This window comes from Canis lupus, chromosome 36, assembly GCF_011100685.1.
Source record: "Canis lupus familiaris isolate Mischka breed German Shepherd chromosome 36, alternate assembly UU_Cfam_GSD_1.0, whole genome shotgun sequence".
NCBI classification, from domain to species: domain Eukaryota; kingdom Metazoa; phylum Chordata; class Mammalia; order Carnivora; family Canidae; genus Canis; species Canis lupus.
Window position 1 is genome coordinate 9,813,065 of NC_049257.1, and position 72,089 is coordinate 9,885,153.

Below are 72,089 nucleotides of genomic sequence, written 5' to 3' on the forward strand. Positions count from 1 at the left end.
TATATCTTTCCATTAATTCTATACCCAGCATTTTAATCGTTCTTCTCCTCGACTTGTGGATAAGTAAGGCACTCCAATTATTTGGTTTACACAGAAGCAGGTAATGAATTTACCTACACAAATTTATGAAGGAAACGGAAGGATTTGTTTGGAGTATATGCCCAGGAATTGAATTCCTGTATTAAATATTAAATATTATATAAATATTTCATTTCCCCGAATACTGCAGACCATGCTGCAAAATATCTTCACTCATTCGTATTACTAGGAGCAGTGTATTCCCCTGCATAATCACCAGCATAGATATTACTCAACTTTCTAATATTTGACAAGTGGAAATATTATGCAATTTTCTTAGAGTTTTTTACTTTTTCAAATTATTAATGGCAGGTATAACCAGCTTTTCATATATGTGATAAGTATTTGTGTTTGACATTTTGTGAACTGGTTTTTCATATCTTTTGCTCATTTTTGTTTTGGTTTCTTATATTTTTCTGAAAATATTTGCTGACTTACAAGCAATCATTGTATACTCTAATATTAATCCATATCAGTTACAGACTTTGAAAATATTTTCTCCATATTTTAAATAATCTCTTAGCATTGTTATGGTATTTTTTACCAATCAACAAAATCTGTAAAACAGAGAAGCAGTTGAATACAGGTCTCATGCTCCATAGAGTTTGCTTTTGGAGGCTTTTCTAAGGTCTTCCTTACCCTAAGGTCATATATATATATATAGTCCTTCATTTATAAAACAATTTATTATATATTTATTTTCTCAAAGAACTTGCTAAGTTATCTTATAAATCTTAATAATCTATGTATAGATAATTTTGTGTTGTCCATGTACAAAATTGCATAATAATACATAAAGAAAAAATTGGTTCTATCTTTACGATGTTAATGTATTTGTTTTTCTTGTCTTAATGTACTAGCTAGGTCTTCTCTAATAATGAATAGATGTGAAGTTAATGGGTATCTTTATCTTTTTAAACATATCAAGAATACTCAAATATTCAGTGTTTCACAATTAAATTTGAGTTTCTGTATGTTTATGCAGTGTGTTTCTCAGGTTGAATCTCTTTTCAATTTCTACATGCTTATATCACAATTGAATGCTATGTTTTATTTTCTAGTTCCTGCTTCTTTGATTATGATGACAGTTTTTTCTTCTTTAATCTGTTAATATCTAGATTGCATTGATTGATTTCCTGATACTAACCATATTTCTCTCCTGGAGTTTACACAACCAGGTCTTACATATATTTCTTTAAATAGATCATTTAATTTGATTTGCTAATTATTGTTATGTAATTTTTGAATACTTGAGAATGACAGATGCTGGCCTATAATTTCTTTGTTATGTGCTTACCATATTTTTTTGAAGATTTTATTTATTTACTCATGAGAGACAGAAAGACAGAGAGAGACAGAGAGAGAGGCAGAGACACAGGCAGAGGGAGAAGCAGGCTCCGTGCAGGGAGCCCGACGCGGGACTCCATCCTGGGACTCCAGGATCATGTCCTGGGCTGAAGGCGGCACTAAACTGCTGAGCCACCGGGGCTGCCCATTTTACCACATTTTTTATGTTAAGATTAAGTTATCCTAGGGAAGATTAAAAGAAACTATCCTAAATAAGTTCATGCAACAAATTTTAAAACTTATAATAAAATATATAACTATCTTGAAAAATGCAATTTAACAAAGCTGACATACATGCAGAAATATAAAATCTGAATGGCCATGTAGCTATTAAAAATTAAATTTCTTATCAGCATTCTGCTAACAAAAAATTCCAAGCCAGAACGATTTCATTGGTGAGTTTTATCACAAATATTTAAAAAGACATCAACAATCTTTCCACTCTTTCAGTAAATAGAGGAGGAAACATTTCTCAATTCAGTTTATGAAGTTATTGTAAGTTAAGACAAAAACCTGACAAAAAATTACCAAAAAATAAAATAAAATTACTGACCAATATCTCTCAATAATATAAATACAAAACATACTTGAAAATATTATAAAATCAAATCCAAAAATATGTATGAAGTATCATACTCAAATACCACTTACTGCAAGAATGTAAGTTCCATCAATTTAATTCACAATATAATGGAATAAAAAAAATGATCACATCAATAAATGCAGATAAATCATGACAAAATCCAATGCTCTGTGACAAACATTCATAAGCTTTTAGCAAAGTATGAAGGAGAGCAATCTATTTCAACTTGAGAAAGGTTACCTACCAAAAACAAACAAAAAAGACCCTACAACTGCTGTTACTGCTTAATGATGTAATATTAAATACTTTCTCAGTAACATTGAAAACAATAGGCAAGGATGATCACTCTTACCAATTCTGTTCAGCAGATCCTACCGATAATAATGACAAAAAAGAAATTTTTTTAAAGTACAAATATTTCCATTTATAGAGGGCAGGATTGATTACATAGAAAATCCTAATGAATTTATAAAAAAATTATGGGAAATACTAAATGACTTTAGCAAAATAACAGAATAAAATATCCAATAGTTAAAACAGTCTTTCATTTTGACAAAATTCAATTTATAATTTTTTTCTTTGATGAATCATGCTTTCCGTGTCTAAGAACTTGTCACCTAAATCCAGGTCAAGAGGCTTTCTTTTAATTTTTTTTTTTAATTTTACATTTTGCATTTAGGTCTATGATCAATCTTGATTTAGTTTTTGTATAGGTTGAGATTTAGATTGAGATTCATATTTTTGCATTTGAATTACCAATTGTTTCAACACTAGTTGTTGAAAAGACTATCTTCCTTATTGAACTTATTTTGTACCTTTGTCAAAAATCAAATGATCATTTTGATGAAGTCCTAGTAGTTTATTTCTGCTTTTGTTTCCCTTGACTCAGGAGACCTATCTAGAAAGAAGCTGCTATAGCTGATATCTAAGAGGTTACTGCCTATGTTCTCTAGGAATTTTATAGTTTTATATTTAGGTCTTTCATCCAATTTGAGTTTATTTTTGTGTATGGTGTAAGAAAGCGGTCCCAGTTCCATTCTTTTGCATGTTGCTGTCCAGTTTTCCCAACACCATTTCTTGAAAAGACTATTTCCCACTGGATATTCTTTCTTGCTTTGTCAAAGATTAATTGACCATATAGTTGTGGGTTCTACTGCACTCTATAGATCTATGTGTCTATTTTTGTGCCAGTACCATACTATTTTGATCACTACAGCCTCATAATATAACTCATAGTCAGGAATTGTGATGCCTCTAGCTTTGCTTTTCTTTTTCAAGGTGGCTTTGGCCCTTCAGAGTCTTTTGTGGTTGCATACAAATGATCGTATTTGTGTGGATATATTTCTGAACTCTCTATTTTGTTCCACTGATTTATGTGCCTATTCTCTAACAAATATCACACTGTCAATTTAGCAGTCTTTCGCATTTTTGCTAAATTTATTCCATAGTATTTTATATTGGCATGACCACAGATGAATTTTTGTTGTTGTTTCATTTTCCAGTTACTTTCTAGTAGTATACAGAATACAAATGATTACTGCAACCTGATTGTAGTTTTTATTTATTTTTAAAAGATTTATTTATTTATTTATTTATTTATTTATTTATTTGAGACAGAGAGGCAGAGGGAGAAGCAGGCTCCCCATGGAGCAGGGAGCCTGATGTGGGACTCGATCCTAGGACCCCGGAATCACAACGTGAGCTGAAGCCAGATGCTTAATTGACTGAGCCACCCAGATGCCCCGATTGTAACTTTTAAAATCGAGTAATGATTCCTCCTCCCTAATTATTATTCAGTTTAGCTGTTTTGGCTATTCTGCTCTTTCAAGTAAAGGAGCACAAAAATGATATGATCTAACTCAGTTTTTAAACAGGATCATTCTAATCATGTTGTGAATAGTTTGAGGGGGACAAGGGTTTATAATGGCCATAGCAATAGACTATTGAGCTTATACAAACAAAAGATGGTGACTTGGGAGTAGAATAGCTTATGGAACTGTGGAAGTGGTAAAAAAAAAAAAAAAAAAAAAGGTTGGATTTGCATGTAGAGTGTAGTTAGAGTTGAAAGAATTCGATGGAAGAATGGAAGTAAGGTAGGTAAGAAAGAGAGGAACCATAGATGAATTTATTTTTCAGCCTGAACAACTGGAAAATGTAGACATCTGTACTGTGTGGTAAGAAAATTCTATTTTTTAAAAAAATAATGGATAAAAATTTTCATAAAGGCACTATTTATAATAGCAATTAAAGAAGAAATTGACTACTTAAATATCTAACAATATCAGAATAAACTATATACTATATAACAAAAAAGAAACAATACTTAAATACAATATTATATAATTTTATGAAATTAAATATTTGCACATTTCAATGACATGGAAATATGTTCAAAAACGAGTGTTTTTGAAAAAAAATTAACACAAAATACTATGAAGACAGTAAAAAAGAGCAGAGGGGACTCCTAGGCAATAAAATTAATCTGTAGGACACAATAAAGGTGAGTACATGTCATTATACATTTGCCAAAATCCATAGAATGTGCAACATTAAGAGTGAACCTTGTGTAAACTATGGACTTTGGATGGTAATGCTCTGTCAGTGTAGGTTCATTGATTAGTTCAAATGTACCATTCTGGTGCTGAACATTGATGGCAGGAGGTTGTGTCTGTGTAGGGGGTAGGGGGTAGGGGAAATATCTCTACTTTCTGCTCAATTTTGCTGTGAACCTAAAGTAGCTTTAACAAATAAAGTTTATTGGGGCACCTGGGTAGCTCAGTCTGTTGAGCATTATATTCTTGATTTCGGTGCAGGTCTTGATCTCAGGATCATGGAATCAAGTTTCATGTGGAACCTGCATGAAGCCCCATATTGAGCCCCACTCTGAACCCCATGGTGGGCTCTGCACTCAGCAGCGAGTCTTAAATTCTTCCTTTCCCACCTGAGCCCCCATGCTCAGGTGCACACATGCTCTCACTCTAAATTAGGTAACTCTTTAAAAAAACTAAAGTATTATTTATGTTATAAATATATAGGTATATATACCTGTATATCTATGTATACATATACATATATACAAATGTGTATGAAAGAAAATGTTAATAGTAATTAGCTCTATGTCTAGAATTGTAGAACAATTTTATAACTTTCTATATTTTAAAAAATTGTTATCGTGTATGTTGTGTTCATAATCTGACTATAAATAAGGAGTTGTTTTTAAAAAACTATTACATATACAAATTTATTTTTATGAAAAAGCAAGATTAAAATTAAATTTATATATAAAGATTTAAATTTAATTAAATGCTATGTACTGTGAACATGAATGTTTGTACAATTAATATATGACTAATAATAGAGGGAGAATGGTTATTACAATTGAAACAACAATGAAATGTAATGAAAACAACAATCCTTTTTTGAAAAAATTAATGGCGAACTCATTTTTATTATTTAATGTTTTCTTTCTCCAGATAATTTCCATTTGTTTAGTTTTATCCAGACTAACAACAGGGATGAATACAAATCATCTGAATAATGCAAATAATAATAATAACAATAACATATAGTCTTCTACTTAAATAGTCATATTATTCAGGAATTTGAGGAAACAAATAAATTATATATATGTCATACATATAACTTGGCCTAAGAGCTATGATTATTATGTGTAAATTATGGTTTGCTATAGCTAAAACAAACAGGATTTTCTTAGTATTTAAAGGTCCTATTATGAAATTTGGAACATTTAGGTCTATGAGATCATTTCATAGGGTTATTATAGATACTAGTGTTTAAAATATTTTATTTTTTCAGGATTTATGGTGAAATATCAAAATATGAAAATTCTCTATATTATGTAATACTCTTTATTGTCTCTAGTTTCATCAGCAATTGTGTATTTTGCTTGTCTGCATTATAGTACATTATAAAATTAAAAAGTAAAAAACATCAATAATTTGGTTGATTTAGTAGAATGGTTTTCACTCCATTCACAGATGTACATGAACACAGCATTCAAGATTAGTCAATGGAACATAGCCAAATGTATTAATTCTTGAAATGCCTAGTTCACTAGGTTGGTTTGAAAATTAAATGAGATAATGTATGCACAACTCCTGAGAAACCTTCATAGCACAGCAGCACAGGAATGTTAGCTACATAATGATGTTGACATTGGAAATGACAGCACCACTCAAGAGCTATGTTAAATTTAATTGGAAAAAAAATCAATTGAGCACCAATCGAGTTGAAGATTCCTGGATGCAGATTATGACAAAAAGCCAAAATCATAACACTTCCTAACACCAGAACCTTGGCATTTAAAAACAGAGATGCATATACGGAAAAATTACATGTAGAGTTGTATACATTCAAACAATATACATCAACACAGCACAAATGTAAAGACAAAAGATGAGTAAGAGACTACCTTTAATCAGGGAAATCTAAAATATGGTGATGTCATGTTAAATGGCATCCATGAGGAAGATGAGCCTAAATAGTCTAGCTTAGAGAGAAAAGCCATTTGTTCCTTCTCTTCTATCATGTTACTAAATGTCTGGATTTTAATCTCAGAAAGAAATAATTGTTTGTGACTGGTCAAGTAGAAACTGATAAACATTTAAGAGCAGCTTTTGTAGATAACAAGACAAATGCCTTAGAGAAACCAATATCTTACTACTTTAAAGCTTCTTAATATGATGTTAGGGCTCTTTTATGCACAAATTTATTGGAGCAGTTTTAAATAAATATGTTTGTATGCATGTGCACTCACACAATAGTATCACAAAGTTCTCACATTTTACTCACACATATTGTCCTATGTATCAGTAATGATAGTGAACCTCTCTTAGAAAGCATAATAGGAATTTTCTAGGTAGCTTACAAATTTAATTTTAAAAAATTTGAAGAAGGAAGGAAGGAAGGAAGGAAGGAAGGAAGGAAGGAAGGAAGGAAAGAAGGAAGAAGGAAAATGGAAACATGCTTATGCAAAGTTGGATCTGTGCCCTCAATGATCCGCTTACTGACTACACCATATGTTAACCACTTTACTTAAGATGTTTGAGGCACAGAATTCATTAGAGATAAAGTCGACAGGATAATTACAGGAAACTGAAATCAATTGAATACTGAGTTTTAAGTCCCATTAATCCTTTAAAATGTCCAGCTGCTATGGGTAAACTCATGGAGTGGTTATCACCTTATATGAGAAATAAGTTGACTTTTATTATAGGAGACATTGTTTATAAGAGGAAAATTTTCTTCATTGATGTAAGTATATGAAAAATACATTAACTCCAAAGAGTTTTTGAATTTCAAAAGACTAAAATAATTGGCTAACCTTGAAATTAAATACAAAATGAAAATATTACATATATATATATATATATATATATATGTAATATTTCCATTTGTAGAATCAAACCAAAATGGAGTTACTTATGTCAAGGACAAAATGGAGATGGTCAATGTAAGCTCAAAAAGGAAATTTAACCTAATCTTATAGTAATTTACTGCTCTTCTCAGAAACTAGTAGAGGCCACCAGCCAATCTTTTTATCCCATAACAATCCCTTAGTCTGTGAGCAACTCAGAACTCATTGCTTCCATAACCTTGAGTTTCCCCGCTTGCAGGTTGAAAGCTTTGCAATGAGCTTAATTTCTGCTCATTTTATTCAGCATGCAAAGTCTGGTATCTGACACATTATATATGCCTGGGTCCCTTGAGGCAGTTGGTTGCTTAGCTAGTTTTTGCCTTACCTATGTACATGGTAGTAATTATAGTTTAGGAACAAAAGTTGAACATTTCTCAACGTTAACATTCATGTCTACCAACGTTAGTGTTGCCACGGGAGTCATTTCCTTCTTTGTTTCCATAAGAAAGGGACAATAATACTTATCTTCCTCACAGGGGTGCTGTAATATTAAATACTAATGCTGGTGATTTCCACAGGCAGAATTTTATTAGGAACCTACCAAATGATCTTACATATAAAGAAGAAAATCATAGATTTTTCATCTTGCAGATTTTGAAACTCACACTCTCTTCTTACACATTGTGATTGTCAATACTCCCCCACAATTTTATAGCTTTCCTTCAAACTCTTAAAAAATCAGTATATGTCAAAACAGATAACATCTCTTACAAGAAAAGGGGGTGAAAATAGTATTCTCTGGTTGAAAGGAGGCTTATGCATACTTGTGTTGGATTCTTCAATCTTCAAAGGAGGTCATTCATATAAATTCAGTAAAGACAGTAATGTGTGACTCTGATACTACCCTGACCCCTATCCACCTTCGAAGGCAACTCTAACATCTCAAACAGTAAAATTCAGACCAAAAGCTACTTCACTTGCTGCCAAACAGATAGATAGCCTATATCTGAACTCAATTTACAAAACAGGGACATCACTATATGTTAGCCACTTTAATAGATTCAACTTTATTTTCAGAATATACATCTACCTTCAGCAGAGAGTAAAGCAATTCAAGACGAAGAGAAAAAAAAGTGCTGACGGGCCAATAAGACAAAGAAAAGAAAGCGTCAATTAACCTACATTGATAGACACTTGGAAAAAAAAAAAAGAAGAGTGAATCAATTTGCTCATCTTCAAAACTGTTTCTGTGGTACTATTTCTCCTCTTCGAAGTTTCTAGATGTGGTAGACATATTCATGCATAGCATGTTGTAGAAAGCTGTCAGTAGTTCTGATATAGTCACCCCAAGGTCTAATCCTATTATATCAAATGAAAAAAATACAAGGATGCTCACAAGACCAGCCCTTCTTAAGAGACATCAAGAAATACATAAAGTACTTTAGGTGCTTGGCCCCTAAGTGTTGCTAGAACAGTAACAGGCTGCAAACAATCTATGAATCTAGAGATGGCAGTAAACAGGATTGCTTTCAGTTTATGAGCTGTTAAGCCTGTTTCATAAAGTAGCTCATGGTGACTGACAGTTAAAACATTGGGTCATTCACTAGTTCCTGTGTTATGTGCCAAGTGGCACAAGGCCATGAAAAATGATGGTACTGGGAGAAAAATCTTACAACGAATGCCTTTCTTGTGCAGCCACCTCTAGGGAAGATGAACAAAAGGTGTAGAAGTAGTTTAAAGCTATAAACACCTCCAAAAGCAAAGTCTCAGACTGCTGCAACCAAAGTAAATAACCACAATTTCAGTGACAACACAACATTGTCAATATTATAGTATGATTTAGGGTAGTGTGGGTGGAAGAGTTGGACAAGAGGTTGGAACCAACTTTATCTGGAATAACCCACCCTCAGAATTGTGACAGTGTAAATCAAGGATCTCAGTTAAGTGTTTATAAAGATGAATTCTGTGTTTTGTTAGCTGGCACCAAATATACTATGTTCTATGACAATAGTTCCCTATGTGATCTACGCCATAAGCACATATGGTCTGAACTTCTGGGTCCAGGTTGTTGATTGGGCATGAGCACACACTGTAATTCCCCTTACTACCCAAAACTAACTGTAGTATTTGAGAACATAAATAAATTGTGTAAGGGAAATGTATTTCCAGGTGCCAGAATCTGAGAAAGAATTCACAGGAGTATCAAGGTAATCTGATTAGCCGTGGAGAGTTAGGGCTAGGTAGAGATTACAGCATTTCAGGTTTCCTGAGAAGAAGCCAAAATTACGAAGAATTACCAAGAAGAATTACAGAGAAGAAGCCAAAACCACAGGCCCCTTGCACATCGGGGACATGGGACCATGGCACATATAGAGACTTGGAAACATGGGCAGGAAGTCACTGCCTGAATAAGCCAAGAACTCAGACTCTATACAGAGAGAAACCTCACGAACCAGAAAATCTAGTCTCCGTTTTAAGAGTGCTGAGGTTGAATTCCTGGCACCCATCCAATACAAGCCTGCTTAACATCAAAATAAGCCTACAGGGCCTAAGAAGAGGCTACAAGCAAAAGACTATTCAGAAAGGCCTCTACTTCTCAGGATGAAAATCCTTCCATTTTCAGAGATTCACAAAGAAGATAAACTCACAGAAAGCAATTACAGAACATAGGAGGAATGCCATTTCCAAAGAGGAGAATTTATACCTGAAGAGATGGTTTAATAGATGCATCTGAACTTTAAAATAATTACAGTAATCCTCAAATAGATAGAGTGAGAAATAACCTTCATGTACCATGAACAGAAAGTTGCACAAGAAAAGGATAGAGAAAAAAAAAAAAAAAAAAAGAACCAAGAGCCTTGGTAAATAAAAACAGCCATTTATATTTTTAAAAATCAGTAGATATGGTCTATTAGTGATTGAGACACAGTTAAATAAAAAAAAACTAGCAAAAGAGGAGAAAGAACTGAAGATATCTTTCGAATTCAGTTCACAGAGGTAAAAAGACACTAAAGCATGAGACAGGAAATAGGAAATATGGCAATAGCATGGAAGCTCCAGAATCCATCTAATGGCACAGCAGAGAGGCAACCTTTAAAGAAATACTGGCAGAGAAATAACTAGCAATGAAGAAAGCCACAAGCTCTCTGAATGAAAAGATACATCAAGTAATACAACCAATTAAAAAATCAGGAGCACTGGGTGGCTCAGTTAGTTAAGCATCTGCCTTCGACTCAGGTCTTCATCCTAGGGTCCTTGGACAGAGTCCTGAATTGGGTTCCCTGCTCAGCGGGGAGCCTGCTTCTCCCTCTCCCACTCCCCCCTGCTTGTACTTTCCCTCTCTCTCTCTCTCTGTCAATACTTAAATAAAATCTTTAAAAAATTATATGCAGAACCATTATTTAAAAAACTCTAGAACTCAAATATAAGGAGAAAATTCTAAAAGCCCCTCAATATATATAGCATGTACAAATTCATGATAATTAATTCACATAAGTTTTCTTTATCAGGGATCCTCAAATCTCCTCCCCACAAGGTCCATAACTCACAAGGAAGACTCACCGCATTTACCTTATAGTCATACTCATGGTTGTGATTTATTACATCAAAAGATGAGAAGCAAAATGAGAAAGGTAATGGGAAGGGCATGTGAGAAAAAGTCCACAGAAAACCAGGAGCAAGCTTCCAAAACTCCTGTCCCAGTAGAGTCTCACATGATGCACTTAATTCCTCCTTAATGCAAGTTGTGATAACATGCATGAAATGTCATATACCAGGTAGCTCATTAATGACTCAGTGCCTAGGATTTGGGTGGTGGTTGGTCATGTAGGCGACCCCTGCATAGCATGTACCAAAATTCCAGATTCCCAGAATAAGAGCAAGTATTCGGCATAAAATACATTGCTTGTACGAACAGTTTAGATACACTCCACATTCTTACTTGGTGGAAACCCTCCCAAATCCATGTTTCCAGAGACCAGCCAGGTTAATCATGCAAGCAGGTCTTTCTAAGGAGATCAGTCTCAGACCGGCAATGCTCTTTTCTGTATCTGGAACATACTAAAAGACAATGGAGAGTAATTCTGTCCCACTGTTTGTCTTCAAACTTTAAGTAATTACACAAATGATTGCTGGCAGATGTTGTGAAGGGCAAAATGAGAGCAAATTATTACCTCTTTTCAAAAATCACTCTTTTATTCTTTTACATACTCTATATTGGTCTCATTCATGTTCATGTCTTTAATTAGCAACTCTATGCTGATAAACCCCCAAATAGGTATCTCCAAATCAGATGTCCTTAATGAGTTCTAGGCCAGGATATCAATGTATATTGAAAATCTCAATTGTACGTCTACATAAACCACCCAAAGGGCACCTCAGAGTCAATAGGTCCCTAAATTTTTATTCTTGTGATTTAAAAGCAATTTTTTTCCTTTATTTCACATCTACCAATGTCACCAATCACACAATCTAGAAATCTCATAGAAGACTCAAGAAAAATCCATCAGAAAGAAGTTCCTAGAATTCTAAGTATGTTTTGCAAAGTGGTTAGGTCTCAGTTAGTAATGTCTCAGTGTATAAGAATGCAAAACTTAATCATATTCCTGTATATCAAACAGAAACATTTAGAATTTGAAATAAAACAATACCATATATAATGACACCAAAAAATTAGGCACTAGCCCAATATGTGTAGAAGCTATACCCACTTTCAAGATTTATTAAAAATGGTATATTTTAAAAGGATAGAAAAATACATCAATGGAACAGACAGCTCTGATATAAATAGACCCCCACTGACATTTAACTGATAGTGGGAAAAGTACAAAGGTAATACAACGGAGGGCAAAAGTTTTCTCTGTTCAACAGATGCTGCTGAAACAATTAAGCTTCCAAAAATAAAATATAGTAAACTGATGCATCCTCACAACTCATTAAAAATTCCACTCAGTGTAAAACTAGGAAACTTCTAAAAGAACACATTGGAGAGATGTGTTGATGCATGATCTTGGGTTGTGTTATGAATTTTCAGGTTAAAAAATAATCATGACCCATGAAAATAATTGATACATTGGACATTATCATATTAGAAACCCGTATTCCACTAAAAGGATGAAAAGACCAGCCATAGATGGGGAAAAATAGTTTCAAATAACATATATAGAAAAGATTTGTATCCAGAATATACAAAGAACTCTACAAGCTCAATAATGATTAAAGAAACAACCAATTAAAATGCTGGGCAAAAAAATTTTGAATAGAAACACACACTCTTATAGTGTGAAAAGCTCTACGGGCTCATTCCCCTGTGAAACTAGCATACCTTGTGAAAATTACCTAAAGAAACATCATTTAATGTCTCTGGAAATTGTTCTAGGGATATACAGCAAATGAATAAATGTTTACACAGGAAGATCTACTCAAACTTGGTAAGAACAGTCTGTGGTATTTGAACCATGACTTCCTTCCTCCACTTCAGTAATGTTCATCTATGAATGCAGGAGTCTCCTCCTCCAGGTCCCAGTCAAAAGCTACAATGTCAGCTGAGGAGGTACCAGCCACAGGCATTTCTCATCCATCCCTAAGTTCAGGATGCGTGCAGCCAAGAGGTCAGGAACTCCCTTCTTCCAACCAGGCTACATTTGTGGAGTGATAGCTCACTGGAGGCATGAAAGGCTGCGAGTACCAGGGACTTGGCCTACAGAGAACAAACTGAAGGTTGATGGAGGGAGGGGGGGATGGGCTAAATGGATGATGGTCACTAAGGAGGGTACTTGATGGGATGAATGCTGGGTGTTTACTATATGTTGGCAAATTGCATTTAAATTAAAAAAAAGAAAGAAAGAAAATATATAAGGAATAAGCTACTGAGTCCTGCAACAACATAGATGGATCTTCAATGCATTATATAAATGCATTGAATAAATGCATTTCATAAATGAGGCCTTCATAAATGAGGCCAAGCCCAGAAGGTTGCATACTGTATAATTCTACTTATACAATATATTATAAGAAAAGATAAAATTATAAAGATAGAAAAAGACTAGCAGTTGCCAGAGGTAGGGGTCAAGGAGGCATTGAATACAAAAGGATCTTACTTTATAATTATTAGTATGATGGGCTCTTTTTTGCATGGTACTGAGTAGAACACGTGACTCCGCATTTGCCAAAACGTACAGAACTATGTATGATCTTTACTATATACAAATTTAAATAAAATAAACCAGGATTTTGAGTGGATCCCTATACCAGATGAAACTAACTGTATTACAATTTATGAAATAACCCCCGTGATCATGGTGGACAAAAAAGGATATTACTTAAGTAACTTTTGGAAAATGGTGTTTGAATAGAAACTACAAGTATGAAGATGAAAATAACTTTACATGAGCACTGTATTTGAATTAGTTAGTTTGAACCTCATAGAAGTACGGTTAGAAATTCTAAAATTAATTTACATTTATAGTAGGGTTGAGCAAATATGTAAATAAATCGTATATAATGTGAGCCACGTTTCTCACCATCAGAGAAAGACATAAATAAATCAGAGGTAATGTTAGCTTGAAACCTGAGATTCTAGAATACAGTCAGTGATATCAGCACAAGCTTATCTTCATTTTTAAATATTTGAAATAGTTAGACGTGAAAATATATATAGATATTTGGATACACATAAGTCAGTATATTGTTCCTACCTCTATACACTGACAGGGCCTAGAAGCAGTTGACACCCCAGGAGAAGTGAGAACCCAGATCTTGGTCTCTACTTCCTATTCTCCAATAAAAGATAACCAAGGTTCTATAGAGAAATGGCTGATTATAAGACTGTGGCAATGAGAATACAAAATGAGTCTGTAGTTTCTTGTAGCAAGTGTCAGAAAGAGAGGAAGCGGTCTTCAAAGAAAACAAAAAACACATTTAGCATCATCTGACTTAAAATATGCATCTGTTATCCAAAAACTTCCCTACTCTCCCACCCTTGTTTTGAATTTTAGTATTAGGCCTCCAAGCAAAAGAGAGGCTGCATTACCCCTTCTCAGAAGAGCCAACATTAGAAATGCATCCTCTTGTTTCCTTCTCTTCAGAGATGCCAGCTTTAAATCAGTTTCAGCTTTCAAAGCTACATGAAATCTCACTTCCCAAAGCAATATTACCATCCATGAATGAATCTTAAACCAAACCAATATATTATTCCAGGACATTAACAGACATTGGATGATACATGATGTAAACCAGTCACTCTTTAGTTAATATACATGAATTTCATCTATTCTTAAAGCTAAAAGAGAACTCTGACCGTGAAGCAGCAGCTTTCTTTTGTTTTCCTGATGGTTTTGTCTGAGGTATAATCAATTAAGTATCTATCTTCTGTGTTTATTTCATTGAATCTGTCTCAGTTCATAAATTGCTTATCATCGATGAGAGTTCTAAGTCCTGGTCCTAGTCTCAGCTAAGCCAAGAGATAACTGTTCAGCCTTATACAACTCATTAACTGCTGGGAATCAGAGGTTTCCTCTGCAAAATTAGAGGAGCACAATATATTTCCAATATCCCTAAGACCTAAAAGGCTATTTTTATTATTTTTATTGTATGAGTTAGAACAAGATCTTTAAATAAAAGCAAATCTGTCTTCTACTTTGGGCCTGTTGTTATAACAGTGACTATGCCTTGTCATTTTCAGCCCAGGATGTTTATTTCAATATTCTCCTAAGATAATTAACTGTTTCTTTGGTGAGAAGCATGTCTAATTCATCAGCTCAAAGTTTACCAAAAGGCATCAGAAGCAGCTCCATTAGGACTTCCTCTATACCTCTATCATCATCACAGGATTAGCCTCTTTCAGCTGTTTATCCAAAGTGTTGTGACTATTTGTTTCTCCTTATTGCTGTAAGTTACATTTATAACTGGTATATGTATGTGATATTATCCTTCAATCAAAAATGGTCTAATCAAGAATAGATGTACTTTAAATATGGGATGAGAGAGAGATAAAATATAATAAATGTTGAATCAGGAAAACCATGGACCTGCATGATTCATAATTAATCCTCATCCTAAATAGTTTTGTTTACTTTAGTTAGATTACTTAGTATTTCTGGCCCAAAACTCTTAACCTCTAAAATTTTTAAAAACTTTTTTTGAAAGACTGCTAAAACTATTAACTGAAAATTTGCAAAATCTGGTGTATTTTGAACATAGTTGGTGTTTATCAGATGGTTACAATCAATTATGTTTTTTAAGATCTTTTTTATTCATAGAGACATACACAGAAAGAGAGAGAGAGGCAGAGACACAGGCAGAGGGAGAAGCAGGCTCCACACAGGGAGCCCGACGCTGGACTCGATCCGGGGTCTCCAGGATCACACCCCAGGCTGCAGGCGGCGCTAAACCGCTGCGCCACCGGGGCTGCCCTACAAACAATTATTTTTAATGAATTTTCTAAATTCTATGAGACTTTTTGATTCATGGTCTTCCATATGTCTTATTCAAATAAAACCTGGTGATACCAATGAAATGTCAGAGATATCATCTTTAATACTACTTTATAGTCACATCCTATAATAACTCACAAGTCTTGCTGAAGATATACTGCCTTTCTAGATTATAAGGTACCTAATTCAAAAATCAAAACTTGAAGAAAATATATTATCCAGCTATTCCAGAAATCTATGGGGTTCCTCATAAGACTGGCTGAATACTAAGCCGCACATGCATAAGGTAAAAATCCAAGTGGGGTCACAAATAAGATCTATTAGGGGTGCCTAGGTGGCTCAGTCCATTGAGCATATGTCTTGGGCATGGGTCATGATTCTGGGGCCCTGGAATGGAGCCCCACATCTGGCTTCCTGCCCAATGGAGAGCCTGCTTCTCCCTCTCCCTCCTCCCTACTGCTCCTCCTGCTTGTGCTTGCTCTCTCTCTCTCTCTGTCAAATAAATAAATAAAATCTTTTTAAAAAATCTACTAAGGAAACTTGGAGTTACAAGCTGAATAATTCCCAGATATCACACAAGACTGGAAGACTTGAATTTCAACCAGCAAAAGTGGAAACATCTTGTTAAACACTCAAGACATTCACTATAGACCTCAGAAGAGTCACACCATAGTAGTAGGACTGGAATGGCTTAAAGACTATTTCAGACTTTTTAAGAAACTTAAAAAAAGAGAAAAGAATCAAGGTAATCTGAAGTAATATAACTAATTGCCAAAACTAAAAGAAATACACAGTGAAGTGTCTCAACAAGGTAAGTCCAAATGCCCAGCATCTAATTAAAAATTACTAGATGTGCAAAGAAGCAGTAAAATAGTCACCCAAAATGGGGTAGGAAATAATTGAAGAAACAGATTCATCACAATGTTATATAACTTTAAAGGAAATTATGAACATATGGGGAGGTATGGAAGCTATTTAAAAGCAAATGGAATTTCTAGAACTTAAAAATACATGAAATGAAAATGGACTATATGGAATAAACAGATTAGACACTATAAAATAATAGACCCAGGAACTGGAAGTCATAATGATAGAAATCAACTGACTGAGACACAGGAAGAAAATGCAAAAGACCAAAAAATATAAATCAAGTCACAGTGAGTTGTGAAAGAAAACCAAATGAACAATTAGAATTCCAGAAAGAGGGTGGTAGAAAAATACTTGAAGTAATAGGACAAAAATGTTTCAAATTTGTTGAGAACAATAAACCTACTGATTGAAGAGGTTTAATTAATCCAAAGAGAGATAAATGCAAACAGAACAACAACAACAAAACACATCCTAATAACCAGGCATAAAGAGAAAATCATAAAAGCATCCAGAAAAAAAGGACACATTCTATCAAGACACTAAAAACTTATAATTGAATATTTCCTAAAACAATGAAAACCAGATGATAATAAAATGACATTTTCAATTCCTTAAAGAAAAAAAGTCAAAAAATACAATGTTTCATTCATATAAAATTCTTGAAAAAAACAAACCTAATATATATTGATAGCAAACAGATAGGAGGTCAGTGGGGACCTAGTGGGAGGTGGTGCATTCCTTCCTGGTGGGAAGACGGGGTGGAGAGCATTTTAGACTGGGGGGAATGTTACATATCTTGATTTCATTTGGGCATACCTTTGTTAAAACACGACAAACTCTAATCTTATTAGCTAGACAGATAAGTATCAAAAAAGTTAATTTAAAAGCAAAAACTAAATTCAAATAATATAAAAATATTGAAGAAACAATTCACTAGATGTAAACAATGTGCTCATGAAATTATACAAACCAAATTAAGCTAAATATTTTAAATGGGTAAAGGAGGTGACTGATTAAATGATCATTTAATAAAACAAAGGCATATTTTAAAAGTTGGATAGTGCTATGTAAAAAAAAAAAAAAATCCATGCACAGGAGTATTCCAGAAAGGCAGGGTAAGAAGCAGGGCACATATTTTCCTCAGCAAAATAATAATTTAACTGGAGAAAAACATACAAACAAACAATCATTATTTAGTCTCTGAAAATAGTCCTGAGGGCCTATAGGGATGGATAAACATTCATTTCAGAAAATCTATTTAATCTCCGTAAGAACATCTAGAGTCTGTAGCGTCTCATCCATGACTCATTTCCTCACCCCAACCCACACCATGCATGGAAACTCTTCCCTGGCATTCTGTCCTGGGAAGGTTTGACCAAGAAGACAGGAGCTTGCTTTCCCCCAAGTGTCTAGTCCACGGTTATAGTTTTACCCTAGAGGGAATGGCATCCACGTTTATCTTGTTTTTCAGCTCTGTGTTGCTCAAGTTCTATTTCAGGTGCATAGAGCTGAGAGAACCAGGGCACCCCTCCTCCATCCAGCCCTCCCTCGTAGGGCAGAAGCTTTACTCCATGTGCAGCAATCTGAAAACTGGGGGACCTGCATCACCTCTACTCGGTTCACTCTTAGAGCAGAGGTTCCCAGCTGGAAGGGAATCAAGAACTGCCACTTTCCCTCAGGGTCCACTCAGAGCTGGCAAATCACTCAAGAAAAAGAAAAAAAAAAAAAAGAGTCCTTCTACCCAGTTCTGAAGCAATGGTACAGAGTTTTGCTTAGGGGTCAGGCAGGCCATAAGAAGAAAGCGTCTGCAGTTCTGCCCAAAGACACTAACTTTATACAAAATGCAGTAGAGAGTCTGTGGCTAAGGGCATTGCTGAAAACCAAGGAGATCTTTCTGGAGAGCGACTAAGGGCAGACTGGTATCTCCATGATACAAAAAAGACAGGGCAGCCAGATGTTTAATAGTGAAAACTAGAAAAAGAGAAAGCCAAGAATTTCCCTGAGATCACAGTCAGCTCTGAAGTTGGGAAGGCTGTGCCCATGCACTAGGGTGCACGCACTCATAAGCACTTGGAGAAGGATGTGGGGCAGACCTGAAAGCACTTCACAAGCTGTCTGGTTGTGCGCATGTGTGCACGCACATAACACACATACATCAGTAGGCTCAGTGGCGCACAGGGGCTTAAGCACAACCTCTGACCAACACTGACTGAACAATAAGCTACTTTGACCCAGAATGACTCCTGGAAAATTGATATTTTTTAAAGATTTTATTTATTTATTCACGAGAGACACAGAAAGAGGCAGAGACACAGGCAAAGGGAGAAGCAGGCTTCCTGCGGGGAGCCTGATGTGGGACTTGATCGCAGGACCCTGGGATCACACCCTGAGCCAAAGGCAGATGCTCAACTGCTGAGTCACCCAGGTGCCCCAAAAATTGATATTAAAAATAAAATTACACGCATACTTAGCATTCTGGAGGACTGCGTACATGCCCAAGGCTCCATACTCTCAGAAGAAATATGAGAGGGAACCTCCATGCTATTACTTATGAGATTAAGGTGGGACATAAGAACCTAAACTTCCTGAACTGTAGTGATAGCAACCTTTAAGCTACATACACATTAAGAGTAAGCAGTAAAAATCTAACTGGCTACCTGGAATTAAGCACAATGTTTGATCAGTAAATGGCTACTACAACCCAGGGAAGACCCCTAGGTAGTCAGGATAAAGGAGAAGTAAGAATGGTGGGAAATATGAGCAGGAATATCAGTCACTGCACATAATAGGAAAATAAAAACAAGGAAAAAATGTGAGTAGAGACATCAGAGGCTGTCCATGGCAAGGAAAATGCACTGTAAAATTAGATCAGCCAAGCTACTAAACAAACGAACAAATGGCCGAGTAAATAATAATAACAATAACCTCTGGGTAGGAGATCAATATCCAGAGTTTCTACAATATATTATCTGACACAGCCAGTTTTACAAACGAAAACAAAAAATTGTGAGACATGCATACAAACAGGAAAGTGTGATACATACACGGAGCAATCGAAAGGACACAACAGACATGTCAGACAAAACCTTCAAAGCAGCCATTATAAATATGTTCAAAGGACTAAAGAAAATCAACCTAAAAGAAGTGAGAGAAATTCAATGTCTTAGCAGAAAGAACATATCAATAAAAAGGTAGACATTTTTTTAAAAAGATCTGATTCAAAATTCTAAAGTGGAAAGTATAATAAGCAAAATGTAAAATTCACTGCAGGACTCACCGGAAGACATGAGCTGCCCAGTGAAAGAATTTGAAAACTCAAGAATAGACTAATAGAAATTGTACAATCTGAAGGAGAGAGAAGACTAATGAATAAACAGGATCTCAGAAAATGTGGGACATTGTAATTACATAAACAAATATACAATGGGAAACCAGAAAGAAAGAAGAAAAATGAACAGAAAAAAATGTATTTAAAGAAATGATGACTGAAAACTTCCCAAATTTAATGATATATCTACTATGTATGCATGAAGTTCAACAAATCCAAGCAGAATAAACATTTAGAGATATACATCCAGACATGCTGTTGCCAAACTGGTGAAAAAAAGATGGGACGACCTTGAAATCAGCAAGAGAAAAAGGACTTGTTAAATACAAGAAAACCTCAATAAAGTTAAGAGATAACTTCTAATCAGAAACAATGAAGCTATAAAGTCATGACTTATTTGAGGTGGGTAAAGTTAATAATTGTCAACAAGATTCTTATATTCAACAAAACTATCTTTTAAAAATAAAGGTAAGTCAGAGAAAGACAAATACCATAGGATCTCAATCATTTGTGGAATTTAAGAAACAGAACAAATGAACATATGGGAAGGAGGAAAAAGAAATACAGAAAGAAACCATAAGAGATTCTTAAAGAAAGTAGCATCAGATGATGATACAATCTCATATTTAGACAATTCTAAGGTATCCACTATAAAACAATTAAAGCTAATAAAGTCACGAAGCAAAGTTGCAGGATGTAATATCAAAACAAAAAAATCTGAACTTCTAAATATTAACCATGAGCAATACAAATGTGAAATTAAATACTCAATTCACAATAGGATCAAAAAGAATAGTACCTTAATAATATATTGAACAATTGAATTGTGAGATTTGTATACTGAAAATTATAAAACATTGCTGAAAGAAATTAAAGATCTACATAAGTAGGAAGACACTCTTATCATGGATTGGAAGACTTAATATTGCTAAAATAGTAATGTTCCCCAAATTGAGTCAATAGATTTAACACAATCTTAACAAGGTGAATTTTTTCTTAGGTGAATTTTTTACAGAATTTAAAATGATAATCATAAAACTCATACGGAAATGCAAAATACAAAAAAAAATGGCCAAAACAATGTTAACAAGAATAACAAAGTTGGGGCACTTACATTTCTTGATTTTAAAATTTACTGGGAAGCTAGAGTAATCAAGGCTGTGCAGTGCTGGCATAAGGATTAACACATAGATCAATGGGATAGAACTAAGAAACCAGAAATAAATACTGTAATTTATGATCGATTGATTTGCAACAAAGATGGTAAGACAATTCAAAGGAGGAAAAATAGTCTTTTCAATAAATGGTGCTGAAACAACTAAGCATCCACTTTTAAAAGAATAGACTTGGACACTTTCTTATACCATACATAAACTCCAAATATAAGAGCCAGAGCCATAAAACTTTTAGGAAAAGACATAGGATTCAATACTGATGACCATGGGGTAAGCAATGATTTCTTAAATATAAGCCAAAAATATAAGCAACTAAAGAAAAAAATTAATTGATTTCACTAAAATTAAACATATTTTTGCTTCAGAAAGAACTGTTAGGAAAATAAATAGACAAACCTCAAAATGGGGGACTTATATAAAATAAACTGAGAATTCTTACCATTCAAAAATAAAAGGACAACCCAATTTTTTAAATGGTCAAAAGCTCTGGATATTTATCCAAATATGATTATAAAAATGACCAATAAAGGGAAAGGAGAGAAAATGAGTGGAAATATCAGTGAGGGTGACAAAACATGAGAGACACCTAACTCTGGGAAATGAACAAGGGGTAGTGGTAAGGAAGGAGAGTGGGGGTTGGGGTGACTGGGTGATGGGCACTGAGGGGGCCACTTGGCGGAATGAGCACTGGGGGTCATGCTATATGTTGGCAAATTGAACTCCAATAAAAAAAAAATGATTGGAAAAAAAATGACCAATAGTCACATGAAAAGATATTCAACATCTCTAGCCAGCTGGGAAATGCAAATCAAAACCACAATGAGATACCATTTCACACCTACTAGGCTCACTACAATAAAAAAGATAAACCACCCAAGAATTGGCAAGGATAAGGAAAAATTAGGAACCCCATATACTGCTGATGGAATATATAAAATGATAAAGTCATTCTGGAAAACTGTTTGGCAGTTCCTCAAAATGTTGAACATCAGAGTTATCCTATAACCCAGAATTACACTCCTAGGTATATACTATCCCCAAGATAAAAACAGATGTCTGCACAAAATCATATGCACAAATGTTCATAATGTTTGTGATAACCAAAATTGGGGACAGCCTAAATATCCTCAACTAATGAACGAATAAAATATACGAAGAAGTGTCATTTCACAATAAAAAGGAATGAAATTCGAATACATACTACAACTTGGATAAACCTTCAAAATATTATACTGAGAGAAAAAAGCCTACTACAAAAGGCCACATAAGGTATGACTCCACTTACATGAAATGTTCACATGACAGAAAAATTATTAGTGTTTGCCTCGTTTTGGTGGGAGGAGGGGAAGTAAAGTCACTGTTAAAGTGTACAGGTATCTTTATAGGAGACAAAAATACTCTAAAATTGGATTGTGGTGGTGATTACACAATCCTGAGAATATACTAAAAATTAAATTGTACGCTTTAAGTTGGTGAATTGTATGGTATGTGCATTATATCTCAGTAAAGCTGTTGAAAACAACGCACAAATGTATCCTAATTTTTCATCTATTTACACATTACCTCTAAAAGTGACATGGTGCCAGGACCATCTCTAATATTTGTAAGCCTAGAACAGAAGTAAGAATGTAGTTCCAGGGGCACCTGGGTGGCTCAGCGGTTGAGCATCTGCCTTTGGCTAAGATTGTGATCCCGGGGTCCTGGGATGGAGTCCCACGTAGGGCCCCCCACAGGGAGCCTGCTTCTCCCTCTGCCTGTGTCTCTGCCTCTCTCTCCGTGTCTCTCATGAGTCAGTAAATAAAATCTTTTTTTAAAAAAGAATGTAGTTCCACAAACCATATATTCAAATATTTAAAAGTTGTACATTGAATGAACAAAACTGTTAGCTACAATACATTCTTTCCTCCTGCTTTACAAATGTACCACCAAAATGACAAGCATATTTAAAAATATATAAAACTATGATTTTGCATGCTGGAAGTGAGGAAAATATGAAAGATGACATAATTAAAGTATTATTAAATTTCTCTGGATTTTCTCATGGATCAACAATGTTTGCATGAGTAATAAAATGATTACATATATAACTCATAAATTTTTATATGTTGACACCATCAAATCTACCCCTTGCCTTCATTTCTGCAAAATTACCAATCATGTGGTTATAAATAAGACACTCATATCATTTGTGTTCTAGTTACAGTAATGATTTAAGGAACTAAAAGTACAATGCAGTAATATCAAAATGTACAGAATTTCAATTCATTTTTGTCAAAGACTGTAAGTATATATTGTCTTCAAAAATCATTCTTTTTTTCATCTAAAATGAACAATAATTTAAAATAAAAGGCAGAAAACCAAACAATTGTTTGCTTTATAATTTTATTTCTAAATTACATACATGTAACTGAAATCTTAAGTCATATTTTGAAAATTTAATAAAAATGTATTAATTGTATTTTAAATAAAATTCTGTGAAATTCTAGCATCCAATACCTATTTAGTGGTCAGCGTGAAGTCTTTTAGGGTTACAGGGGCATTACACAAGGGCTGACTCCAAATTTCTAGTGATAGAGCTGCTGGCATATTCATGAGAAAAGTTTTTCTGTGTGTCCATGTTATATTGATCCCACTAAAGAATACCCCTCTTAAAAAAAAATACCCCTCTTGCCTGTGTCTAAGGGCAGTACTAAATAATTATGTTTATGGGTCATTGTATTAGCAGTCTTAGCAGCTGGTGTAACACATCACCATAAACATGAGAGCTAAAAGCCCCAAAATTACAGTTGTGTAGGCTAGATGTCTCACACTGATATCCCTGAGCTAAAATCAAGGTTTTGTCAAAGCAACATTCCTCCTGGAAGCTCTAGGGAGAAACAGCTTCCTTGCTTTTTCTACTTTGTAGAGGCTGCCCACATTCCTTGGCCCTTGGCCCCCTTCCTGCATCCCTAGAGCCAGCAGCACAGCATCTCTCTGACCCTGCTTCTGTCACTACACTCTTCTCTGAGCCTCACTGCTTCTCTCTCTTGGCTCAGAAAGCAGGATAATCTCTCTATATTAAGGTCAACTGACTAGTACCTTAATTCCATCTGCAACTTAATTCCCACTGGCCGTTTAACCTAATAAATTCCCAGATTCCAGTGTTCAGGGTGTGGACGTATTGGTGGAGTCCTTATTCTGCTTACCACCCATAAGCTCAATTATGCTGCAATAGCAAACAGAAGAAAATTCCAAAATCTTAGTGACTTACAATAGCAAGGATGTATTTCCTACTTGTGCTGAATGTCCCTCTCAAGTCAACAGGGAATCTTTGCCCACTGCATTTAATAAGAGACACAGGCTGACAGGGCAGCTGCCATCTTGAACATAGCTAATCAATGTGCCCAACAGAATAAAGAGCTCTAGTGGAATGCCCACTAGCAATTCAATGCTTGGTCCAAAAAGCAACATACATCACATACGCTCCAAACTCACTATTCAGAACTAGTCTCTTGACTCCACTCAACCTCAGAACATTCAGCCAAGATAATCCCATGTGGTACCTTAAAAGGGAAAATCTGCAAGTCTTTGGTGAACAACATTAGTGACCATCACCCACTTGTTACATATACAGATGCTGGATAAATAGAATAAAATGTAATAGATAGCTGAGCCTACAAAAATGAAGGTGAAATCCTCAGATGCGATAAATGAAATCTGGATTCATGAAGATGTGAGCTAGTGCTCTACTACTTCAAAGATGGGAGAAGGGAACAAGGGATGATTAATTAGATCCAATAAAAACTGAAGGATTGAGTTTTAATATCCTCACAGGGAGGTAAGAGAGGGACAAAAGAGGGAGGAGGGCAAAAGAAAGTAAGATTTCTGCACTAACCCAGGATTCTTAAAAAGGACGTACCATTTACCAAAGAACCAGAGGGAAAATTCTATTCACTGAACAAGAAAAATCATGTTTCTACCCACGCTCTAGAGGGAGAGGTAGAAGCGCTCCTGAAAAAAATCCAGCCTAGCCGTGTGTTAAATTCTCCAACTCTAAATATGCTTTTTTCTCCTTTTGTTTCTATATATTTTTGTTTTATGTATTTTAGAGATTTTTTTGTTCAGTCTATTCATATAAAAATCTGTATTGCAGGACGCCTGGGTGTCTCAGCAGTTGAGTGTCTGCCTTGGGCCCAGGGCGTAATCCTGGGGTCCTGGGATCCCACATTGGGGTCCCCCAAAAGGAGCTTCTCCTTTCGCCCGTGTCTCTGCCTCTCTCTCTCTGTGTCTCTCATGAATAAATAAATAAAATCATTTAAAAATGTATATTGTGAGGTTGTATTGATTCCCTTCATCATTATCAAATGACTTTTTATCCTTAGTAATATTTCCTGTCTTAAAGATTGCATTGTTTGATATTAATATAGCTACAGCAGCATCTTAGGTTAGTGTGCATTTTTAAAATTTTTTTTAAAGATCTTATTTATTTGAGAAAGAGAGAGAGCATGAACAGGGAGGAGGCATAGTGGGAGGGGAAAAGCCGACTCCCTGCTGAGCAGGAAGCCAGACACCAGACTCTATCTCAGGACCCTGGGATCATGACCTGAGCAGAAAGAAGGCAGATGCTTAGCTGACTGAGCCTCCCAAGTGCCCAGGTCAGTGTGCATTTAATACCTCTTTTTCTATACTTTATTTTCCACCTTTCTTTAACCTTAGATTTTAATTTTGTACCTTTTAAGCAAAATGTACTTGGTTGTATTTTTAATGCACTTTCACAATTAGAATATCTAACAAATACTTGTGTGTGGAAAAGCACACAATTACCACATAAAAAACCAAGCCACAGGCTGGGAGACATTATTACCATATGTATAATGGGCAGTATATAGAAGTCCTACAAATCAAAAAAGACACAGACCAATACTCTCATGGGAAAATAAGCAAAGTACATGAACAGGTAATGTATTGAAGATGTAACTCAAATGGCCAAGAAGCAAAAGTTGAGAAGCTTCCACAGTAATCAGAGAAGTGTAGATTAAACCCACTTTAACATACCATTGCACAACCGTCAGATTAGCATTCATATTTAAAACTCTGGTAATGCCAAGGGGCTGGTGTGGATGTAGAGAAACAGAAAATATATATAGTGCTGATGGAGCTTAAACTGGTACAATTACTTTGGAAAGCAATGTGAAAATGCAAATGTAATTTGTAGGTGTTCTAGAGAAATTTCAAGCATTCCTAAGGAAGCATGGAATAGGGTTTTCACTAATCTGTAATAGTATGAAATTTGGAACAAACTAACTGCCTATCAATATGGAAGTAGGTAAACAATGAATAAATATATAGAATACAATAGTTGATGATTTTAAAACTGCACCAAAGCACATCAATGAATCAACATGGATAAATCTGAAAATACATCACTCTCAATGAAAGAAAAAATAAGTTCCAAAAGCATCAAGGCCATATGACATTGTTTAAGTATAGTTTTCAAATACCCAAAACAATTCTTTGTATTGTCTAAAAATACATACATTTACATATGTGGAATTGAACACAAACCCAACTGAAGACAACTGGTCGAATGTGGGGATGAAAAAGGGTCAGAAATTAAGATTGGACTTTAGCTGTGTCTACAAATCTTTTTATTTATTTTTTGGAATGAGAACAACACCTCAAGTAAATTTAGGAAATCAAGAGCAGCTTTAAAATTTTAATGAGGTGCCCGTGGAAATAAGGATTATTATTTTGTTTATCAAATGTTTGAAAGATTTTATGATTAAATAGTTCTTTAAAATAAAATGCTTCTTAGCAATATGGGTCTTCATAATAAAACACACATGTAAAATAGATCAATTTTTCAGCTGATATAGCAGAGATAATACAAATAGAAATTAATTTCAAAACTGACACTAAAAATAAATGAACCCTATTTCTGAATTTTATATCCATCCTTCTGCTACTTCAGAGATAGTTCTCATTAAGGTACACGTTCTCATGGTGCAAATGTACAATTATATATTTAAACAAATAATACAAAAAAGACAACGAAAAACAGGCTCAACTTAAAAGAAGTAAAAGCATTCAGGCACTAACATTAAAAATATTGCCTTCAGTTAGGCAACAAATTTGCCTTAAGATCGTTAGCCACTGGTACAGCAGAAAATAGAGACTGTTGGATAGATTCTGTTTTTAGGAACACAGGAAGGCTGAAAATCTACAAAAACACATTTTTTCCTTAAAGTGGACTTTACCTCACAGTTCTTCTTACCTAAATCACTGAACAACCTAACAATACTTACAACTGTCGTTTCTTGAAAGCTACAGAAAGACTGTTTGGCAAAACGCTTCTTTTGTTGACTTAATCCTATAATTAAGGTCATTGTGATTACAAATATTTCATCTTCCCTTTACAAGTTTTTTTCCCATTCCCTTAGCTAAATGCCATCTAAATGTTACAGAATTTTCCTGGAATGAGTTAAGGATCTCTCCTGTAAGTTTCCATAGAATGCTGTACTTTCCTAATCACAGCATTTTCCACACTGTAATTCCCTATGTTCTCGTGGGCATTTGCCCCAATCTCAGATGATAATCGGATTGGTCACCCTTTTTGTTGTACCTAATACAGCACCAGTCATCAAATTTGTGCTCAAATATTCATTGGTTCATAGCTTCATCCATTCATATAGTCTCATTAGAGACTCATATAATCTCATTAGACTATATGCTCTATTTTCTTTTTTTTTTTTTTCAGTTTCTACTGGTTCTGGAGGGAAATCAGTACAGTGGGAATATAAAGGAATAAAAACAGTAAAATAAATGAATAAGTACATATGTAAATAACCCGTTATTTTGTGGCCTACATTGCCTTCTCCTTCACCTTTTGCCTTCTGGCCATTTCTCACATTTGACTGGAGTAGATGACAAGTGGAATGCAGATCCCAAACCAAAGCACTAATAATGGGTAAACACCTGGGAACTTCCAGAATACATTCAGCGTACATTCAGGCATACATATCCAAAAAATAAAGTTATTTCTATGCATAGAGGCCCACACAAAATCTACTTCAAGGCCAGTCAGATTATTAATGAAGTAGGTTTTTATTTGATCGGGTTGCCCAGAATTGAACCACAACCATTTTCTATTTCAAATATGAAGGCAGAGGCTTGTACTTACTACATATGCACGTTTTCAGTAGGGTATTTCCAGAAGTTGCTGAAATAGCAGAAACCACAGGAGTTTCTGCAGAGTAATCAGGCATAGGCCAGAGGAGTGCATTCTTTGGGAGTCATCAGGACACATGGCTTGAACAGCCAGCATACACTTCCATACACTCAGGAGCATGAACTGTTGTAAAACTTTGTCAGACAAGTGCTCTCAAGTCTCACAGCACTTGGCCAAATGCAGCAGGATTCTGAATCAGCAACATTGTGAGAAGGGTAAACTTTTTCCTGATTTGGGCCCCCATGTCAAAATCTGGACAGTCCTGTAGGACAAGGCCAGCAATTTCAGTGGCATATGTCTAAGCTAATTCTGATCTTTCAAATACCAGTTAAAGTTATGGGGCAATATCAGTAGAAATCTAACCTCTCAAGGACGCATGCATAGAAAAGCAGATGGCTTGCAACAGACTGTTTAATCCCAAATCAAATAACAGAATCAGCACTTCAGGATGACTGCTTATATAGACACTTTTGTCAGATAATGTGGCTGAGAGCTACACTTCCCACACAGTAAGCTCCATAAAGAGTTTGTGATACACTGATTGATCAGTGGCAAATTCATTAAGCTTATACAGCAAACAGTGAGCTGTGGAGTGCATAGTAAACACTGTCCCAGACTGACATGAATTTACATTGAAGGATAACAAGACATTAAGCTTTTGGTATATAAAGCCTTTTTTGTTGTTTGTTGCTTCATTTCTTCATACAGACCACAGGAAGATGTAAGAAAGCTTGACAGTGAAGCCTGAAGATGGGAAATATCCCTTCTTGATTTATCACAATTGAGAAAGATTTCCATGAAGACAGCAGTGAAAATGCTTCCGAGTTATACACTTCTAATATGAATCATCAGTATAAATCTTCCTATCAGAGGAAAAAAGTCACTGACAAACCTGTTGCTAGTAGGTGAGGCTATCTTTTGGTTTCTGGCCTGGTGGTTATGGTTTGCTAGATTCTCTACCTTTTTTAAATTAAGGCAATCCCAGACTTTGCTCTTGTTTCTAAGGGAAAATGCAAATAGATGAAGATGATAGCATAGAGTGACATCCCAAAATGTGCTCTCCATATTATACTAAAAAAAAAAAATTAAAAAGGTAGGAGTGATTATATGGTCAAAGAAATTTAGGAAATAATGTCTTTAAAATGTTAAAAATAAGATTCATGTTCCTATAGGAGTTCCCATAACTTTGAGTATGTTGGTGTGAATCTGAGTCTTTAAGAGAAGATATTGTACGCCGCATTTCCCAAGATTATTTGAGCACAGGTGTGTGTGTGTGTGTGCACGTGTATGTGTGTGTAAGATCTTGAAAGACTAAAAGTTCCATGGGATGCACTTTTTGAAATGTTGATAATCGTTTGTACCTTTAACAAACAGTGGCTTCTGCTTTTCAATACATTCATTTTGAAGTTAAGCCATTTTCTTTCCTCTGGTTTAGACGTGCCAATAGATACATGGACTTTACAGCAACCTAGTAGTTGAGATGGGAGAAGAAAGATATGGAGGCAAGAATGTGGAAGATTGCAATAGTTGGAGCAGAAATAAAAGAAAATAAAAGAAACTAGATTGGGGTCTTGGTGGTGGAAACCAAAAAAGAAGAAACTAGCTTTTCAAACATTATAAAAGAAAGAAATGGCAGGACACAGAAAGGTCCTAGACACAAGGTAGAAAGAGAGATAATCAAAGATGGACTCAAGGTTGTAACCCTGGGTGATAGGAGAGCTGTCGTGCTGCTAGCAATAATGGAAAGTAGAAGAGGAAAAATGATAAGCCTGGACTATTATTATGGCATGTTTTAACTGAAGGGGCACAATGAAGGAGCTTTTTATACGTGAAGGAGAAAAATTCAAAATCAAACACAAATTTATAAAATGCAAAAAAAATTAAACATTTCTTAAGCAAGTATCAGAAAGACCCCTCTAAAACAGGATTTTATTTTGTGTTCATGCATGTATGGCTAATTGATTTGGTTACTAGGGCATAATGTGTTTGTTTTCTCCTTCACCTCTATCTACTGGCATTTTAGCTCTCTTCATAACATAAACACACACATATTATGTATACTACAGAGTAAAGGCATATATGCTTACAATTACATATATATAAATGCAAATACATACCTTTTATATACAAAAAATACATAAATTTGACCCCTACACTTGAGTTGCCCTAGCTGGGAAGGCAAAGGTAGTCTTGGGGGAAAATCTGAAAATTTAGCACTGTCAAAGAGTTTTGATTCAATTTGCTAGTCTAATACAGATGAGAATGACAAAAAGTCTTTATTTGCTTGAAGAGCCTCTGAGGTTTTTCAGAACCATTGAAATGCTGTCCTCAACTCAAGTACTTTTCATGTATCAGAGAAGTGGCAAATTTAACAAAGCCTGCACTAATGTTTTGTATTTCTATTCTAAGGAAAATGCTTCAGAAGGTAAACATGAGTATTCAATAATATTGCAACTAGTGACAATGGTAAAGGCTTCTGTTCCATAATATATTGATAAGTAAATCATTTTAAAAGAAGCAAACAGTGTTGTTGAACGCTGAAAGGCTAACCCCAACATAAAATAGAGACAGCTCGAGTACCTTTGTTTATTTTCTGTGATAATATAAAAAATGTTGGCATCCATATTTTTGTAAACAGTAGATATTTTGTATACATAAGGTAATATTTGAATATAATATGAATAGCAAATCCAAACTACTATTACTGGAGCAATTTTTAACACTATCCAGAGTAATGCATTCCCAAATAGCAAAAACAAAATGAAGGCAGAGTAACGTTTTCTTTGAAATAATTGCAGAGAACCTAAAAGACTCAAGTGCAGAAATTGTATCTTATGCAAAAACTTGCACCTTTATCATGTCTTTAATAAACAAAACTGCATGATAATTTATAAGGGTTGAATACTGGGGAAATGTCACCTTGCTGTAGAATAGTGGTTAAGAGCATGGCCTATATGATTAAGCAAACATTGGTTTAAGTCATTGCTGTTTGACATATTAGCAGTGTGAATTTGGACACATTCTTTTAGTCTATGCCCTGATTCAGTTAAAACATTCATATATATGTATATGGGACAAATAATAATGTATCTTAATAAATGCAGATGTGTAACCCAACACCATCGGTGTAGTCAATATTTGATAAAGATTAGATGTTTTGTTATAATTATTATAGATATTATCAGAGAATATCCTATAAATAGCATTGTCTGATACTCAAAATACTAAAATAGTTTTTAAAGTCTAGTTCAACAAAGAAACCTATAAAAAATAAGTTAAAACTACATAGTAAAAAGTTTCAAGCTGACACCTTCATGTAGAGCATATGGATCAAACATAGAGCATAGGGGTCAAACGCCAGAAAAAATATATATCTCACATCTTCTTTATCCAGTCATACACTGATGGACATTTAGGTTGTTTCATAGCTTAGCCACTGTGAATAATGCTGTAGTTAACATGAGAGTACAGATACCACTTTGGTATCTTGTTTGCCTTTTTTTTTTTTTTTTTTTTACTAAATACCCAAAACTGCAATTGCTGGATTATATGGTAGTTCTATTTTTTTAATTTTTTGAAGAACCTTCATACTTTATTCCAAATGTTTGCCAATTTACAAATTTACAAATGCTAAACCAATTTACATTTCACCAAAAGTACATAGGAGTTCCCTTTTCTCCAAATGCTTGCCAACACTTTTTATTTTGTATTTTTTATTATAATCATTCTGACCAGTGAGGCAGTGGACCTCAAGGACATTATGCTAAGTGAAATAAGTCAAACAGAGAAAGACATACACTGTATGAACTCATCTGTATGTGAAATCTAAAACACTTGAATTCACAGAAACAGAGATGACAATAGTAGTTACCAAGAGTTGGGCGGGGCGGGGGTGGAGAAATGGAAAGATGTTGGTCAAAGAGTACAGACTTCCAGTTAGAAGACGGATAAGTTCTTGGCATCTAATGAACAGCGTTATGATTATAGATAACAAAACTGTGCTACTGTTTACTTGAAAATTGGTAACAGAGTAAATCTTAAATGTCCTCACCCCCCCCGAAAAAAGAAATGACCATCATGTGACATGATAAAGGTAACATCCCTATGATGGTTATCATTTCTATCTCTATCATGTCACATGATGGTCATTTCTTTTTGGGGGGGAGGTGAGAACATTTAAGATACACTACAGTGGTAATCACAATGAACATACGTGTATTCAATCAACACACTGTACATCTCTAACTTACACAATATTATGTCAATTATATCTCAAAAAAGCTGTAAAAAAAAAAAAAAAAAAGAGGCAAGGGCTTCAGCTCTACCCAAACAGCCAGAGCCTGGTGATAATGCTGTTTTCTCTTCATACAGGGTAAGGACAAAAATATATATTATGGACATAGATACTAGCCCCAGACTACTAAGATTTGATAACTGGCTCTGGCATTTGCCCACTAAGTGATCTAAGGCAGTTATTTAACCTCTTTGTAAAATAGGGAACATAATAGAACTGGCCTCATAAATTTTCTTTGTGTGTGTGTGTGTGTGTGCAACTGTGAGTATGCATAAAGTGAGTTAATCCATAATAAGGTGTTGAGAACAGTGCCCAGAACTCAGTGCCTAGTATGCTATCAATGTATAACAAGGGTCAACACTTGTAGAGCACTTGTGCAAGGTGACTTAGCCAGTAAATTGGAGCAAGAGCACAACCAGAACAAAAGTGTACAACCTAGCAGCTGTAATTCGTCTGACCAAGCAAGCTTAGGAATTCTCTTCATTCTGGTACCTACAGCTCCTATGGGCCTCAATTACTCCCTGTAAGTATTGAGGGGATTTTATTATCAGATATAAATTCATGACACCTCATATACCACCAAAAATATTAACAGTTTTAAGCTGAAGAATCACTTTGCTGATCTTCAACTGGGTCTCAGAATACCTGTCAGCTCAGTCCACTAGGCAGCTGCTAATCATTAGCTCAATATTTACTAAGTGAAAGTCTCTGGTATTATCTTTTGATATAGAAATGTTTTATTTTAGAACTGTTTAAGATTTACACAAAAGTCGCAAAGACAGTACACAGAGTTCGCATACAACCCACACCCTATTTTCCCTATTATTAGTATAGTTCATTAGTATGACACATCTGTTACAACTGATGAACCAATATTGATACATTATTAACCAAAGTTTAATTCCTTATATTTTACCTAATGTTCCAGGAACCCATCCAAGAAACTAAATTACATTTGGAAGATGTGTCTTATGTACTTCAGACTTTCCTTCCTTATGATGACTTTGACATTTTGAAAAGTACTAGTCAGTTATTTTATAGAACAACTCTACATTAGGATTTGTCTGTTCTTTTCCTCATGATTACACAGGAATTTTGTGTTTGAGGGAGAAAGAACACAGAGATAAAGTGCCATTTTCATAGCATCATATCAAGAGTACATACTATCAGCATGATTTATTGCTGTTGATATTAATCTTGATTACCTAGGTGAGGTAGTGTTTGTCAGGTTTCTCCACTGTGAAATTCTTCTTCTTTTCCCTCTTTATAGTCTGTTCTTTGAAACGAAGTCACTATGCACAGGCCACATTTAAAAAGTGGGCAGTTATGCTCCACTTCCATGAGGGCAGAGCAAGTACATCAATTATTTGAAATTCTTCTGCATAGGAATTTTGGCTATTCTCCATTTATTTATTAATTCAATCATTTATATGTATCAGTATGGATTCATGGATATTTATTTTATATTGTAGGTTATAACCCATTCCTACTTAATTTTGTGGCTGAAATTGGACCAAATTTGCCTTTGGATACTCTTTCAGCTGTTTCCTATAGGACATATCCTTTGACATACACCCATCAAATGGATCCTTTGTTGTTGTTGCTGTTGTTGTTTTAGAGTATTTCCTGACTTTCTTTGACTACAATATAATCAAGGCTCAATGTTTATATATTCTGTAATAGTCCTAGAATTAGCCATTACTCAAAAATTTCTGGGTCCTTATACTGGAGATTTGCATTAGAAAACAAGAAGTGGGGCAGCCCGGGGGACTCAGCAGTTTAGCACCACTTTCGGCCTGGGATATGATCCTGGAGACCCGGATCAAGTCTCACATTGGGCTCCCTGCATGGAGCCTGCTTCTCCCTCTGCCTGTGTCTCTGCCTCTGTGTGTGTCTCATAAATAAATAAATAAATAAATAAATAAATAAATAAATAAATAAATAAATAAAACGTTTTTAAAAAAGAAACCAAGAAGTGGATGCTGGTGCATGTTGATACTGAAGTGTTATTACTCTAGTTCCTCTGAGTTAACAGAACAAGGGAATAAATATGTGTGTACACTAACCCATGTATATACGAATACCTATAAATATTTCTCTTGTAGCTATCTGTATCTAGAGTAAGCCAAATAAGGTCATATGATGTCTCTAACTCTAATTCATTACCACAGGGATCATTCGAGACTTTTCTCATTGATTTTCTGTAATCTGTCATTAAAACAATGAGAAACCCAGCTGCCATCATCTGCCATCCATTTACCTAGTTATTCAATTCCAGTGTATATTTATAGTGATTTCAGGATTGTTAACCTTTCCCTCATAAGACACAACTTTATGCACAGTCCTTTGTACACTTGCTTTTGCCTTTCATCTTACAGACTCCATTTATTTCCAAAGTTACTTGTTTGCCATCTTTTCTCCACATATGTTTCAGTGAGAACAATTTGTACATCTGTAAAATAGTTGAACTATTTTGTCATTTTCTGAATTCTGTCCTGGGATCTCCTAGCCTCCTAAATGATTTTTTAAAATCTGTATACATTAAGATTCACTCATATGATGTAAAGTTCTATGAGTTTTGACAAATGTGTAGTGTTATGTATCCACCATAATAATTTCAAACATAATAATTTCAACATAGTTTCACCATCCTAAAAAATCTCTTGTGCTTCACAAGTTCAAACACTGTACCCCCTGCACCCTAGCAACTGTTAATATTTTAATCATCTCTATAGTTTTATCTTTTGCCAAATATCACATAACTGGAATCATATAGTACATAGTCTCTTAAGACTGTTTTCTTTCACTTAACAATACGTATTTATAATTCATCTACGTCTTTACGTGGTTTGATAACTCATTTCTTTCTATCACTTTTATTGTACGGATGTACAGACAACACAAAGAAATAAAAGGCATCCAAATCAACAAGGAAGAAGTCATTGGATGGATGGATGTACTATACAGTATTATCCATTCATGTCCCGAAAGGCATCTTCGTTTTTCCAGTTGGGGATGATTATGATTACTGTAAGTATTATTCAGGTTTCTGTGCAGACATAAATTTTCAAATCAGTTGGGGGAACACCTAGGAGCATAATTTCTGAATTATCAAATAAAAAAATATATTTAGCTTTGCAAGAAACTGCCAAACTGTGTTCCAAAGGGCCTGTAGATATTTGCATTCTCACCATCAATGAACAAGAATTGCTGCATTTGGTTGTAAGCTTTTAGACTTTAGCTATTCTAATAGGGTGTAATGGTGTCTCACTGTTTTTGTTTCCAAATTCCTAGTGATGTTAAGCATCTTTCATTTGATTATTTTCCACGTGCATATCTTCTACTTCTCTCTTTTTCATTTCCCCACTTCTGTATATTTTTCTGAGTTCCTCTATGTAGCTAAGGAAAAAGAAATTATTCAGGTACATTTCAGTCTATTTTATTTTTAAATAAACATCATTTTTTAGAGCAACTTCAGGTTCACAGCAAAATTAAGCAGAAGGTACAAAGATAACCCATACACTCCCTGTCCCCACACATGCAGAGCCTTTCTCATTATCAACATTGCCACTAAAATGGCACATCTGTCACAACTGATGAACACAGATCATATCTTTTTTTGGTGAGATTTCTGTTTAGAACTTTTGGGCATTTTTAAATTGTGCTGTTTTCTTATTGCTGAGTTTTAAGAATTCTTTGTATATTTTGGATAATAGTCCTCTATGAGATGCATATTGGCAAATACTTTTTCCCAGATTGAGACTTTTCTTTTCATTCCCTCAAAAATAGTTTTGCAAAGTAGAAAATTTTTATCTTAATAAATTACAACTCATTAAGTTCGTTTTTTATTCATGGATCATTTTTTTGGTGTTGTATCAAAACTTCAAGTTCTTAAAGATCTAATATTTTTCAAGTAGCTTTATAGTTTTGCATTTTATATTTAATTTTCTTATAAATTTTGTGTTGATTTATGTGAAACATCTAAAATATGGTCTGGAGGCAGGAGAACATGGGCAATAACTGCCACATCTGTGACATTGATCATGGTCAGATTGTCATTTTGGATCCCTTGGTCCCCAAAAACTTTCTTGAAGCCCCGTTGGGGAATTTTGACAATATACATACTTCAAGATCCCTTAGGATGTCTTTGGGATAAAACACAAAACAAGCTGTTTGAGAAGATAAATAGGAGTTCTATCTTTAAGAAAGTAATAAAATAAAATAAAATATGTCTAATTTTATTGGTATATAGACCTCAAACTCTTCTAGAATCATTTATTGAGAAAGACTATGATTTTTTCCATTGAATTGCCTTTGTTCTTATTCAAGGATCAAGTGAGTATAATAGTGTGGATCTTCTTCTGAGCTCTCTATTCTGTCCCATTGATGAATGGATCTATTCTTTTGCTAATATCATGCTATTGATTACTGTACCTTTACGGTAAGTCTTAAATTTTAGTAGTGTGAATCCTTCAACTTCGTCTTTGGTATTATGCTGGCTATTCTAGATCATTTGCCCTTCCATGAACACTTTAGAATCAGTTTCTCAATATATAAAAAATAAGATTGCTGGAGTTTTGATTGGAATTGTGTGGATCTGTGGATCAAGTTGGGAAGAATTGCATCTTAACAGTATTAAGTCTTCTGATCCATGATCACACACTATCTTTCCTTCTCTTTTAGTTCTTTTGGTTTCTCTTTTAGGGTTTTGTAGTTGGACACATAGGTTTGTGCATATTTTGTTAGATTTATTTTTAACTATTCATGGGGGGCATTGGTGCTATTGTTAATTATCCTTTTAAATTTTCAAATTTCAGTAGTTCATTTATGGAATATTTGAAAGTAATTGACTTTTGTATATTAACTTTTATATATTAATCCTGTGGCCCTGATATACTGGTATATTCATTTCTGGAGATTTTTTGGGGGGATTTTTTACATAGACAATAATATAATCTGCAAATTAAGACAGTTTTACTTCTTCCTTAGAAATTAATATATAATTAATTTCCTTTTCTTATCTGATTGCACTAGTAGGATTTCTAGTGTGGTGGTAAATAGGAATATTAAGAAAAGACATTCTTTCCTTCTTCCACATCTTAGGAGGAAAGCATGCTATTTCTCACCATTAAGCATGATGTTAGCAATGGGCTTTTCAAAGATGTTTTTTATTGAGTTGAGGAAATTTCTTTCACTTCCAATTTGCTGGGATTTTTTTTTTTTTTATGTGTGAATGCATGATGAATTTGGTCAAATGCTTTTTCTTCATCAATTTATATGATCATAGTATTTTTCCCTTAGCTTATTGATATTGTCAATTACACAGATTGATTTCAAATGTTGAACCAGCCTTAAATATCAGGAATAAATTCCACTTGGTCATAGTGAATATCTTCACTATACAATATTGGATTGGATTTGCTCATATTTTGATGACAATTTTTGTATCTGTAGTAATGATATATATTGTTCTGTATTTTTACTTTCTTGTAATATCTTTCTCTAATTCTAATATTGGGATAATGCTAAACTACTAGAATAAATTAGGATGTGTTCCCTCTGCTTCTATTTTTCTGGAAGAGACTGTAATGAATTGATACAATTTCTTCTTTAAATATTTCCTAGATATCCCAGTAAAGTGATGCTGGCCTCATGCTTTCTCTTTTGGAAAAATATAATTAAATATTGATTCAATTTCCTTAATAGATATATTCATTTTTAGATTATCAATTTTTTCTTGCTTGATATTTGATAGCTTATTCCTTAAGCACTGGTCCATTTCATCTAATTAATCAATTTGGTGAACACAGAATTATTCATAACTTGCCCTTATTATTCCTTAATGTTCATGGGATTCATAGTGATGACTTCATTATCATTTATGATATTGGTAAATTGTGACTACAGTATTCCACCTTTACCCACAGGGAATAAGTTCAAGACCCCCAATGGATGCCTAAAACTGTGGATAGGACCAAACCCTATATATACTGTGATTTTTCCTATACATATATACTTATAATAAAGTTTAATTTCTAAATTATGCACAGTAAGAGATTAACAGCAATAACTAATAATAAAATAGATCAATTAAAACAATACTGTAATAAAAGTTATGTGAATGTGGTCTCTCTGCCTCTCTCAATCTTATGGTACTGTACTCATCCTTTTTCTTCCTCTTATGATATGAGATGATAAAATGCCTACTTCAATGAGATATAGGGATGTGAATGATATAGGCATTGTGGATGTAACATTGGGCTGACAATACATTAGGAGGACCACCTGGTTCCAGACTATAGTTGACTGTGGGTAACAGAAATCATGAAGAAAGAGAAACTACTATACTCTCTTTTTCCCTTGGTTAGCTGACTAAAGATTTATCAATTTGTTTGATATTTTCAAGGAACCAATCTTGGGTTTTATTAATTTACTCTATTACTTCTTTATTTTTGATGTCACTGACAGCTGCTCTAATTTTATTATTCTTTTCTTTTCAAATCTGCTTGATTTAGGTTTCAATTCATCTTCTTTCTCTAAGGTGGGGATATAGATTATTGATGTAAATATTTTATTCTTTTCTAAGATAAGTGTTTAGGGCTACAAGTTCTAAACAGAGTTTTTTTATTGCAATCCATGAATTTGATAAGTTATATTCATATTTAGTTCAAAATATTTCTTCAGTTTCTCTTGAGAATTCTTATTTGATCCAGGTGTTATTCTGAAGTATGTTGGCCAGTACTATTTTGGGGATTTTCCTGCTATCTTTCTGCCATCAGTTTCTAGTTTAATTCCATTGTGGTCTGAGAATACACTTTGCATCATTTTTTAAATTTGTTTAACTGTATTCTATGGCCAAGCATATGATCTATCTTGCGGAATATTTCATGGAGCTTTAGAAGAATGTATGCTTTGCTGTTAAATGGAATATTCATTCTATAAAAGTCAATTTAATCAAATTGATTGTAATGGTCTTCAGATGAACAATATTCTTACTGATTTATTGCCTGCCTGCTTGAAATATCAAATACCAACAGAAGGGTTTGAAGTCTCCAACTATAATAGTAAGTTTGTCTGTTTTTCCTTACAGTTCTATCAGTTTTTCCCTCCTGTATTATGATGTATATACATTTGGGATTGTTCTGCCTTTTGGAAAATTAACCCCTTTTCATTATGCAATGCACCTTTTATTCCTAAGAATTTTCCTTATTTTGGGATGCCCGGGTGGCGCAGTGGTCTAGCGCCTGCCTTTTGCCCGGGGCGTGATCCTGGAGTTCTGGAATCGAGTCCCACATCAGACTTCCTGCGTGGAGCCTGCTTCTCCCTCTGCCTGTGTCTCTGCCTCTCTCTCTCTCTTTCTCTCTCTCTCTCTCTCACATGAATAAATAAATAAAATCTTTAAAAAGAAAAAAAAAAGAATTTGCCTTGTTTTGAGGACTGCTTTGCCCAAAAAAAAATATAGCTACTCCAGCTTAACTTTTATATTGTATTAGTACGGTACATTTTTCTCTCTTTACTTTGAACATTTGTGAGACTTTATATTTAAAGTGAGTTTTTTGTGGATGATATGTAGTTTAGGTTTTTTTAATACATTCTGATAACCTATCTTTAATTCATGTTTTTAGACTATTTACATTTAAATTGATTATTGATATAGTTAGTTCAATATCTATACTGTTTACAACTGTTATCTTCATTGCATTTATTTTTTATTTCTTATTTTTCCCTCATTTTTTCTTCTCTACTTTTGACTGAGCATTTTATATGATTTTATATTATCTTTTCTCAAAATATTTTCTTTTCTCAAAATAATTATATTTCCTTAATTCTTTTAATGATTGCCCTCAGTTTCCAATACACATTTTTAAGAAATTCAAATAAAACTATACAATTCATGTACAGCATGGGTACATTGTAACACAGTATGTATAATACAGGTACCTTATACACAGTATTTCTAATTTCTCCCTCTCATTCTACATAACATTCCTGTCAATTATTTCACTTACCTCTATGCTATACCCAATATATTATAAATATTATATTACCCTAAGTAAATAGTTACATACTAGATTCATTAAGACTAAGAAATCTAAGGGTTTTTTTTTTTTTACCATTTTTATTTATTCCTCCTTTGAGACATCCCTTTCTTCACATAAATCTGAATTTCGGACTTATATAAATTTCCTTCTGCTTAAAGAATTTCTTACAAAATTTCTTGCAGAGCTGATCTGCTGGTAATGAATTTTCTCTATGTTTGTCTGAAAGGGCCATGTATTTATTTTACTTCAGAAGTTTAATTTTATTGAGTATAAAGTTCTAGGTTAATGGGTTTTTTCTTTCAACACTTTGAATATTTCAATTTCCTGTTTCTGTGGCTGAGAAGTCACCTGTATTATCTTTGTTGATCTATGTCTTTGTTTTGGCCTGGCATCTTTCAATATTTTCTGTTTTTGGTTTTCTGCAGTTTGAAAATAATGTGTCTAGATGTGTTGCTATAATTGCGTGTTTGTCTTATTTTGGTTTGGGCTGTCATCATTTAACTTGCCCTTTGAGCTTTCTGGATCTGTAATTTCATGTCTGTCATTAATTTTGGAAAATTCTTAGCCGATATCCCTTTAAATATTTCTTCTTCTTTGTTCTTGCTTTTTTCTGTGTTTAAGTTACATGTACGTTATACTTTTTAATATTGTCCCACAATTCTTGGAAGCTCTGTTCTTTTTCTTCCTCCATCCCTTTTTCCTTTTGCATTTCAGACTGAAGTTTCTATTGATCTGCCTTTAAGCAGCCTTTCTTTGCTTCATTGTATCTGGTCCACTGATGAGTCCATCAAAGAAAGGTATTCTTCATTTCTGCTACAGTTTTTGTTTTTAGCATTTCTTTTTTCTCTTTTCTAGAGATTCTCATTTTCATCTCTTCTTTCATGTTTGTTTTTATGTGTTCTTATATGTTTGTTTCCCATTACACACCTCAACATGATAATCATTGTTATTGTAAATATCTTGTCTGCTTAAAATGTTGCTGTAGTTATAGGTGCCAGAGACTCTAAATTCCTCTATCAGCTTGTTTTCTGTCTCTTTTCTTGACTTTGGCCTTCCCTAGTACTCTTTTTCTTTTGTGCCATACAGCACTTGTAACTGTAATACACTGTTATTTTACCGGAGACTTATTAGCATTGTGGTAAGGTATGGTGAAAGAGGGGATATCCTATAACATTCTGATTAAATCTCAGTTTCTTAGAGACCTGTGTCTGGGGGCTATGACCTTGACAAGTGTTTCCCCAGGACTTCTTTTCCCTGACTGTATCATTCCCAGTCTACTTCCTTATAGTGCTGGCATCTATTTACTATGCTTTTTGTTTTGCTTTCTCCCCTAGTCAAGAAAAGGAAGCTAAAAATGGAATGAAGTGTGAGAAATGCTTTTCCCCCCACCTGTGATAATAATCCAGTGAAGGTTTCCCCTCCTTGGCGATTTAGCCTTTCTTATGGACGACCCTCAGGATGTATTTCACATAGATTATTCTCCCATTCTTTCAGACTTTTAGCTATAACCTATTGTTATTATACTACAGTCTTATTGATGAGGTGATAAGGTATGGGGAAGTGAAGCATTCTATAATCTTATGATGAAATTTCTGTGTTTTAATGGGCCTGTCTCTTACCGTGACCTTCGAAAGTGTTTCTCAGAGGTATCGCTTTCTTTTTTTTTTCCCATTCCATATAGGTGAGACAAGAAGGCTAACAGGGACTAGAGAACTGCCCTTCCCTAGCTGGAGTAAGTCTTTTTCCCTTGAAAGTGGGACTTTGTTTCAGTCGCATTTCACAATGATGAAAATTCCCTTGCCCCTACCATAGATTTCAGGGGATATTTCTCAGTTCTTTATCCTTAGAACCAGGTAGGGTTTTTAGAGGTAATAACTCATGACACTGTGCTCCCCTGCCCCCCAAGACTGTACCCCCAAGATGTTGCTCACTCTCATGCTTATTCATACTCATCTTCCAGCAATTCATCCCTTATTCATACCATTTAAGTGTTTCTAACAGACTTCTGGTACCTTCTTTAGGTAAACAGATCTCAGCTGTGACTCTCTGGATTCCCCTGTGCCCCCTCAGACTTTGAGCCAGTGATTTGACCTGTAAACTTAGTTCTCTAGTGGATCCAAGAAAGTGACTGGTTTTCAGTTTGTTCAGTTTTCTTTTTCTTTTCTTTTTTTTCTTTTGGTAAGGACAGGAGCGATGACTTCCAAGCTCTTTACAAGTTGAAACTGAAGTCAGAAGTGCATGGATTTTATTTAGTTAAACATAAACAAGTATGACCTCTAAACTCCTGATTAATCTAACAAAGGAACATAGATTTTAAAAGGCACACACATTAATGTGTTAATTTAAAGTGGTGACAAGTGCTATAAACATAGGAAATAGAATACTATGAAGAAGAATAACAGGTAATATAGATTGGTGTGCCCAGAAGGCTTTTGGGGGGAAGACATAATAAAACTAAGACCTGAAGAATTAATAAGACTGGGGCACCTGAATGGCTCAGTCAGATACGTGTCTGCCTTGGGCTCAGGTCATGATCCTGGGGTCCTGGGATGAAGCCCACATCACGCTCCCTGCTCTGCGGGAACCATGCTTTTCCCTCTCCTTCCTCTCCCCCTACTTGTGCTCTCTCTTGTTATATCTCTCAAATAAATAAATGAAATCTTTATTAAAAAAAGAGTCAGATTTAAGGTATGAGGGAAATGAAGAAGGCTCAGAGATGGAAAAGACCTGTACTCAATTATTTGCCTAATTTGTGACTAGAGCGAGAGCAGCAGTGGTTCTGAATGGGTGTGGAGTAGCAGGCAGCAGTTTGAGCAGGTATATTAGGCTGTGCAGGTTAAACAGTGGTACTCTGAGTACCTAAGAGAGCCATCAAAGAGCATTCAGTAGTTGTAGTAAAATGATCTCCTCATGTTAGATTTATTCTTGCTACAGTGTGAAAAAATGATGAAAGTGAGGACAACAGAAGTGGAAGCACTAATTAAGAAGCCACAGTATTAGTTCAGGAAGTGGATGCTAGTGGCTTCATCCAAATTCATGACAGTAGAGAAGGAAAAATAAATGAACTGTTTCTGGATGCATTTTTTAATGTAAAACAGTAAGACTGGTAAATATCTTTTAACATTATCAAGGGCCAATTTCCAGTTCCACGTGTATGGAGCTTGGAAGTCACACTCCTTCCTTCCAATAAATGAAAAGCTCAACAGACTGAAAAACCATCAGTTCTTCCTAGATCTGTAAGGGAGAAGAGGTCGAAGTGAAAGCCTCTGCTCCCAAGATTCGAGACCAAGACAGGAAAACACAGGGAGCCACAGCTTATTGGAACAGAGACTCATGAATTGAAACCTCTGTAGAAACCAGTGCAGAGAAAGGAAAACCTGAACTATAATTGATGAACTGCTGGAGGCTCAGTGTGGACAACTCTGAGAGTTAAAATCTCCGGGGGGACCCATAGAAGGAGCCTCCACATTATTGTTAGTTGTATTTCTAGGAGCTAGACTTTAAGTTCCACAGAATATATTGGAGAAACATCTATATGTGTTTCCTGTAGGGGAAGGGGAAATGAGCCATTTTGATTTACACCAGAGCACTCTTGTTCTTAACAAGGTCTACACTCAGGAGAAACCAGTTAGCTATAACCTAACTTTTAGGAGATATTATTAGAGCCTGACTGACCTGGAAGAAGGGAAATATCCAACTCCAACCCACTCCAGCCATTCCGCGTCACCTAGTTGGGGGGGGGGGGGGGTGGAGAAAAAACTGAGAAACACTTGTGAATTTCTCAGTTTGAAGGCGTAGGCCCACTAAGAGGCTGGGGCTTATTCATTTAACTATAGAATGTGTCACCTCTTCCAACACTTTACTAACATATTATTAAGAGACTATAAAACAGTTCCTTTTACCTGGCACATTATGTTCAACTATCATGAAAAAATTGCAAGATGTACCAAAAGGCAAAAAAATATAGTGTGAAGAGAAGAGTAAGGATCAGAATCAGACATGGAAGAAATGATCAGATTAAGAATTTTAAATGATAAAAAAATAATTTTAAATGATTATGATTAATATGCTAAGTACTCTAATAAATAAAGTAGACAGTATAAAAGAACAGATGGGCAATGCAGGCAGAAAAATGTCAATCCTAATAAAGAACCGAAAAGAAATGCTAGAGATCAAAAACACTGTAACAGAAATGAAGAGTGCCTTTGATGGGCTTACTTGTACACTGGACTTAAGTGAAGAAAGAGTCACTGTGCTTGAGGATATATAAATAGAAACATTGGAAACTGAAAAGCAAAGAGAATAAAGACTAAAAGAAAACAGAGCAGAATATCCAAGGACTATGAGAAAACTACAAAAAAATGTAACATATGCATAGTGGGAATGCCAGAAGAATAAGAAAGAGAAAAAGAAACTGAAGAAATATTTGACATAATAACAAGCAAGAAATCCCCCCAAATGCATTTCAGAAACCATACCACAGATCCAGGAAACTCAGAGAACATCAAACAAGATAATTGCCAAAAAACTACATCTAAGTGCATCATTTTAAAATTACTAAAAATCAAAGCTAAAAAATATCCTGAAAGAAGCCAGAGGGAAAAAATAAAACCTTATTTATAGAAGAACAAAGGTAAGAATTATATCCAACTTCTCAGAAACCATGCAAGCAAGAGGAGACTGGAGTAAAATATTTCAAATATGCAGAGAAAAAACTACCAACCTAGAATTTTGCAGCTAAAAAATTATCCTTTAACAGTGGAGAAGAAACAAAGACTTTCTCACAAATGTTGAAAGTATTTGTTGCCAATAGACCTAGCTTGAAAGAAATATTGAAAGAGGTTCTTTAGAGATATGGGAGATGATATAGGCCGAAAACTCAGATCTATATAAAGAATAGAAGAGCACTGGAGAATGAACAAGTGAAGGTAAAATTAAAACATTTATTTTTCTTATTCTTGATCTAAGAGTGAAAATTTGTTCAAAATAATAATAGCAACAATGTATTTGACTATATACATATACACATTTATGTATTTACATATATGTATATATGCTTATATGTATATACATATATGTGTGTATATATATACATGCTTAAGTATGCTTATATACACTTAAGTATGCTTATAGACAAGTAAAATGAATGACAGCAATGATACAAGAGATGAGAGGGAGGGATTTCTGTGTTATAATAAGGTACTCACAATACCCATTAAGTGGTATAGTGTTATTTGAAAGTAGACTTGCATTAGTGGTAAATGTATATTGTAAACTCTAGGAAAACCACTTTTTAAGAAGTATAGCTAACATGCTAAGAAAGGAGAAAAAGCAGAATCGTAAAAATACTCAATTAAAACCATAAAAGGCAGAAAAAGAATGGAAGACAAAAAGAAGAACAAAGCAAGGGCAATAAGTAGAAAACCATAATGAATATGGTAGATATTAATCCAACTACATCAAAAGCACTTTGAATATCAATCATCTAAATACACCAATTAAAACACATTGCAAGAGATGGTCAAAAAAGAGCAAGTACATGTTGTCTACAAGAAACCCACTTTAAATATTAAGTGAAGATTTGTTCAAAATCTTAAGGCTGGGAATTAAAAGTAAATAGATGGATTACTTATCAAAAGACAACAAGAGTTAACTATATTAATTTTAGACAGAAGAGACCTGAAAGCAAACTATCATGGATAAAGAAGGATATTACATAATGATAAGGTGGTCAATTCTCCAAGAAAACACAATACTCTTTAGCACGTATGCACCTAACAACAGGGCACCAAACAATATGAGGAAAACACTGACAAAAGTGCTAGGAGAAACAGATAAATCCACCATCATAGTTAAAGCTTTCAACTTTCCTTTATCAGAAATGGCTAGCTCTAACAGGCAGTAAAATCTGTAAGGACATGGCTGAACTTAACAGCATCATCAATCAACTGGATAAAATTGAAATCTGTAGACTATTTCATCCAAAAACAATAGAATATTCATTCTTCTTAAGATCACATAGAACATTCACCAAGACACATCACATTATGTGCTATAAAATACACCTTAAGGAATTTGAAAAATAGAAATCATACAATGTCTGCCATCAGACCACAATGGAATTAAACTTGAAATCAATAACAGAAAAATAACTGGAAAAATTCCAAAATATGTGGGGACTAAAAAACATGCTTCTAAATAACACATGGGTCAAAAAACAAACCTCAAGAGAAATTTTAAAATACTATAAACTAAGTGAAAATTAAAAAAAAAAAAACAACTAAGTAAAATTTGTGGTGTACAGTGAAAGCAGTGGTTAGAGGGCAATTTATAGCTTTGACTGTATACATTAGAAAATAAGAAAAATCAAAATATCAATCATTTAAGCTTGACCTTAGGAAATTAGAAAGAGAAGAAGAAATTAAATCCAAAGTATGGAGAAGAAAAGATAATGAGAAGTAGAGCAGAAATCAATGACATAGAAAAGAGGAAATCAATAGAGAAAATGAATGAAACCCAAAAGCCGATTCTTTGAAAAGATCATTAAAAATGATAAGGCTCTAGCAGGGTATTTAAGGAAAAAAGAGAGAGAACACAAATTATTAACATCATAAGTGAAAGAGAGGACACCTCTATATATACCACATACATTAAAAGACAATAAGGGAATACTATGAACAGTCTATGCCCACAAATTTGATAAGTTAGATGAAATAGAACAAAATCTTGATTGCCAATGTAGAAAATCTGAAAGAATCTACAAAAAAAAAAAAAAACCCTTTCAGAACTAATAAGCAATTATATCAAAGCTGCAGGAAATGACATAATTATCTAGGCAGAAAATCTGAAAGAATCAACAAAAACCTTACAGAATTAATAAGCAATTATAGCATGGTTGCAGGACACAAGGTTAATATATAAAAGTAATCACTTTCCTATATGTCAGCAATGATAAGTGGAATTTGGCATTAAAAATACTGTATCATTTACATTAGCACCCAAAGAAAAGAAATATTTAGACATAAATCTAGAAAAAAATACAAGATCTATATGAGGAAAACTATAAAACTCTGATGAACAAAATCAAAGAACTAAATAAATGGATAGATATTCCATGTTCATAAAAAAGGATTCAATATCATCAAGATGTCATTTCTTCCCAACTTGATCTATAGATTCAATGAAATTCCAATAAAAATACCTGCAAGTTAGTTTATGAATCTCAAAAACATGATTCTTAAGTTTATTTGGAGAGCCAACAGATCCAGAATACCCACTGTAATATTGGAAGAAGAACACAGTTGAAGCACTGAACTACTCAACTTCAGGACGTACTATAAAGCTATACTAATCAAGACGGTGTGATAGTAGTAAAAAATAAACACATTGACCAATGGAACAGATGTTAGAGTCCAGAAGTAGATCCATGTAAATACAGGCAACTGATCTTTGAAAAAGGAACAAAGACATTAGAGAGGAGAAAAGATTATCCTTTCAACAAATGGTACTGAAACGAATATATGCCCACATGCAAAGAACTGGACATAGTTTTTACATCCTTCACAAAAATTGACTCAAATGGATCATGATATAAATATAAACACTTAGCTATGAAATTCCCTAAAGATAAGAACAGTATGAATGGACTGGACAAGGTAATGCTTTTTTAGATATAACGTCATGAAAAAAGCTGATAATTTGGACTACATTAAAACTAAGAACTTCTGCTCTGTGAAAGACACTCTCAAGAGAATGAAAAGACAAGCCATAGACTGGGAACGATTATGAACAAAAGATATATCTGATAAAAGACTATGATCCAAAATATACAAAGGACTCTTAAATTTCAACAATAAGAAAACAGAGGACTTAATTAAGAAATGGGCCAAAGATCTTAACACACACCCCACCTAAGAAGATATACAGATGGCAAATAAGCATATGAAAAGATTCAATATTATCATATATAATATTGACGTATGTTATTATACATACTGTGATGACACAGTATGACATCAGAGAAATGCAAATTAAAACAAAGAGATGCCTACTACACACCTATTAGAATGGCAAAATCCAGAACACTGACAATACAAAATCCTGATAAGGCTGTAAAGCAGCAGGTACTCTCACTCATTATTGGTGGGAATATGAAATAGTACAGCCACTTTGAAAGACAGTTCAGTGGTTTCTTACAAATGTTTACTTTTGTTACCAAAGGATCCAGCAATCATACTCCTGGGTTTTTACCCAAAGAAGTTGAAAACTTATGTCCCCAAAAACAAAGCAAAACAAAACAAAAACAAAAACAAAAAACCTGCACATGGATGTTTGTAGTAGTTTTATTCATAATTGCCAAATCTTGGAAGCAAACAAGATGTCTTTCAGTAGGAGAATGGATAAAAACAAAAAACAAAAAAACAAAAACAACAACAACAAAAAAAAAAAACATGACCCATCTAGACAATGGAATATTATTCAGTACTAAAGAAAAATGAGCTAGCAAGCTATGAAAAGACATGGAGAAACCTTAAATGCATGTTACAAAGTGAAAGAAGCCAATCTGAAAAGGTTACTGCTGCATGATTCTAAATATACAGCATTTTGGAAATGGTAAAACTATACAGAAAGAAAAAAATCCATTTGGGGCAGGGCTTAAGAAGTGGAAAGGGACAAATCAGTAGAACACAGAGGATTTTAGGGCAGTGAAACCACTCTGCTTGATACTATAATTGTGGATATATGTCAAATACATATATGTCCTTATACATTTGCCAAACCCATAGAATGTACAACACTTGGAATGATCATGATGTGTCATTGTAGGTCATCATTATAACGATTGTATGTTGTGATGGTGGATGTTGATAAGGGGAAATTCTACACAAATGGGAGGGTGCATATGAGAAATTTCTATAGTTCCCTCTTAATTTTGCTGTGAACCTAAAGCCACTCTAAAAAATAGTCTTTCATTAAAACAAACAAAAAAAGACCTTCTGATAGCCCAGAGATAGAGGGTTAGGAGAGGGGAAGGTGTTAACAGTGACTCCCAGATTTCTACCTTAAGCAACAGGGAGAACTATGTTGATATTTCCTGAAATAAAGAACATGAGGTAACACATGTGGAACTGGGTAATTGGTGATGGAGACAGGGAACAACACATCACTTTAAACATTAGTTTTAAGATATCAAGAAAGCAAAATAGAAGAGACGTTTGGAATTGCTGGCTTTTAAAACAGTGAGGTTGATATATTTCCAGGGGTACAGAATACAAAGTAGAAAATTACAAAGTAGTAAACAAGGCCCCAACAGGTCAATTATAGAGTCCTGTTGGAAAGAAAACTTTCATTCCTTATCTAAGTGATTCTTAGGTTTTCACTCAGATTTAGTCCTGTATATATATGCATCTAGAGTCCTATTATACTTTAGGCTCCAGATAAAATATTTTGATGCTGTTTCTTTAGCTAGAGAATATAGTTAAGGGAAACAAAATGACCGAGCATTTCAGGCACAGAACCCACGTCTTGGGAATACCAGAAGAATGAGAAAGCAGTTTAAGAAAAAAAAAATGCAAAAGCAGAAAAGCAAAAAGAAAAGAGAATAAGAGAAAAAAAGTGGAAAGAAAGAGGTCACTACCAAAAAAGGGGGAAAACATAGATAGACTAGATATCCATAGATCTCATTAAGATCATTTTAATTACTGTCAAGTCAAATAATTCTATTCATTTTTTCCTGATATAGAATAAAACATTCATGTGTGATTTCAATTATTGTCATTCTCAATTATCAACTATGTAAGAAGATGTACAAGAAAATTTTCTGACCTTTAAAGAGCTTATAATATATATAACATTGACCTTTCCCTTTAAGCAATGCTCTCTGATGGAGGTGCTGAATTAGATGTAAACTTGTCTTTATACATGCAAAGGCAAGTATGCTATAAAGGTGAATTTTATAATGAATTTATTTTTTTAAAAAAAGGAAGAAAGGAAAGAAAAAAGAGAGAAGAGAAAGAAGATGAGGAAAAAAAAAGAGAAGGAAGAGGAAAGGAAAAACCCATCCATAGAAAAGTACTGACAAACATAAACAAAAATGATAATAATGGTCCATGTCAGTGGATGCTTTTCAAGAGCCATTAAGAGTCCTTCATACAAGACATATATTTGTTTTATAATTTGAAAAAATACATAGTGATCCTCATGGCTTATGAGGGAAACATGAATTCTGCTTAAATTATTTGGTCATTTCATGTTCTTCTGAATTATTTAGACATGACTTTATTCTTCAGTTGGTTAATATGGTGCTCACAGAAGCATTTGACAGTTAAGCAAAGTATAGAAGTTGATACAGTGTCAGAGGAAATGCTCCAATGAATAGTGTATTAATATAGATGTCATCGGTGGCCTATGCCTTTTTGTTGAACAAATTAGGTTCAATTATGAACTTAATCTATGTAATGGCTATTACCATGTAAACCACAATGTCCACTGAAATATAAAAATTTCAGAAATTATAAATCCCTATGACTTTTTCACATACCAAGAAATGTTTGCCCCGTGAAGTCCTTTATGCTGCCCATATAACAAGTCCCTTTAGCGTATACGTCTCTCTGTCGGTCCTCTCTGTTGGTAATAAGATTTGTCTGGAAGGCTTTTCTAACAGGATATGGCAAGAACCTACTGCTACCCTATTTCGACCACATGGGGAAATCATTTTCTGTTACATGGTTGCAAAGCCTACTCTCATATTCCATATTGATTGCAACAGCCCACAGACAGATCATTAAGTGAAAGTGGAGGTCAAACCCATAAACGTAATTTCAAGGGTCCAAATAAGTTGTGACTGTGATAATGCCGGTGGCATAAGCACTTTTCAAAGTTTCCGTTACATAAAATCTAGAAACACAACTCTTGCTCAAAGCATGTTGGGTCCCCCCCTTGCCATGGTATTTGTACAGGGAAGTACAGGAAGGTTTCACTGACTTATCAACCATCTAGGGCGGGGCTCCACTTCTCACTGGGCTTCCCAGGGCTCCTAGGGGCATTTTTGTTCCACTTCTATTTCCAGGCTCTTCCAAGGTAGTTTTCAAGGGGTCCTTTCAGAGGATGGCTGGAGTAGTACCAAGACTCAGATATAAACCTGAAATTTTACATTTTAAGCACCAATTGGAGAGCCCAATTCCTATTTCTCTTGCAAGTCTGCAAAAATGTTCATCGGAGCCAGCTATTGTTCAGGAAACAATTTGCGAGGGGATGAATTCTCAATATGTTGCTTGAGTTATCTCAGATGTCAAAACGACTGTTATAAAGAGATGGCTTCCTAGAGCATTTTTACATATAGCACCTCTTGTAGGCTGAACTATAGCCCCTAAATTCATATCCTGAAGCTCTAACCCCCAGTACCTCAGAATATGGCTATATTTGGAAACAAGGCCTTTAAAGAGGTGATTAAGCTGAAATGAGGCCCTAAGGTGGTCCTTATTCCAATCTGACTTATAAGAGGAAATTTGGGCACACAGAGAGACACCAGAGATGCACAAACACAGAGGGAAGACAATGTGAGGACACAGCAGTAAGACAGCTATCTGGAAGCCAAGGAGAGAGGCCTCAGAAGAAATCAACCTTGCTCACACCTTGATCCCAAACTTCAAGTCTTCAGAACTGTGAACAAATACATTTCTGTTGTTTAAGCATCCCAGCCTGTGGTATTTTGCTAAAATGTCTCTAGCAAATGAACACATCAAGCTTTTCTAGAACGAGCTATACATTAAAATACAGATTTCTAAGCTCTACTCCAGTGCCTGAATCCTGGACCTAGGATATAGAAATCTGCATTTCAACAATTATCCCAAGAGTATTCTGACGCCAATTAAAGTTTGAATATTTCTGATAACAAGGACACCTTATCATCTTTATAGATCAACACTGGTAAAGATTTCATCTTTTCCTTTTTTATTTTATTTTTTTATTTTATTTAAATTCAATGTGCCAACATATAGTGTAACACCCAGTGCGCATCTTATCACGTGCCCTCCTTAATAAACTTTTCCTTTCAAAATAATGTTTTGTGACTACATTTTGGTAGCTACAAGTTTTGAAAACTAAGATAATAGAAAATTCATTCTCTTTCTCTCTTCAGCTCTGTATTAGACACTTGTTACAGAATCAGACTATTTCATAATGGCCCCAAGTCCTGCCTCTTACCTAGATAGGGATGCCTGACAGGTGGCAGACAGTGAACTCTTCATTAACACAGATGGCATGAAATCAGCCTAACACTTGCCAACACCTGCAGACTCAACGAAGACTTGCTCCTTTAAATAATTCTATCTTTATTCTTAAAATTCAAAAGAACATTAAATTAAAACCCACTCACCATATATAGAATATATGACATTTTTAAAATACAGCAATACTTGTTGGAGAAATCTTGGGGCCAAATCTTGCCCTCAGACACTCCCACTAATGTCATATGAAGGCCCTCTCACTATTTTCAACTAATTAAAGACAACAAATCTCATAAAGGTTGAAATGAACATTCTGATCAATTGTAGGGTAGTTTTTTTTCTCTGCTTCTACAAAAATAAGAACCCTGTATATATGCACATAAAGAAATGTGAAAAGGGGCAACGAAGGAAGAAAACATAAGATAAAGCTTTTTGCAAAACATTAAAAATAGCCTTGTTCACTTCTTTAGCTCACTCTCTTGAAAAGGAAAAAATTCATCTATCTGCTGTCATATGGTTCTTGGTTACTAGTTTCTGAAAACTGGGTCCCATTTTTTTTCAGGTTTGCTTTTTGTTAGTTTACCTATACATTCCATCTGTGATACAAAATTAACAACTTGAATATCGCTTATTACTTCAGTTCAGCTTAGAAGACAAGCATCTAATGCCTAAGTGTCAAGCATTGTGTCATGTTCTGTGATGTTCACACATCTAACTCTACAGATGTGACACATCTTCCTTAATAGAAAATACATTTCCAATGAGTGTCCCAAATTACACTTATATGTATATACAAAAATATCCATGCATAATGCATAGTCTCCCTTCTTCCTCCCTCTCCTCCCCCTCCTCCTCTCTCTTATATAAATTACAACCATCCTTGCTAGGACTGTCAGTTTCTATCTGATCAGTAAACATAAAGTCAGGGAAATCTTTCAAAGTCGTGAAGGAAATAGACAGGATTTTTATTCCTGTAACCCAACCATATATTTCCATTTTCTATTCTAACAACGATGAGAATAACAATAAATTATAATATCCACTGGTTGCTTATTTCTGAACTAAAAGCTATGCTATGTGGTCTACATGAGTTGTAGGGTATCACTATTAACTCCGTTTTATAGATAAGACTTAGAAAGGATCAATTTTCCTAGGTTGCAAAGCTAGTAACTGGTGGCCCAAGGCATCTTACTTGATTGTTCTATCTCCAGAACCCATTTGTTGAATGCAACGAGCCACATCTAGTTCTGCTGAAACATAAAGTCTTAAAGTGAAATTAAAATGCTCTTAGATTCCACTAGGGTCATTACTGAAAACAGCTAGGTGAGGGTGGATTTGCTGTAGAGAATATTACTCATTAAGGTACATAAAGACTGTCATAATTAATCCTTCTCAAAGCTCAGTTCCATTTTTTTTTTCACATCTCATGTTGGCATGCTATTTGGATTCTTCATTTTTAGTGCTGCTTTTTATTTACTGGAATTGTCACGAGTGTTTTTATTTGTATCCTATTATTTTATGTTTTATTAAATGTCACTTTTGCCTTTCCTAGTTCTTCCCATACTAGAGTTTTGTGTTTACTTCAGTACAACTCTTCTTGCTTCTTTGTGGAGTATGGATGTTACTTATTTTCATCTGTTCTTTTAATTTTAACTGAAGCATTTGAAGCTGTCAGTTTACATAAAAGTACTATTTTAACTGCATGCCCCAGGGCTGGATGCATATATTGATTACTTTCAATTTCTTTGGTTGTAAATATTTTGTCATTTCTAGTATGATTTTTTGAATAATCCTGTACTTATTCAGGAGTTCATTAAAATGTCTCTTAACATGAAAAACTTTTCAATGTTTTCCTTGCCGTTTTCTAATTTAATTGTATTATTACCAATTATGTTATGTTTAATATAATTATTTAAGATATCTGAAACTTCCCTTGCAAATTAATACTTGGTAAATTTTAGCAAATGTTCCAAAAGTACTGACAAAGGATATACATTTTCAATTTATTGGAAGTAGATTTCTATTACAACGATCAGCCCCAAAGTTTCAGTATTGTTGCTCAAAGTGTCTGTAACTTACTTTTGCCCTTATTATATTTTTGTCTGGTTAATCAGTTTCTGATAGAGTTGCATTAAAATATTCTGCTGTCATTATGGATTTTTGAATCCCTCACTCCCATTTTGTCTTTGTTTTAATATATTTTTGAGCTAGACTAAGTGACGTAAGCTTCTAAATATAATGTCTTCTTGGGTATTTCTCTTTTTATTGCTAAATAATGACCCCCTTTATTCTTCTTAATTGTGGGAGGATGCTAAAATTTAATTTTAATTTATATGAATTTTGCCAATTTTTATTTTTTAACCTTGTATTTGCCTACTACATTATTTTATTTTTGACCATTCTTTAGGCTTTTGTTCACATATATCACTCACACATACTATACAGCTGATATGTATAGCATATAGATGGCATTTCAAATATGGACCAATAAATATTTTGTTTTTCTAATTGCTCATTTTTACAATCTTAATTAGATTTCTCATCTTTTATTTATTTTTTTGAAAGATTTTATTTATTCATGAGAGACAAAGAGAGAGAGAGGCAGAGACATAGGCAGAGGGACAAGCAGGCTTCATGTAGGAAGTCCAATGTGGGACTCGATCCCAGGACCCCAGGATCATGCCCTGAGCCGAAGGCAGATGGTCTACCACAGAGCCACCCAGGTGCCCCAGATTTCTCATCTTTTAGTGCTTACCTTCATTTTTAGTATATACAGACTTTTTAAAATCTACACTATCCATTACTTCTAATTTTTCCTTAGCCATTACAAGAAAACACTGCCACTGTTTTTTAAACTAAATTTCTCTCAAATGTTACTTTTGTAAACATTTTTTAACTCTTTAAAACTTCATCTCTTTACAAAATTAATGTTTGAGGTCTTTACTATTGTCGTTGTTGTTGTTTTTAAGTGGGGAATAGATCATTAAATTTAGCCAGCAAATTTTTGTTTACAATTCCATTATTTCTTGTATTACATCATTTCTTTATTCTTCCTCACTTTTTCTCATTGAAAATACATCTTTAGCAGTTTTTTTTTGTCTGTTTGGGTTTTTCTTTGTTTGTTTTTAGACAGAGCTTATTGGTTTCCATATCTAAATATTTGACAATGTTTTAATTTTGCTCTCACTCTAGATAGGCATAAAACTCTAGGTTCACACTAATTTATCTCAACATTTTAAAGTTATTATTCCTTAGTTTTCTGGCATCCATCTAAAAATTCCAGTTATTTAACTGTTGTTTCTTTGTATGAAGTTAGTATTTTTTTCTCCTGATTATATTGAAAGATTCTATCTTTATCCTTAATTTCTGTAGGATCATTTCAAGGAGTCTAAAGATGAGTTTTGTCTTATTTTTGCTCTTCATTCTTGGTTCTTTGTTCCTGGTTTGGATCTGAAGACTAACTGTCTTTCCTTAGTTTTAGAAAATCATCTGAAATCACCTTTCAACAATTTTGTTTCTGCTGTTCTCACCTATCAAAAGGACATTACTATGAATATTTGAAACTTAATGAAAGATCACCTTTTAATGAAACAAAAAATCCTAGAAGCAGTACAAAAATGACAGGAAAATATGGTAAAACAATGGAAGAGGTAAAAAAATAGATGCATAGCTCAGGAAAGAAGCTAAAGTGACATAAATAGAAAGCCACACAGAAGCACAACAAAGGAAAATAAATATATTTGAGAAAAGAGTAAGGTACATGGAAGTAAGGGCCAGGAAAAATAAAATGGATATGAAACAAAGTTTTTCTAATTGGCCATTTAACTAAGGGCCCACTAACATAACACCTAGATGTCTGGGTCACTGCCATTTATTCTAGTTATAAAGCTACAGGTCTGGAATTTCGTTTCCTTAGGACTTATTGCCTAAGGAATGAAGAGACATAGGTTAGAATTGAATTCATGTCTAACTAAGTATGCTCTGCTACACTCTCATCTTATCCTATATCCTATAATCCTGAGACTGATTGATAAACTGTATCTGGTTTAGATGAGATGGTTCCTAGTATACAGGCAAACTAGTTTTTATGCATATCTTTGTGTATATAAGTTTGAGTTTACGGGGGCCAGATGAACTAATTTAAGGTGTAGTATTACTGAACCTCACTCATTCAAAATTACCTTGATACTAAGTATCAACTGGTGCTAAATTTTATTCTTAGGTGAATGGGTGAAAATCAAAAGTACACATTTCTTCCTGTTCATATTGTTGCTGAACTATCTGTAATATATCATTATTCACTTAATTCTTCTATATCCTTTAAAGAATCAAATCATGCTGGATTTATCCAAATAATGTCTGTATCTGGTCTTTCCATCAATCTGAGATCAACTTAGACTTTATTGCTGTAAAAGATTGAAAGTGAAAATGATAGCTGTGGGGGCATCTGGGTGGCTCAATCAGTTAAGCATTGAACTCGATTTCAGCCCAGGTTATGATCTCAGAGTTGTGAGATTGAGCATGTCAGGCTTCGGCTCAGTGGGGAGTCTGCTTAAGACTCTCTCTGCCCCTCTCCACCTGATCTCTCTCTCTCTCTCTCTCTCTCCCTCTCAATCTCTCTCTCTCCTTCTAAAATAAATAAATAAATCTTAAAAAAGAAAAAAAGAAAATGATATCTATGGAGAACAGACAAGTCCTAAGCATATTTAATTGGTATCCCTGAAGAAGATTATCAAAATTATTTGACTTTTAAAATATTAAGAAAAATTTCCAGGGGCACCTGGGTAGCTCAGTCAGTTAACTGGCTGACTCTCTATTCTGGCTCAGTTCATGATTTCAGGGTCCTAGGTCAAGCCCCACATCAGGCTCCACACTCAGTGGGGAGTCTGTTTGAGGATTCTCTTTCCCTCTCCCTCTTCCCCTCCCCTCACTCGCACACTCACATGTTCTTTCTCTCTGTAAAATAAATCCTTTTTTTAAAAGAAAACTTTCCAAATATAAGAAAAGATTGAACCAACTGATTGAAATCACTCACCATTATTCTAAGACAAATGTGAAAGGAAATCAATACCAAGATATATCTTGTTAAAGTTACTGAACGTTGAAATAAAGAGAGAGAGAGAGAGAGAGAGAGAGAGAGAGAGAGAGGACGTAGAAATCAAGGTTAAAAATACGTAAAAAGATGACAGAAGGAAAATCAATCTGGCTTCAGACTTCTTCATAGAAATATTCAGTGCTAAAAATTAGTGAACATCTACAAAACCTACAAGAAAAGAAGAAGTGATAAAATAATGCTATGGCCAGCCAAGATGTGGTACAAGTATAAAGGTGAAAAATGACAAGTTTTAAAAGTGCAAAAACTCTGATATTATCTTTTTCATGGGCCTTTCATAAATAAATGACTATAAAATCCTTTAAGTCAATGCAATTATAGTAAAAGGAGTGGAAGAAAGCATTAAATACATTTAAATGTAATATTAAGACTTCTAAAAATAGTAGCTTACAGATTCAGAACAGTCTGAAATATAAACTAATATCACTGAGGAAGAGACTCTAAAATGTAGAATAAGTATTCAAATCTCTTCATCTCTTCAATCTCTTTAAAATCTTAGATTAGTCAATGGACATTTGGGCTCTTTCCATAATTTGGCTATTGTTGATGATGCTGCTCTACACATCGGGGTGCATGTGTCCCTTTGAATCAGTGTTTTTGTATCCTTTGGGTAAATACTTAGTAGTACAATTGCAGAGTTGCAGTATGGTTGTATTTTCAACTTTTAGAGGAACCTCCATACTGTTTTCTAGAGTGGCTGTACCATTTTGCATTCCCATCAACAATGTTAAGAGGGTTCTCCTTTCTCTGTCCTCACCAACATATGTTGTTTCCTGTATTGTTCATTTTAGCCATTCTGACAGGTGTGAGGTGATATCTCATTATAGTTTTGATTTCTATTTCCCTGATGATGAGTAATGTTGAGCATTTCTCATGTATCAGCCATCTGGATGTCTTCTTTGAAAAAATGTCTATTCATGTCTTCTGCCTATTTCTTAACTAATTTATGTGTTGAATGAATAGAAGCTGTAGTATATGTATACAATGGAATATCACTCAGCCATCAAAAAGAATGAAATTTTGCCATTTGGAATGATGTGGAAAGAGCTAGAGTGTATTATGCTAAGCAAAACAAGTCAGAAAAAGACAAACACTATATGATTTTACTCATATGTAGAATCAAAGAAATGAAACAGATTAACATAGAGGAAAATAAAAAGAAAGAGGCAAACCATAAAACAGGCTCTTAATTAGAGAAAACAAATTAAGGGTTGCTGGAGGGAGGTGAGTGGAGAATGGGCTAAATGAGGGATAGGGATTAAGGAGGGCACTTGTGATGAGCACTAGGTGTTATATGTGAGCAATGAATCACTAAATTCTACTCCTGAAACTAATATACTATATGTTAATTAACTGGAATGTAATAAAAACTTGAAACAAAAAAAATAAAATAATAAAATAAAAGCTGAGATTACTTTTTAAAATGATAAATCAAGTAATAGAAGTTTAATGTAAGCAGTAGCAAACACCATTCTTATCCTTATCTGAATTTGTTTGTATGAGGGATCCCTTTATCTTAGGGAATATAGGGTTCTAATCCAGCTAGAGGGGACATTGAGCTTAATCTAAAATGGTTATGACATTAATTGTCTAGAAGAGCCATACAGCCAGTTCTGCCCAATGATTATAAGCAGAAATCTGTTGAATGAAACTTCCAGGAAAAATTTTACTATCCTGATTTTAAGATAAAGAACAATTCAGAATTTGCAATTGCCCCCTTCTTCTTCCTCCTTTTGGCTTGACTAGATAAATGGTAGCTGGAGCTGCAGTACAATCCCTGTGACCACAAGGCAGCAAGAATGAGGGAAAAGATGAGAAAATTTTCAGATTAGTCCTGACACTGTGAAGCCACTAAAGCAACAATGAGCAGCTTCTTGCCCACAGATGTTCTACTATATGAGACAAATAAACCTTGATTGATTGATTGATTGATTGATTGATTTTTGGCCAAAAGCATTAAGCCATTATAGTGAGGCATTTTTCATGCAAAAGATGGCATTGAACAAAAGGCCATATTTTCAATCCATATTAAAAATAAGTAAATATCTACTTTATAACACTCAAAAAAGAATACTAAATTAATTACAAACATATAAAAAACAAAATTTAGAAATTATTAGAAGAAAATAAATATTATATTATACCCTAGAATGTAAATTATTTTTATAGCCCTGGATAGACACCATAAACAAAGTTGACATAAACATAAAATAAACAAAGTCACAGACTAGGAAAGATTCTATAATATATACCAGATAAAGAACTGGTATCAAGAGTATTTATTTATTTATTTATATATATATATATGTATATATATACACATATATATACACAAACTATTATATTATCCTTTCTAATTATGTGTTTATAAATATATATAATATACATATACAGATATAAATATGTGTATAACATTTTTCTCAATTTTAACAAAGTTAAAAATAAAATATGCTAAGCAGATCTTAAACTGTTTTCTCTCAAGCTCAAACTTGAGAAGGATGCTGGTTTACAAGTATATAAATCAACTCCAGTGAAGCAAGGAATAAGGAGCAAAGACTCATCTCTAAACTTTAGTGGGATTATTTTCAAAAGGATGAAAAAAATTAAGGTTAAAGATGTTTATGCAATTAATACTGTCTTATGTGCTTGTGTGTTTGTGAAAATGTCTCATGCTATGTTGAAAAAAATACATAAGCTATAAAAAAAAAAAAGAATATGAATTCAGAGTCAGTGCTACTCCTTATTAGCTATGTAATCTTGGGTAAACAGGGTAACTTTTCCAAACTTCTGTTCTCCATCTTTGAAGTAGGTGGAATGGCACCTAACTCATTTGTTTGCTTTATTTAGCAAATTTATTACATAGTATGCCTGGTACAGAATATAACAAATATTCATCCTATTTTCTTCCTATACTTGTACAAACTGTTATTTTAAATAATTTTTAATTTATGATCTCCATGTGTTACTTTCACTTTTTAAATCAGTTTTTGTTTAAACTTTAGGTAGTTAACATATAGTGCAATATTGGTTTCTGAAGTAGAATTAACTGACTCCTCACTTACATACAATACCCAGGGCTCATCACAAGTGCTGTCCTTAATCCTTATCACCCACCTACCCCATTCCCCCACCCACCTCCCTCCATCAAATCTCAGTTTGTTCTCTGTCGTTGAGTCTCTTATGGCTTGTTTCTAAATGTTACACACACATAAATAAATAATAAAATAAAATACTCAAAATGAAAACCAAATATTTTAATGTATAAATGCAACTTTTCAAGTTTAAAATCATACAGTTAGGGCAGCCCGGGGGACTCAGCGGTTTAGCGCCGCCTTCAACCCAGGGCATGATCCTGGAGACCTGGGATCAAGTCCCACGACGGGCTCCCTGCATGGAGCCTGCTTCTCCCTCTGCTTGTGTCTCGTCTCTCTTTCTTTCCGTGTCTCTCATGAATAAATAAATAAAATCTTTTAAAAAATAAAAAGTAAAAATAAAATTATACAGTCAACCTCATTTGTAAATATTTGAATAACGTTAATTCAAAACCTCCTTGATTTTAACAGGTGATTTTTAAATGTTTACTACATCTATAAATAGAATAAGGCATACAAGTTGAACTTAAAAACACAAGAAATATTATGTATTTTTTAAAACCTGTAACGTATATCAAACATTAATTTTAAAACAAAACAAACAAAACAGATGAGTCGTTGAATTTTCTATATTTAAAAAAAATTTTGAGTATAGTTGACACCCAATGTTATAGACTTCATGTCAACTATATGACATAGTTGACTAAAGCCAGATTATTAATTTTGAAATTCAGTAATGGAAGTGTAGTTCAAGAACTGTTAAAATATTTCAGGCAAGATTTCTCAAAAAACAGTCAACTCACAAGAGTAACAGTGTACTAGCAGTGTAGATAATTTCTCATAATGTACAGGCAATCTTCATTCCATCTTGCTATAGATTATCTAAATGTTAACTTTTTGTTTTCTTCATACTGAAAATTTTCTTTTTCCTGTACTTTTCTGTTTAGCCATATTTGGATAAATTAATTATTCTGTCAAATTACACAGCCAATCATAATAAAATTTTAGGAAATCTGCTCATGTTGAGCTCCTTTTATTTGATTTATTTAAATTCATTTCAAGATGAAAAATAAGTTTTCTTTTTATCTATCCCTGGACTGGTAAATAATGACAAAACTAATACCAGCAATATTTTACACAGTTCTTACTAGATTTTACTGACAATAGCCTTACAAGTTAAACTACTAAAAAGGAATTTGGGATGATCAACAAGTTCTCTTTCTTCTCAACTTCCACGTTAAATGAAAACCAATTAATATCATTTTGACCATCTTTACCTCTTCCTTACCATCCAAACAGCTACACCTTAATCTGAGCCTCATCCTTTCTTTCCAAAACAATGCTAGTCCCCTAGGACTCTCCCTCCACAAGACACTCTCACATTTTTAAAAGGCACAGCTAATAACATGATTCTCTAGTTTTAAAATCTGACTTTAACTTTGTGGTTTGTGTATGTATTTAGAATTTTGGCAATGTTGTGTTTATATAGATAAGTTTAAAACCAGAAGTTTCAGTTTTGCATCATGTTATTCATTTCAGATAGGTGTAAAGAATGTGGGGGAAAAGAAAGACATCCTTTGGCACTCTGGATGGAAATGGGACTTCTTCATGGAAAAAGGAAATGAAATAACAATGATATGTCTTTCTAATTGAATTTCTTTTTTTTTTAATTTTTTAAGATTTTATTTATTTATTTCTGAGAGCGAGAGAGCACACGCATGAGCAGTGGGGAGGGGCAAAGGGAGAGGGAGAAGCAGACTCCTCACTGAGCAGGGAGCCCAAAAAGGGGCTCAATCCCATGACCTGAACCAAAGGCAGACATTTAACTGACTGAGCCACCCAGGTGCCCCTCAAATTGAATTTCTGACTTAAGTACTATATCGGTTACAATCATTAGAACAGGACAATTATCATTTTAGAACCACATAAATTTATTTTTATGAAACTAAAATTTTTGGAAACATACCATGTGGTATTTTCAAGAGAAGTCTCTAAGCTGCTTCTTCATAAACATGGTTTGGTGGGCTTACATTACACAATAAGCAACAAAAGATAAAGTCCTTTTACAAGCAGAAGAGTCACATGTCTTTTTCATTGATTTTGTCACTTCATCACGCACAGCAAATCTATGTCAACATGAGTGGGAAATCTCAGAGGGAAAAAATGTACAAGTCAAGGCCATGAAAGCAGATGATATACTTAGGAAACTGTTGTGGGCATAATGAGAGGGCTTGTCTTTCAGAATAGGAGTCACAACACTGTGTCCAAAGAGATGTTAAAGACTTTTATTAATTTAATACAGTTGTCTCTCAATTCAATATGAATGAATTTTTTAAGAAAGAAAAGAAATACAGCTATGTGTGGTAGCCCTACTAACTGGGCATCATCAGTTCGCTTAAGTATTACTCGTTTCTTACTGTACTAGTTTCCTAGGGCTGCTGTAACAAAGTACCACAAACAGAGCAGCATAAACACCAGAAATCTATTATCTCACAGTTCTGGAGACTTGAAGTCTGAGATCAGGGTGTCTCAGGACCATATTCCCTCTGAATATGCTAGGGAAAGGATCTGTTTCAGGCCTCTCTTCTAGCATCTGTGTGTTTCTGTGTCCAAATTTTCCCTTTGTCTAAAGACATTGGTCATATTGGTTCAGGGGCCCACCTACTCCAGCATGCTAATTATATCTGCAATGACCCTATTCCCAAGTAAAACCATGTTGTGATACATATGTAGGGGTTCACAATTGAGCCCTTAACACTTACTAAGACTTGGTATTTCCATCACCCTTAAGCATTAGGGATTATGTGGGGAATCATTCTCCATTCATTATTTTTGAGAGATTTTCCTCTGTTAGAAACAACACAAAGAAAATGAAAACATGGTCTTCTTGTTAAAAGAGCTTGCAATTGTGGAAGGGAGATATACTGTGGATATATGAAGAGATGTCTAATAATATAAGACAGCAAATGATGTGGTGAAATGAATACTGCTATGAACAAGGAATAATGGAGGTCTGGAAGGCTTTTACAAAGATGTTCAAGCTGTATGAAAAAGTTGTACAGTGAACAGAAATTTATGCACAAAAACGTGGAAGTCGTGACTTATACAAGCACAGACACACCTGTCCACACAATCAGATTTTTTTAAAGGGGAAAGTGGGTGCAAGGCTGAACTCATTTGGAGAGATCCTTGTTTGCTAAGCTAAAGAGTGGATTTTGTCACATAAACAGGATTTTGTCACATAAACAATGGGAAGCCTTAGAGGTGTTTAAGTAACATTCTAAAATGATACTTCAGGAAAATTAATTAAGGCAGCATTGCAAATGACTAAAGGAAGGAGCCATGGAAATAACTTACATTAAGCCTCGTTAGAGAATAAACCAAAGGATGGACACTTTTCTTTCACATATGTGAAATCCCCATCCCTCTTCTGAAAGAATTCATTTTGCCAGTCCTCTTCCTTCCCTGACACTTCATCAATTATGAAGCAATGGAAGCCTGGAAAATCTGCAGGAGTGGACTTACGGCTGTACTTGATTATGGTCTGCTGGATCATCATGAAACAGAATGACACGATAATTTGAAAGCCCAGCCTCCAAAAAAAAGGGGGGGGGGTCACAATTTCCCAAATCTACCAAAATAACTTGCAGTCACAAGACGGGAAGTGAGTTCATATTTCTGAAATATTGTAAATATTATCAGAAGGTAGTTATGAGCAGGCTCATACTGAAACTTGTTAAGAGAAGAAGGTCATTGTTATTCCGGACTGCATATGCAAAGGAAGAAAATTGTTATGGAACAGAGGAAGAGTCCCCTCTTTGTGATTCAGGAGAGACTGGAGCAGGAATATGCATTCAGTTTGGGGATCTCATTATAAGAAAAAGAGAGACTGACGGCAGGAAGTTCAGAAGAAATCAACAGGAATAATTAAGGAACCAGAGGTACTTACTCTAGAGGAAATATTAAAAGAATAAATAATATACACGCAGTTGGCTAACTAAGGGAAACAGGAGAATTGTCTACAAATACCTAATGTGTGTAAACAATGAAAACTGAAAGTCGATATAAAGCCTAGAGCAAGAAGGTAAAATTAAAAAGAAGGCAACTATATAAAAAAGAAAATTCTAGCAGAGTACAGGAGAAAGCAAGGCAAAATCTGTACAATAGTTGGTCTCACTTTTCTCAGGATATTAAAAACAAACTAGCTAAATAATATGTGTGTTCTGTGAGGTCAATTATCCATATAATAAGTAAATAAATAAGTAAGTAAATAGTGGTAGTTTTTTCCCCTTTTTTAAAAAACCGAATCTTTCTTACTATCTGGTCACTAATAGAACAATGTTATAGGAAAAGGGGTTCTCTTTTTTTTTTTTGGCTTAATCAGAAAATAAAAATGCAATTTAGGCACTTGAAGTATCTGAAGATAGAACGTCATGTCTAGAAGTTAGAAGACTCTAGCTGATTTTGTCCTCTCTTATCTGGGACAAATTCTACTTTCTTGCAAATGGAGGAGATGAGCTGAATATTTGTGTTGTTTTATCCTTTTTCATTATCACTCTCCCCTTGGAAGCAAGGGCATTTTTTTTTTAGGAGGGCTACACAGCTGCTCCTGACCTTCTCGCAGGCTTCTCTTCTCACTTGGAACTGTTGGATAAACCTATCACCACCAAATCACACTCCCACACCTCCTTCTTGCATTTACTTAACCTGGAGTTTCTCTCATAATCTAGCCAATTTGAGGGCTCCCACCAGTACCTCTCGAGCACGGAGCAAGACGACCAAGGGGAGGCTGGCATCATTAGGAACATGATACTTCTGCCCATTATCCCCAGTGCCCAGCACAGTGCTGGTTTCAGATCTCAGAAAATATTGGCAAGTTAAATAACTATGCTGGGATCCCAATCCTTTCTGAGGAAACGAGTCCTAACCCTCCCTCTCTCATACTCTGAAAATGACAAAAGAGTTTACGATGACTTTGTGATCATTGTTATGCATTTGTCTTCTTGTTTGTTTCCCTTTTTTTCTGGAGCCTGACCACTATTTCCTTGCTACTCCAAGCAGAATATTTCATTCAAAATAACGTTCAGGAAAAGCACTATCGCTCGTCTCTGTTTTTATACAAAAGTATAGATTGAACATTTACCCTCCTATCACACTTCACTATGCTCAACGTAGGTTAAATGGAGTGTTCTGGAACTGGGGGTATATTCTGAGGTTGAATCTGCTGCTTTGTTTCTATGTTTCAGTTTGGGTTACGTGTAAATAGGATCCACTCCTGCTTGACCTGTGTCATCAGAGATGCTTCACTTTTCCAAAGGAAGTCCCATTCAGGAAGGCAAATAGAAATGCCTTCAGAAGACCAATGCAGACTGAAGTATCTGCAAGATTTAGTGACCACTTCTTTGTAGAAGGACACAACCATGGGAAACCGCCTCCCCACCCATCACCGTTCAGGGAGCAGCTGGTGTCCACTACTTTCAATTTTGATAAAGTTCCTCCTGTAACCCCAGTAGTCTGGCATCTTTTCTTTTCAAAATAACACCTTCATTAAACACCTACTAAAGGCTTAACACTTTTATAAAAAATAACTTGAGCCTGTCTGAATTTCATAAACTTTCTATATAAAAGCCCTTTAAACCTCAGCTCATTACACAAAACCAACTGACAAATATTCTGTACTTTTATACTTCAGCCAGTAAAAATTACTGCTTATTCCCTGGCCTACACTAATATAAAATTAATTCTATTAAAAACTTAAATATAAAAACACATATTCTTGTAACTTAAACTTTTATTGCTATGTAAGTTCCCTTCCACTTAAATTTTAAGAAAGCAACAGTGAGATCAGGTGGGTAGTAAATTGACCACAAGCCTATATCCCATGAATGTGAAGACATATGGTGTTACTTGGAGCTGGAGAGTGAATGTTCTCCTGGTCTAGCACAGTTCATGAAGTGAAGTGTAAAATAGGACACAAGTGACTTGGGTACAGTCATTTAGCATCTGTTCCAGTCATGTTAATTCAGGTTGGACATCATATGAAGGCAGGAACATAACATGATGCAGAAACACTTTAAAAAACATAATTGCCAGCTTAATAGCTTGGCAAGAAATGAATGCTTAACCTTTGCAGGCATGATACCGGGTTCGTTTTAAGAGTAAGAGCTTCCATTCCCCTGAAACCATGAAAACATGCCATGAAACAAAGGTGTCCTTCACTCTAGTAAAGGTAGTGGTGATGACTGATCAGTCATTAATTTATTCAGTCAGTCTTTAAATCTCAGCTCAAATATGAGCCCCACCATAAAGAATGACTAACAGTTATAAACGGATATATATTAGAAGCAGAGACAATAGCAAGTATGAATGACTTCCCGGAATCAAAAGTAGGAAAATTCAATAAATGGGGTATTGGTTTCTTACTAGAAAAGTACATGAGACAGTATGTGGAATAAAAACAAATTGTGTGATACGAGGCATCTTGACTAAGGTCTTGAAGAATAGCATATATTTTAGCCAACCCTTTATATCTTGAATTTTCTTCCGTATTGTTTTGCCTGGATGGGGGAAATAGACTATACTTTCTCCACTTTATGGTGTTCTGAGGCTACCATCAAAGTTTCCATTGAATTATTTTATTTTTTTTAAGATTTTATTTATTCATCTGAGAGGGAGAGCAGAGAGAGAAAGAGAGCAAGAGCATGAGCAAGGGTAAGAGGCAGAGGAAGAGGGACAAGCAGATGGAGCCCAATGTGGGGCTTAAACCAGTAGGATCATGACCTGAGCCAAAGGCAGACACTTAACCAACTGAGCCACCCAGGTGTCCCTCAATTGAATTATTTTAAATGTAACAAATGTAGCAAACAACAACAGTCAATACACTATGTTCATTAGCATCAGGCCCAATGGAAATTCAATAGTGTCATAACACCATATTAGAGAACAATTGCTAAATATGTGAAATGGAAACCTTACATAATTTCTATACAGAGCTTAACAATAGGAAGGCAGCATGATATAAGGGACAGAACAACTAAGTCAGGAACTATGGCTTCTACACATGGACATTACTGAATTACACATGAGTCAGTCACATGAGCTTCAGTTTCTTTAATTTCTGTAAAATTAGTGAGGTGGACCAGATGGTCTCTCAAGATCCTTTCCAACTCTACAGTCTATTTTCAATTTGTGATCTATTATCATTAACAACAACAACAAAAAAAACTAATGGGTTTTCATTTCTAAATAAAGTTGATATTACTTAATAAACTTTAGTTTGCCCTAAGCTATACATACTGTTAATGAATCTCCATTAGGACTAATACCATCTATTTCCAAGATAGCTTGTTGAGAAGCAGCCTAAGAATAGAAAATAGAATGTTTCTCTGATTCATGCTTCTGAGTACTTTGGAAATAAGACTCACAATTTTAGCCTCACAGGCACACCTTGGAGATACTGAGGGCTTGTTTCAGACAACTACAACAAAGCAAATATCAACATAATGCAAGTCAGATGAGTTTTTTGGTTTCTCGGTGCATATAAAAGTCATGTTTACATTGTACAGTCGTGGTCTATTAAGTGTGCAATAGCATTGTGTCTAAAAAAAATGTATATACCTTAATTAAAAAACTACTTCAGGGGTGCCTGGGTGGCTCAGTCAGTTAAGTGAACAGCTCTTGATTTTGGCTCAGGTCATGATCTCAGGGTTGTGATATCAAGCCCCACATCAGGGTCCATGGAGCCTGCTTGAGAGTCCTTCTCTCCTCCTGCCCCTACCCCACACCCCAGCTCGTGTTCTCTTTCTCTCTCTCAAAACAAAAACAAAGGCAAAAAACACTGCTTTATTTCTAAAAAATGCTAGTCGTCATCTGAGCTTTCAGCAAGCTGTAACCTTTTTGTTGGAGGACAGCCTTGCTTCAGTGTTGATGGCTACACACTGATCAGGATGGTAGTTGCTGAAGGTTGGGGTGGCTGTGGACAATTTCTTAAAATAAGACAACCATGAAGTTGACCACCGCATCAATTGACTGTTCCATTCCTGAGCAATTTCTCTGTGGCATGCAAGGCTATTTTATAGCATTTTACCCACAGTGGAGCTTCTTTTTAAATTGGAGTCAATCCTCTCAAATCCTGCTGCTGCTTTATCAACTAGGTTTATGTAAGATTCTAAATCCTTTGTTGTCATTTCAATGACCTTTACAGCATCTTTATCAGTAGATTCCATCTAAAAACACTACTTTCTTTGCTCATCCAAAAGAAGTAACTCCTCATCTGTTCAAGTTTTATGAGATTATTCAGGATCTACATCTAACTCTAGTTCCTTGCTATTTCCACCATATCTGCAATTACTTCCTCCACTGAGTCTTGAACCCTTCAAAGTCATCCATGAGGGTTGGAATTAACTTCTTCCAAACTCCTGCTAATGTTGATATGTGATTTCTTCCCATGAATGACAAATGTTCTCAATGGCACCTAAAATGGTGAATCCTTTCCAGCAGGTTTTCAATTTTCTTTTTTAGGATCCATCGGAGGAATCACTGTCTATTGTAGCTAAGCCTTATGAAATGTATTTCTTAAATAATAAGACTTAAACATCAAAATTACCCCTTGATCTATGGGCTGCGGAATGCATGTTGTGTTAACACACATGAAAACCACATTGATTCTGTTGCACATCTCCATCAGGTCTCTTGGGTGACTATGTACATTGTCAGTGAGCAATTATATTTTGAAAGAAACCTTTTTTCTGAGCAGCAGGTCTCAACAGTGGCTTAAAATTTTCAGTAAATCATGTTGTAAACAGATGAGCTGTCATTCAGGCTTCATTCCATTTAAAGAGCATAGGCAGCGTAAATTTGGCATAATTTTTCAGGACCCTAGGATTTTCAGAATGGTAAATGAACATTGGTTTCAACTCTAAGTCATCAGTTGCATTAGCCCTAAAAAGAGTTAACCTGTCCTTTGAAGCTTTTCAAGCCAGGCATTTACTTTTCCTCTCTAGCTATGAGAGTCCTACATGGCATCTTCTTCCAATAGACAATTGTTTCGTGTGCATTGGAAATCTGATGTTTAGTGTGCCACTTTCATAATATCTTAGCTAGATCTTCTGGACAACTTGCTATACCTTCTTGTTCCTTCACTTTGCACTCACGTTATGGAGACAGCTTCTCCCCGTGAGCTTTGTGAACTGACCACTGTTAGCTTCCATCTTTCCTTCTGGAGCTTCTTCACCTCCCTCAGCCTTCAGAGAATGAAAGAGAGTTAGGGCTTTGGCTTAAGGAAATGTGGTTGGTTTACCTTCTTACCCAGACCAGTCAAACTTTCTCCATATCAGCAATAAGGCTGTTTTGCTTTCTAATCATTCAAGTGTTCACTGGAGTAGCACTTTTAATTTCCTTCAAGAATTTTCCTTTGATTCACAACTTGGCTAACTGGTGCAAGATTCCTAGCTTTTGGACTGTCTCAGCTTTTGACATGCCTTCCCCAGTAAGATTACTCATTTCTAGTTTTTAATTTAAAGTGAGAGATGTGTGAATCTTTCTTTCACTTAAATGGTTAAAAGCATGGCAGGGTTTTTATTAACTGGCTTCATTTCAATATTGTTGTGTCTCAGTGACTAGGGAGGTTCCAAGAGAGGAAGAAATGGGTGAACAGCTGGTCAGTGGAGCAGTTAGAAAACACACAACCTTTATCAATTAAGTTCATCATATTACTTAATATGGGCATTGTTTGTGGTGCCCCAAAACAATTACAATGGTAACATCAAAGGTCAATGTTCACAGATCACCATAACAAATAAAATAATAATGAGAAAGGTTAAAATATTGCAAGAATTGCCAAAAGGTAACTCAGAGATAGGAAGTAAGCAAATGCTGCTGGAGAAATGATAGACTTCCTAGAAACATGGTTGCCCCAAACCTTCAGTTTGTAAAAGACGCAATATGCACAAAGCACAATAAAACGAAGTATTGCCTGTATCAATTTTTTATTAATTTTTCTGAGTGCCTACTATATGCTAGATAATATGCTAGTTATTGGAAAATAAAGCAAGGTACAAAAATGCTTTGCAATCATGTTTGCTGTCGCTAGTATTCCCATGTCTTTTTCTTTTAAGATTTATTTATTTATTTGAGAGAGAGAGAGTGCAAGTGGAGGGAGAGGCAGAGGGAGAGAGAGAGAGACAATGAAGCAGACTCCTTGCTTAATGCAGAGCCTGATACGGGGTTCAATTTCACAACTCTGAGATCATGACCTGAGCCAAAATCAAGAGTCAGACACTTAACCAACTGGGCCACCCAAGTGCCCCTATTATTCCCATATCTTATTAAGCTTTTCTAGATTCTTTTTCTCATAATAATATTTCCAAAGCCCATTTTTCAACCAAAATTTTAAAAACTTAGTGAATTTTTCAAATTGCAACACAGAGAATTTTCTCAAAAAACTAAAAGGCTTCAAAAAAGAGAAATAAGAAAATATAAAACAGAATACATGTACTCATTATTTCGAAATCAAATAATTACTCTGAAGTTATTTCTATACAATGTTGTTATAACTTAAAGAAAAAACAGAACTGTTTAGCTAACTATTGTTATATAACGCAGCAGGTAATATGTCAAGTTTATCCTTTCAGTTTTTTAGCACATCCTAATAGGTAACATCTATGCATAAACCAAATTATCATAGTGGGTTTGAATAATTTCTAGTTGTGAAAAAATGAAAAAGCATAAAGTAAATGTATATTAAAATGAAGCAGCTTTTAGTGCTTCATTTTAGTGCATATTTTTTTTAAATCATTTGTTTGTAATACTCCATAGTATTTATTAGTGCATATTTTTTTTAAATAGTGCATATTTTTTTTAAATCATTTGTTTGTAATACTCCAGAAAACACTTCAGATAGATTTCCAACTTCAATATGTCCTGA